The sequence below is a fragment of the Anabrus simplex genome, chromosome 2, assembly GCF_040414725.1.
Source record: "Anabrus simplex isolate iqAnaSimp1 chromosome 2, ASM4041472v1, whole genome shotgun sequence".
NCBI classification, from domain to species: Eukaryota; Metazoa; Arthropoda; class Insecta; order Orthoptera; family Tettigoniidae; genus Anabrus; species Anabrus simplex.
This window is the reverse complement of record NC_090266.1, coordinates 754,387,322-754,459,410: the sequence shown is the minus strand read 5'-3', so window position 1 is coordinate 754,459,410 and position 72,089 is coordinate 754,387,322. Positions and strand designations below refer to the sequence as shown.

At 39.0% G+C, this 72,089-nt stretch overlaps 1 long non-coding RNA gene across 1 annotated transcript; it reads left to right on the top strand.

The window, feature by feature from the left end:
* The first annotated feature begins 28,066 nt into the window (after positions 1-28,066).
* On the top strand, positions 28,067-69,020 carry LOC137498389 (uncharacterized). The gene is made up of 3 exons (XR_011017774.1): positions 28,067-28,187; positions 30,253-30,308; positions 68,818-69,020. It is a non-coding gene; the product is annotated as an uncharacterized lncRNA (long non-coding RNA).
* Positions 69,021-72,089: the final 3,069 nt, after the last annotated feature.

The window sequence follows — 72,089 nt, the reverse complement described above, 5'->3', positions numbered from 1 at the left end:
CAACATTATTTCCTATCTATGTCAATACCTACGGTAGCTAGAAAAATACGGTAGATGTCACGAGAGGGATGCGCAGTAGACTGGAGTGATCGTGACGTCACACGACTCGCCCTTCCATTACACTATGCTTTGCCTGGCGCTTAATTATCAGTCTATATACACTTCGGTGTGGGTGTTTTCATTCTAAGCAGTGAAGTTTGGAGGAATTGCTGTTCATCTGCGGTCTGCACATTGTTTCTTTAATTATTTATTTCATTTCGAGGCTTGCGAATATTTTAAATGTCATGAACTTGTGCGTATCGTTCGTGAGTGAAGTGAAATCCAGTGTATACGTGTATGTCTTGTCTGTGTTGTTAAAATGCTGTGTTGTGCTGTTGCAGGCTGTAAAAACCATCCCATCAGTCGAAACTAACTTGGAAATTTTTGATTTAGAGTATAAAGACTTTAATTGTATAGTTGACTCATCAACAGAACACTTTACTGAGCAGCACAATCTCGAAGACTGCGTACGTAATGAAGATAAGGACTTACTGAACAGTTTGGCGGGGTATAATGTATACCAAGTTACGGGAAAAGAATTCGCCACTAGCTCCATCTACGGAGGAAAAACTGGAAAATGCACTAGTATTAGGAACTCTGACTGGATCCCGACTTTGTCTAGAGGAGGCCTAATGATTTCATTTCCCCAGTGGTTCGGCACTGTTCGCGAACTAGAAAAAGATTTTCAAGGTTCCAAGGAAATGTTCTAAGGAATTGACCAACAATGCTAAATCAACTAATAAATATCATCAGACCTATGTATAGTGAAGTCGTCGACTTCCATGCTACATGTTTTGTGAGAACTCGTACGTTTATTAAAGTGAAAGAGCTGAACAAAAAGAGAGAACTCAAGAGATCAGTGAATCAAAGCCGGACTACGGATGCCCTTGCTCACGCTGCTCGGTAAAAGAAGATGAACGAAATTAAGTCCTGGAACGCAGACCTAAATTAATGGTCATGTTATATTTGTTCTGTGGGGTATTATTATTATTATTATTATTATTATTATTATTATTATTATTATTATTATTATTATTATTATGATTATTATTATTATTATTATTATTATTATTATTATTATTATTATTATTATTATTATTGTATATTTTTGTCAGTAATAAGTTAAAACAAACAATAATGTTAGTAAATTCTTTACTATTTTCAAGAAAAGTAACAACATGCACTATTTAATATTGTGTACTTTATTCAGACTTCATCGATTAATATTATTCGTTAGTTGTTAAGCTTTGGTTTTATTTAATCGGTACGGTACGTATATAGGGTACTTATTTTAAACACTTTGAAGTAATTGGGAACTGTAAATACTAAAATTTCCGGTATATTAAATCATTAAAACATAATATTAGCAAAAGGTCTCACTATTCTGGCTTACAAAGTAGGTCTGCAATATTTATGAAAGCCTACGAACAAAATAGGTAATAAAAATAATTTGTTGCAATGTATTAGTGGTTTTCATGTGAAAATATTTCATTACAACGTAAACGTATTTGTGATAAAGAAGATGAGTGGGGCGCTCGGCACACTGATTTGCAGTAAGTTTCAGCGCCTGGGAGACTAGAATTCGCTAACGTCACATGCTCCCCGCCGGATGTGCGTGACATCGGCCGTTTCGGTTTAGTTACCCTGGTGAATACCTAAATATTTAGTCAACGTGCCAATCGGGATCGAAAAACCTTGAAATAGGACTGGCAGGTGACCCAGAGAAAATTACCGCTTTATATTTTTCGTACGCCACTTCTAATCGATGATCCTGAAGCCAAGCAGCCAAATCCAGTAGTCATATGTAAGGAAGTGTAGATTTCTTCAAGAGACTTAGATAAATAAAAATGTCTTAGGCAAACTGCAACAAACGAGCCCTGCGTGCTATAAATTTTTCCAGAGACATCGAATATGGAGTAAATAAAATAGGACTAAGATTATCATCTTGAGGCAGACCCTGAGATGTCGTTCGTGCTTTGATATGCCAAAAGTGCTCTAATTGCAGTACTCTATTAGAAAACCCGTTCAACAGAAGATTAACAAATAGGGGCGGGAAGTTACAAAGGAGCAATTTTTGAAGTATAACTTGCATACCGACGTTGTCATAAGCCCCACGCAGGTCAAAGAAGTACGTCCATCAAGGGTTCTTTCCTACAGCGCGCGAGAGTGATATCGGTTAACAAAAAGTTAATAGCGTCGGTGGATGAACGAACCGGGAGGATTGCGAATTGGAATTTGGGAAGTAAATGATAGTATTCTAATGACCATTTTAGCCGCTCAAGAAATATTTTTTGAAAATTTTCAGTACGCATTATCCAAGGTAAATGCCCCCGTAACTCTCGGGAAGTAGAGGGTGTTTACCTAGTTTTAAGATCGCTACTGGATAAAATTCGTTCGACTGGGTAGGAATCTGAGCAGACACAAGACAACGATTAAAACCTGAAGTAAGGTAGTTCTCGCCAATGCAGGAAGTTGTTTCAAAACCGAATACGATATATCATCCTGTCCAGGATGTCTGGATTGCCAAATTTAATTCATGTATATTAACTGGACTCATGAGAGAAGAACATTTATTTGATACTAGCAAGATACCCGTGCGTAGCCACAGTATTATATTGAAATTTATAATTGAATGCTAAACGTTTCATATATAATCCGCCGAAATTCGTGATCTAACTCGTTTTCTGAGAGATTACGGCAAAATACCTTCCATTTTTCAATCTTTCTTACCAGCAATCCATTTCGTATTCCGCCAGGTAAGTTGGGTCCCTAAATCTTTGCCATCTCTTCCTATAAGCATTCATGATATGGATCCAATCATTGAGGAGATCCGGCGTAGTGTCGTCTTGGATGCCTTGGCGATACTGAACCCGTGGACGGACTGCATTCGTAGTCATTACCCGGCTAGGACCCGTTTCCATCGTGGTCCGCACATTTTGACGACGGTCCAGAACATCATCATTATTATTATTATTATTATTATTATTATTATTATTATTATTATTATTATTATTATTATTATTATTATTATTATCATCATCATTTTAGGAAATCTCGGCTTGTGCCGGTAACATAATGGGCTGACTCGGCCTAAGCAAGGAGTCACCCTCTTGATTATGAAACTACAGGTACATATATGTACAAATATTTACAACAGAAATAATTACAACATATACATTTATACAATAAATACAAAAAACTTCAGACTTCTTATGTCCCCGTTTTGGGAATCTGTTCTTCAGTATTACTGGAACTGCGGCCTGGATCTTCATGCTGTTTGGCGTGAGTCAGAGGAAAAGTCGTTCCTAGGAACTTCCTCACAATGTGGCAAGTGCTCAGGAGGGTGGCTTTCTGTAGTTCTACGTATGTGTGATGATGCAGGTTTAATGCGGCCAGAGAGCTGTGCAAGCATTTTGGTATAACACCGGTACATGATATTACTATTGGAACTGTGGTGACTGATTCTAGTTTCCACAGACGTTGTATTTCTATTGCCAGTTCTGTGTATTTTGATATCTTTGTGGCTATTGTTGTTTGCAGATTGGAGGTTTATTATTATTATTATTATTATTATTATTATTATTATTATTATTATTATTATTATTATTATTATTATTATTATTATTATTATTATTGTTGTTGTTGTTGTTGTTGTTGTTGTTGTTGTTGTTGTTCAGGACCCCACAGCAAGGTGCAAGACCGCTACTTGGCGGTAAATTACATCTGCTGCCATTGCCATTGCTGAATATGTGACCAGCACCATTGTCGTGCGTAGGCAAGTGCGCGGGATTTCTGGCGATACAAATGATATACTACCATCCATTATTGACCTTATTATAGAGGTGAACAATTGCAACGTCAATATCATTCCTATCGTTTATTTCAAATTTGTTCAAATTTTTATTTATATGCGAGGAGAATCTACTGTACACTACTAAGAACGCTCTCCAAAGAAAAAGATGGCTCTTGAAAACGAACGCAGGAAATATTAAAAATGATCGGTTTATGATCAGAATAGATACATTGAAAATCGACATCATGTTTCCAGTCATTCGACCGGGTCAGGAATGGAATGAATAAAGCCCCCATCTAGCGGCGAGGATAGGAATTGTGCCGGCTGCCGTAGCCTGTCGCACTCCTCTGGGGAAATAATTAATGAATGACAAATGAAATGAAATGATATTGGAGAGTGTTGCTGGAATGAATGATGACAGGGAAAACCGGAGTACCCGGAGAAAAACCTGTCGCGCCTCCGCTTTGTCCAGAGCAAATCCCACATGGAGAGACCGGGATTTGAACCACGGAACCCAGCGGTGAGAGGCCGGCTCGCAGCCGCCTGAGCCACCTAGGCTCCTAATAAGTACATTATGAACAGTAAAATAAATTAGTTCCAAATCATTTTTCACCCCACCGCCGTTAAGTTGATTTACCCCCTCCCAAGAAAAAGAAGGTGTGTTTCTTTTTTGTTTAAAGGAGATTCCAAATACCAATGTTCACGCCTGTTACCTTCAGTTTTGAGATGTAAGTATCCCCATAAAAAATTCACTTTTCACTTCTTTTCACAATCTCCCCCACCTCCTAAGTGAAATTGCGTCAAAAATACTTGTTTCCTTAATAGTAAAGGATTTTCTAAATACCAGTTATGACCGCTCTAGCATCTTCTGTTTGTGAGATATGTGTCCTCATAAAAGGAATTCAACTATATTTCACTCCCACCCCCTAAGATGATTCCCCCAAAACGCGTTTTTCTTTGTTTTTAAAGGAGATTCAAATAGCAATTTTCACGTCTGTAACAACTTAAGTTTTTATTAGATGTAAGTATCCTCACGAAATTAATTCAATTAATTTTTCAATTCCTTCGCCACCCCTTTCATTGGATTTTCCGAGAATACGTGTTTCTTTACTTTTAAAGCAGATTGCAAATATCAAATTTAACGTCTGAAACATCTTCAGTTTTTGAGATTTACTGTAGAAAATCTCAATTTAAAATTTCACCCTCTTTTTAGTTCCCCTTAAGTGGAATTGCCAAATACAAATCACTTATGATTCTTTACTTTTACAGAAGGTTTCAAATACAAATTTTTACGACTGTAATGTTTTACGTTTCTGAGATATACTGTAGATATAATCTTTCTAAAAATTCACCCCAATTTGTCACTCCTGTTTAACTCAATTAATTGCATTTTCCAAATACCAAAAAATACGTGTTTCTTTATTTTTAAAGGAGATCGCAGATACCAATTTTCAGGTCTGTATTATCTTCAGTTTCTTTTCTAAGATATAAGTATCCTCATTAAAGGCATTGAACCCATTTTTCGCCCTTCTTCATCCCTCCTATTGGAATTTTCAAAAAGCAAAAATACGTGTTTCTTTATTTTTAAAGAAGATTCTGAATATCAATTTTTACAACTGTACAATTTAATGTTTTGAGATTTAGATACACAAATTTTAAAAATTAACCCACATTTCCACCCCACCCCCATTAATTCTATTTTCCAAAAAATACATGTTTCTTTATTTTTAAAGGAGATCCCAAATACCAATTTTTAGGTCTGTAATGTCTTCAATTTCTGAGATATAAGTATCCTCATTAAAGGCATTCAACCGCTTTTTCATCCGTCCTATTGGGAGTTTCCGAAAACAAACAATACGTGTTTCTTTACTTTTAAAGGAAATTCTAAATACCAATTTTTACATATGCAAATTTTCATATTTTGAGATATAGATACTCATTTTAAAAATTCACCCCCTTTTCACCCTCCCATTAACTGGATTTTCCAAAAACGAAAAAATGCGTCATCCTTTATTGTTAAAAGAGATCCCAAATACCAATTTTCAGGTCTGTAATATCTTCAGTTTCTGAGATATAAGTATCCTCATTAAAGGCATTCAACACCTTTTTCAATCCTTCTATTGGGATTTACCGAAAATAAAAAAAAACGTGTTTCCTTATTATTAAAAGAGATTCTATATACCAAATTTTACATCTGTAACCTTTTAAAGTTTGAGATATAGGTACACTCAATATATAATTTTACCCCCTCTTCACCAACTTAGCGACGGAATATCCAAAAATCCTCCCTTAGCGAGTACCTACATTAAACTATAAACATATCCTCAAAATTTCATTTCATTATGTCCAGTATATTTGGCTCGGCGATGATGAATCAGTCAGTCAGGACAAGTTTTATATATATATATATATAAAATAACTTGTCCTCACTGACTGACTGACTGACTGACTGACTGACTGACTGACTGACTGACTGACTGACTGACTGACTGATTCATCATCGCCGAGCCAGAACTACTGGACATAAAGAAACTTTTTTTGAATACATTCAAATTAACATGTAGGTGCTCGCTAAGAGAGGATTTTTGGATATTCCGTCGCTAAGCGTGTGAAAAGTGGGGTGAAATTTTAAAATAAGTGTATCTATATTTCAAAACTTTAAAAGTTTACAGATGTAAAAATTGGTATTTAGAATCTTCCTTAAAAATAAGGAAAAACGTATTCTTTTGTTTTCAGAAAATCCCAATAGGAGGGGAGAAAACGGGTGAGCAAAGGGTTGAATGCATTTATCAGGATGCCGGTACTTATATCTCAGAAACTGAACGTATTATACACCTGAAAATTTGTATATTTGACCTCTTTTAAAAATAAAGGAACACGTATTTTTTGTTTTTGGAAAATCCAAATAATGGGAGGGTGAAAATGGGGGTGAATTCTTAAAACGAGTGTATCTATATTTCAAAACTTTGAAAGTTTACAGATGTAAAAATTGGTATTTGAAATCATCATTTAAAAAAAGGAAACACGTATTTTTTGTTTTCGGAAAATTGCGATAGGAGGGGTGAAAACGGGTGAAAAAGGGGTTGAATGCCTTTAATGAGGATACTTATATCTCAGAAACTGAAGATATTACAGATCTGAAAACTGGTGTTTGTGATCTCCTTTAAAAATAAAGAAACACATTTTTGTTTTTGGAAAATACAATTAATGGGGGGTCAAAAGGAGGTGAATTTTTAAAATGAGTGTATCTATATCTCAAAACGTTTAAAGTTAATGGATGTAAAGATAGGTATTTAAAATCTGCTTTAAAAATAAAGAAACACGTATTTTTTGTTTTCGGAAAATCACAACAGAAAGGGTGGAAAAGGGTGAAAAATGGGTTTAATGACTTTAATTAGGCTACTTATATTTCAGAACCTGAAGATATTACACACCTTAAAATTGGTATTTGGGGTCTACTTTAAAAATAAAGAAACAGGTATTTTTTCGTTTTTGAAAATCCAAATATGGGGGTGAAAAGGGGGTGAATTTTTAAAATTAGTGTATCTACATCTTAAAACTTGAAAAGTTTACAGATGTAAAAATTGGTATTTAGAATCTCCTAAAAAATAAAGAAACATGTAATTTTTTATTTCCGAAAATCCCAATAGGAGGGGTGAAAAAGGGGTTGAACGCCTTTAATGAGGATACTTATATCTCAGAAACTGAAGATATTACAGACCTGAAAATTGGTATTTGGGATCTCTTTTAAAAATAAAGGGATATTTTTTGCTTTTGGAAAATACAAAGATTGGGGGTGAAAAGGGAGTAGCTTTTTAAAATGACTGTATCTATATCTCAAGACTTTAAAAAGTTTGCAGATGTAAAAAATTGATATTTAGAATCTCCTTCTCTGTAAATCCCAATAGGAGGGGTGTAAAATGTTGAATAATGGGTTGAATGCCTTTTTGAGGGTACCTATATCTCAGAAACTGAAGATACTACAGAACTGAAAATTTGTATATGGGGTCTCCTTTAAAAATAAAGAAATACGCATTTTTATTTGCTTTGGAAAATACAATTAATGGCGGTTAAACAGGTGTGACAAATTGGGATGAATTTTTTGAAATAATATATCTACAGAATACCTGAGAAACGTAAAATGTTAAAGACGTAAAAAGTGGTATTTGGAATCTCCTGTCAATGTAAAGAAACATACGTGATTATTTGGAAATTCCACTTACGGGGAACTAAAAAGGGGTGAAATTTTAAAGTGAGAAATTCTACATTATATCTCGAAAAACTTAACATGTTACAGAAGTGAAAAACGATACTTTTCATATCTATTAAAAATCAAGAAACGTGTATTTTTAAGTTTTTGGAAATACAACTTGGGTGGAAGGGGGAAAAAGTGACTGAAAATATTGTTGAATTCTTTTAATTAGGCTACTGATATCTCAAAAATGAAGACGTTACAGACGTGAAATTTGATATTTCGAATCGGCTTTAAAAGTAAAGAAACACGTATTCTCGGAAAATCCAGTGAAATTTGGGGGGGGGGGGAGGTGAATGAATTGAAAAATTAATTGACTTAATTGTATGAGAATACTTCCATCGAATAAAAACTAAAGTTGTTACAGACGTGAAAATTGGTATTTGTACCTCCTTTAAAAACAAAGAAAACGCGTTGGAGGGGTGGATTCATCTTGGGGGGCGGGAGTGAAAAGGAGTTGAATTCCCTTCATGGGGACACATAAATCCAAAACTGAAGAAGTTAGAGTTGTGATAATTGGTATTTAGAAGATCCCTTACTATTAAAGAAACAAGTTTTTGCCGGAAAATTCACTTATGGGGGGGGGGGGGGGGGCAGGGTGGAGTGTGAAAGGAAGTGAAAAAAGTGAATTATTTTTATGGGGATACTTATATCTCAAAACTGAAGGTAATAGACGCGAACATTGGTGTTTGGAATCTCCTTTATACATAAAGAAACATGCCTTCTTTAATTTTTTGTTTAGGGGGGTGTAAATAAACTTAACGGCGGAGGGGTGTAAAAGGATGTGAGACCATTTGATTTTACTGTTCATAATGTACTTATAAGGAACCTCCGTTGCTCAGGCGGCAGCACGCCGGCCTCTCACAGCTGGGTTCCGTGGTTCAAATTCCGGTCACTCCATGTGACATTCGTGCTGGACAAAACGGAGGCAGGACAGGATTTTCTCCGGATACTCCGGTTTTCCCTGTCATTCATTCCAGCAACACTGTCCAATACATTTCATTTCATTTGTCATTAATCGATCATTGCCCCAGAGGAGTGCTTCGGCAGCCGGCACAATTCCTATTGTTGCCAGTAGATGGGGCTTTATTCATTCCATTCCTGACCCTGTCGATTGACTGGAAACAGGCTGTAGATTTTCGATGTACTTATTCTGTCCATAAGCCGATCATTTTTAATCTTTCCTGGGTTCGTTTTCAAGAGCCACATTTTCTTCGGAGAACGTTCTTAGATTACAGTAGATTCTCCTGGCATATAAATAAAAATCTTAACACCTTTGAAATAAACGATAGGAATGAGATTGACCGTCCAATTGTTCACCTATATAATAAGGTCAATAATGCATGGAATTATGTCATTCGTATCGCCAGAAATCCCGCACACTTGCCTACGCGCGACAATGGTGCTGGTCACATTGCCAACAATGACAATGGCAGCAGATGTAATTTACCGCCAAGTAGAGGCCTTGCATCAAAACATCAATAATAATAATAATAATAATAATAATAATAATAATAATAATAATAATAATAATAATAATAATAACGTTCTGGACCGTCGACAAATGTGCAGACCGCGCTGGAAACGGGTCCTAGCCGGGTAATGACTAAGAATGCAGTCCGGCCGCGGGTTCAGTAGCGCCAAGTCACCCAAGACGACACCACGCCGGATCTCCTGAATGATTTTATCCATATTAAAAATGCTTATTTGAAAGGATGGCAAAGATTTAGGGACCCAACTGACCGGATGGAATACCCGGACCTAGCCCGGGAAGTTCGAACCCGATTGCTGGAAAGAAAGATTTAAAAATGAGAGGAAACTTGCCGTAATCTATTTGAAAACGAGTCAGATCGCTAATTTTGCAGTAATCTCTCAGAAAAAGAGTCAGATCGTGAATTTCGGCGGATTATATATAAAATAATAAGCATTCAATTATAAATTTCAGTATCATACCGTAGCGAAGCACGGGTATCTTGCTAGTCTATATATATATATAATTGAATGCTAAACGTTTCATATATAATCCGCCAAAATTCGGGCTAGGTCCCGGTATTCCACCCAGTCACTTGGGTCCTTATATCTTTGCTATCTTTTCCTATAGGCATTTTTAATACGGAACATCCTTCAGGAGTTCCGGCGTGGTGTCGTCTTGGCTGCCTTGGCATTATTGAACCCGGGACCGGACTGCATTCTTAGTCATAACCCGTCCAGGATCCGTTTCCAGCGCGGTCCGCACATTTGACGACTGTCCAGAACATTCTTCTTCTTAATATTATTATTATTATTATTATTATTATTATTATTATTATTATTATTATTATTATTATTATTATTATTATTATTATTATTATTATTATTATTATTATAGATGTTCGGGACCCCACAGCAAGATTCAAGACCGCTACTTGGCGGTAAATTACATCTGCTACCATGGTCATTGTTGACAATGTGACCAGCACCATTTTCGCGCGTAGGCAAGTGTGCGGGATTTCTGGCGATACGAATGACATACTTCCGTGCATTATTGATCTTATTATAGAGGTGAACAATTGGACGCTCAATCTCATTCCTATCGTTTATTTCAAATGTGTTTAAATTTTTATTTATTTGCTAGGAGAATCTACTGTAATCTAAGAACGTTCTCCGAAGGAAAAGATGACTCTTGAAAACGAACCTAGGAAAGATTAAAAATCATCGCTTTATAATCTGAATAAGTTCACAGAAAATCTACAGCCTGTTTACAGGCATTTGACAGTGTCAGGAATGGATTGAATAAAGCCCCATCTAGCGGCGACGATAGGAACTGTGCCGGCTGCCGAAGCCTGTCGCACTCCTCTGGGGCAATGATTAATGAATGACAAATGAAATTAAATTATATTGGACAGTGTTGCTGGAATGAATGTTGACAGGGACAACCGGAGTATGCGGAGGAAAACCTGTCCCGCCTCCGTTTTCGCCAGCACGAACGTCACATGGAGTGACCGGTGTTTGAACCACGGGACCCAGCTGTGAGAGGCCGGCGCGCTGCCGCCTGTTCAACGGAGGCTCCTTATAAATACATCATGAACAGAAAATTCAATTGGTCTCACCTCTTTTTACACCCCACCGCCGTTAAGTACAATACCCCCCCCAAAAAGAAGGCGTGTGTCTTTGTGTTTAAAGGAGATTCCAAACACACATGTTCACGTCTATTACCTTCAGTTTTGAGATAAAAGTATCCCCATAAAAATAATTCACTTTTTAACTTCGTTTCACACTCCTCCCCTCCCCCAAGTGAATTTTCTGCCAAAAAATACATGTTTCTTTAATAGTAAGGAATCTTGTGAATAGCAATTATCACGACCCTAACTTCCTCAGTTTTTGTTTTATGTGTCCTCAAGAAAATAAATCAGCTCCTTTTCACTCCCGCCCCCCAAGATTATTTCCCCAAAAATGCGTTTTTCTTTTTTAATTTAGATCCAAATACCAATTTTCACGTCTGTAACAACTTTAGTTTTTATTAGACGTAAGTATTCTCATACAATTAAGTCAATTAATTTTTCAATTCTTTCACCCCCCCCCCTTCATTGCTTTTTTCGAGAATACGTGTTTCTTTACTTTTAAAGCAGATACCAAATATCAAATTTCACGTCTATACCATCTTCATTTTTGAGATATCAGTAGCCTAATTAAAGGAATTCAGCACCATTTTCAGTCACTTTTACCACCCCTCCATACAAGTGGTATTTCCAAAAACTAAAAATTCACGTTTCTTTATTTTTAATAGAGATGAAAAGTACCATTTTTACTTCTGTTAACATGTTAAGTTTTTTGAGATATACTGTAGAAATTCTTATTTTATAATTTCACCCCCTTTTTAGTTCCCCTTAAGTGGAGTTTCCGAAAACAAATCACCTTTGTTTCTTTATTGCAAGTAATGAATCTCATTCCGTATTGACGGTTATCACTTTACAAAATAAAATATTTATAAAATCCTCCTATCAATACAAGTCAAGTCATCTGTTAGATGAAGCAAAGTCTATACATGTTTCAGGCTAATCTCAAGGCCATCTTCAGCAGTATAACAATGATTACATAATATACAAACAAATTAAAAATCGTAATTATGTGAAGTGACAGTGATCATGATTAGTGAGTTAAAAACACATTGAGGTACAAAGTCCTCTCTTCTAATAGATCTTGCTGACTGTTAAATAAAAACACTATGCTGAGGAGTGTAGTGAGACCGTCAATACTACGAATAAAACGTGTATAACATCTGTAATGAGAATGAGTGGATAAAGAACAAGTTAAAAATGATCTACGAAAAGAAAATCCATATGACTTACTTGTAACTAAAAGTTGTCGTCTCGAATGGAGATGACCTTGTCGGTCTCAAGTCACATTGACATCTAAGCCTGTGTGTGGCTTACTGTGTATCTGTGTCGATGTGGTTGGGAGGGGTAATGGAGGGGGGGGGGCAGGGAGGGAGGGACGTTGTGATTCGCGGAAGGAGGGTGTTGATGGAAGGGCGGGTATTGTTCTAGAATGTCGGTAGTGAAACTCTTTTTCATTTTTATTAATGAACTGTTCGCAGATGAGCGGGACAAAGGTTTCCAATAAAATATTTTTCTTTTCGTTGATTTCATTTAAGTTATAGACGGGATTGTTATATTGGTCGATATCTATATATATATTCTCTAGTATATTAAGTAAGGGACCTTTCTGTTCGTAATGCAGGATCTTTAAATGTTGATCAATTGTTGTGTATTTATGATTTTTCTCTCTACCATGTTCGCTCATGGCTGAGTAGCGATTATACTTTAGGGCATTAAGATTTTCGGAGTATCTTACATTGAAACTGCGGCCTGTTTGTCAAATATACGTTTAAGGACATGATTGGCATTTTAATTTGTATATTCCAGAGTTAGAAAATTATTTGCTGTTGACAGTATGAGAATTAAAACATTTTTGTATTGGTGTGAACGGTCTTGAAAGCTACTTTTAACTTGTATTTTTTAAAGATGTTTGAAATAGGATATATATTATTATTATTATTATTAAAGGTAAATGTGGTGAACTTCTCTTTATGGGAAGATTGTTTTTCTAATGTGGTCTTGGGTTTATTTCTAAATTTATTGAGAATTTTATTCACGAAAGCTTTACTGAAACCATTACCTTCGGCTATTGCATAAATGGTGTTGATTTCCTTTCTAAAATTCTTACGGGATAAAGGAACATTAAGAGCTCTGAAAATCATACTATTGTAAGCTGTCTTTTTCTGTGTCCCTGGGTGTAGATACGTTTGGTGGATTGTGTTTATTGTGTTAGTGGGCTTCCTGTAAATTTTAAAAGAAATGGTTTTATTCTGATTGCGAGTAATAGTTAAATCGAGATATTTAAGGGAATTGTTGTTCTCGAATTCTATCATAAGCTTTATGTGTGGATCCAGGTTATTAAGTAATTCAAGAACGGTGTTGCTGTCAGTAATGTGAGAATCCTGGATAATAAAAGTATCATCCACATACCGAATCCAATGTTTGATCCCCTTAATTTTACCTATAATGTGAGTGTACATCACACATCATTTTTAACTTGTTCTTCATCCACTCATATATTCCTTTTTTCTCATTACAGATGTTATACACGTTTTATTCGTAGTATTGACGGTCTCACTACACTCCTCAGCATAGTGTTTTTATTTAACAGTCAGCAAGATCTATTAGACGAGAGGACTTTGTACCTCAATGTGTTTTTAACTCACTAATCATGATCACTGTCACTTCACATCATTACGATTTTTAATTTGTTTGTATATTATGTAATCATTGTTATAATACTGAAGATGGCCTTGCGATTAGGCTGAAACATGTATAGACTTTGCTTCATCTAACAGATGACTTGACTTGTATTGATAGGAGGATTTTATAAATATTTTATTTGTTTCTTTACATTTACTGGAGATTGCAAATACCACTTTTTACGTCTGTAACATTTTACGTTTCTGTTGATGATGATGCTTGTTGTTTAAAGGGGCCTAACATCGAAGGTCATCAACCCATTTTACGTTTCTCAGATATTCTGTGGATATAGTATTTCGAAAAATTCACCCCAATTTGTCACTCCCGTTTAACCGCCATTAATTGGATTTTCCAAAAATGAAAATACCTGTTTCTTTATTTTTAAAGTAGATCCCAAATACCAATTTTCAGGCCTGTAATTTCTTCAGGTTCTGAAATATAACTAGCCTCATTAAAAGCATTCAACCGATTTTTCACCCTTTTCCACCCTTTTCCACCCTTCCTATTGGGATTTTCCGAAAACAAAAACATAAGTGTTTCTTTATTTTTAAAGGAGATACGAAATACCAATTTTTACATCTATAAACTTTAAACGTTTTGAGATATAGATACACTCATTTTAAAAATTCACCGCTTTTCACTCCCCCATGAATTGGATTTTCCGAAAACAAAACATACGTGTTTTTTATTTTTTAAAGGAGATCCCAAACACCAATTTTCAGGTCTGTAATATCTTGAGTTTCTGAGGTATAAGAGTCATAATTAAAGGCATTCCACCTCTTTTTCACCCTTTTTCATTCCTCCTATTGGGATTTTCCGAAAACAAAATATACGTGTTCCTTTATTTTTAATGAAGATTATAAATACCCATTTTTACATCTATAATATTTAAAAGTTTTGAGATATAGTTACGCTCATTTTAAAATTTCACCCCCTATTCCACCCCACCTCATTAATTGGATTTTCCAAAAGCAAAAATGACGTGTTTTTTTAAAGAGATCTAAAGTACCCATTTTCAGGTCTGTACTATCTTCAGTTTCTGAGGTATAAGTACCGGTATCCTGATTAAAGTCATTCAACCCTTTTTTCACCCTTTTCACCCCCTCCTATTGGGATTTTCTGAAAACAAAAATATACGTGTTTCCTTATTTTTAAAGGAGATTCTAAATACCAATTTTTACATCTGTAAACTTTTAAAATGTTGAGATATAGATACACTCATATTAAAATTTCACCCCCATTTTCACCCTCTTATCGACGGAATATCCAAAAATCCTTTCTTAGCGAGCACGTACATCTTAATTTGAATGTATCCCCAAAATTTCATTTCTTTATGTCCAGCAGTTTTGGCTCGGCGATGATGAATCAGTCAGTCAGTCAGTCAGTCAGTCAGTCAGTCAGTCAGTCAGTCAGTCAGGACAGGTTATTATATATAGATTGGAGGGATATAGAAACTATAGTGAGGGGGGCAGAAGTCAGAATCCGGGGTTGAATGATGAAGGAAAATAATTACAGCCTCCATATTATAGTGTACAGTAAATGGTGTGCGAAGGAAATTATTTGATGTTATGCAATCGCTCTACATATGTGTTTTGACGGTGATTGTCTATTGAGAGAGGAGGTAAATTATTTCCAATCCAGGCGATGTTTGTTATTAAACTTCTTTTTAGTTTGGGCTGCAATTACTTTGTAATGTAAATATGCTTGGAAAGTTCCCAAAGGTCGAAATGTGCGAAGTGCTGCTTCCTTTGTGAAATTAAAACGACACACTCATGACCCATCAGCTTGTGTATTGGATAGAATTGGGGCTAATAATTTGCCGTCTAAGATGGTGTTGATCTAAATAATTAGTAATTAGTGAAGTAAAACTTTTAAATATAATTTGGTGTCAGTCAATACCGGATAACTTGTCCACCAAAAACCGTTGAAATTGGGTTGTGTTAAAGGTCATCATTCTCCTTCCAATTTTGACCGGATGGGTAATATTTGATGACAGTCAGGAAGGACAATAAGGATGGGGAAATGATCACTTGAATGAGTGTCCTTTACTACCTCCCATTCATCTCTGTATGCCATTTCACCGGTACATATTGTTAAATCAACTGTACTTTTATTTTGAATAGGTGACGTAAGCCAAGTGGGCGAACCGTTGTTTAAGATACGTGAATGATATATTACTGCTAATTTAGCTGTTTTATTTTCTTTAGGACAAGATATCTCGCATCCACAGCTGTGGTGACGACAATTGAAGTCGCCCCCGGTGGTAAAAGGGTGCGGAATTTGCGAAAAAAATTCCCAATTAGCATTTTATCTTTGAATTTTCGGTGAACAGTATAGAGAAATGACATTGATATTTGCAACAGAAATAGCAACCACTAGTGTAGCCGGAAATCTGTACTGCAAGTCTGTAGAATGGAACTGTAGTTAGGTGGATACCAAAATGCAGGCACCATCATAACCATAGTTATCATGTCGAAGACAAATATACTTCGGAATATGAAACTGTCTGGCTGGGGCCAGCCAAGTTTCGCTCAGCAAAATTATGTGTGGTTTATGTGCATCAATGAGTAAAAGTAGCTCGTGCCTCTTACTTAATACACTATGTGCATTCCACTGCATAATGATCACGATTTTGGTACAGACTGTACTAAAGAGTTCAGAAGTGGTATGACTTCCTCCTACAAGGTTAGACGCATCTTCGACCATTCTGAATCATGTTCCGCTGCCCGAATATATGCAGGTAGTTTATTGGAAGTAGCATCACTTGTGTCCTTAAAACGGGGAGATACGGGAAAGCTTTTTCTTAACGGGCCATCAAATTTATCAACATTACTAGGAAGAACCGGCGAGAGATTCATAGATATGGAAGACATGGGATTAGGTTCACTAGGCATACGAAGAATTTTGCGGTATCCCTGTACATTATTATCCTGGTGAAGGATCGTATCTAGGCGATGAAGATTTTTCAACCGCCGTAAATTTCCTTTTCCTTGGCGAAGGAGATTGCAGAACTTGAGGAGTAGACCGCGGTAGAGGGAATATTTTTGTCGGGACATGACAGGTGCGAACCTATATTCTACTGCGGTAAAATAGGACTGTGAATTTGAAGAAGTACTATATCCCATTGCAAGCTTTTTCTTTAACTCCTGTTGTCTTTTATGCTCGGGGTCTGGAGGGACCCCACTTGATGATCCCCGGAACAGATTAAACATTTTAGCCAGGAATGAGTACCAGTCTTGGGTCTTGTGGACTTGTGCACAATTGGCACATCTAAGGCTTGCAGCTCTACAATTATTCATAGTATTCTCATATCGATGATATTTTCGGCATATGGTGGGTTAAAAAAGGTTCACCCAGGGATCGAACCCTATATAAAGATTCTAATTGCGGCAATGACTGATTGCGAAATGTTATCTTAATTGTGGCTGTAGGAACGTAGGAGACCTTACGATCCTGCATGAAACGGCTGTTCATACGCTGAGCTGCCACTATTGGGACGGGTGAATAAGCGTATTTTCAAATTTCAGCTTCCGTCAATTCACTGTCCATTTCTCTGATCTCTACAACCTTATTAAAAGAAGCAGAAGTTGCTTTTCCTGTAAAATGTGATTTGGAAGGAAAAGATTAGCCTTGGTTCTTGAGTGAAATTAAATTTGAATCCTATTTTTACATCTCCGAGAAATTTGATTAATACCCACAAATTTCCCTTCAAAAATATGTGTCGGCCATGGATTATACAAAGACTATGTAAGGGTTAGTATGGTATGCATCGCACAGACTGACTTCCAGTGCAACAGGAGAAGGGCCGTTATCGTTAGATGGAACAGGATTACGTTCAGATGTAAAGTTATCAGGAAGTACTACGTTCTCTTCCGTGGGTATGACCCTACTGTCAACTCAAATTGTATCATCCTCCACATTATTACCCCCACTCGACTCCGCCATTAGGTCAGGAGGGTTGCGGAAAGTCAACACATAAAGCAGCTACAATTCTCGCTCACCACTCGCATGTACAGAGCAGAAACACAACACCAATAAGAACACGAGTTGGACAAACCACACATAAAAACGCTAGATCGTCGGTACACTACGTCCATGCGTCTTCTTCTTCTTCTCCTCCTTTTTCGTATGTGTTATTTGCAACTGCACACGGCAATTAACCCAGCTTTCTTACAGCTATATTACTTTTAGTCACCTAGGTTCTCTTTATGACGATATTTACATACGTACAGAATTAAAATTTCACGCATGTGTCACCATAATGTAAGATTACTATTCGAATAAATTTTCACACCTCAATTTGATATTATTCGTCTTAAAATGTCACTCATAAACAGATACCGCATTGTTTAAGGTAGTCGTTTACGAACATTACAATTTATTGTGTGGTTTCGTAATAGGCAGGAGACACACGCTGGGAGTGTAATGTTCTGTTCGTTCAATTTTTGTAATAAGAGTTGTCTTTGCGATGTAAATTGTTCGCATCGGAAGAGAATGTGCTTAGTGTCCCCATTGGCTTTCCATCAACTGCATGTCGGTGAGTTATTTAGATTAAATCGAAATTTGTATTCAGGGGTTAGAACTTGATTAAAACGGAGTCGAACGATAGTGGTTATATGCCGAAGTGAATATTTTCCATAAATAACCAAGGACGAGAACGGATGGTAGGTTGTATATTGAAATAAAAAACCCTTTAGCTTTTGCCGATCCTTTCCATACATCCGTTCATTCCTGTAGGGGTTGAATGTCAGTAGCAAGAACAGCGATATTGGAAATTAAATCGTTGCCCAAAGCAGCATCTTTGGCAAGTAAGTCGGCTTTAATATTTCCATCAAAGTTTAAATGTCCAGGAATCCATACTAAGGTAATATCCTGACTTTTTTTCTATTTCATATAGTAAGTTTTTGATATTAAGTACATGCCATTGACTAGGAATGCTATTGGATTGTATGCTTTTCAAACACCCTGTGAATCAGAAAATAAAATTGCCTTAGGTATATTGTTACGTTTTATAAAGTGTCATGCCTGTGTAATAGCGAAAGCTTCTGCTGTAAAAACTAAGGCATATTTTGCTATGGTGATTTTACAGGACGCCTTAGATAAGGGGATATAGTAGGCTGTTCCAACACATAGGGCATATCTTTTTTTTTTTTGCTAGGGGCTTTACGTCGCACCGACACAGATAGGTCTTATGGCGACGATGGGACAGGAAAGGCTTAGGAGTTGGAAGGAAGCGGCCGTGGCCTTAATTAAGGTACAGCCCCAGCATTTGCCTGGTGTGAAAATGGGAAACCACGGAAAACCATTTTCAGGGCTGCCGATAGTGGGATTCGAACCTACTATCTCCCGGATGCAAGCTCACAGCCGCGCGCCTCTACGCGCACGGCCAACTCGCCCGGTTAGGGCATATCTAGATCCATCTGTGTATATATTCAAGTCTTCCTCGTGTAGTGAGAGACAAACACGTATAAGTGAGGAGATAATTTTACAGTATTGGTGATCATTAATAGAATTAGATCCAAAATGCTATATGATAATTTGCAGTTTATAAAATGATAAATAATATGTGAATGAATAATTGGGTAGTTATAGCCATTGTATAACATGATTATGATTATATTTTAATGGCTCAAAATTATATCTCCATTTTAACTTATTATTCAAGTAGATACCCACACATTTATGTGTTGTACGGAGCGGGATAATTAAATTACTGCATAGCATTTATGAATATTCAGAGTAAGTGATGTTCCTAATTTCATCAACTCGATTTCTGACAAAGACTGTCCATTTGTCTTCCCTGGTAATCCACGCAATTACTGTAGTAGAATCGCTCCAGAATAAAGTCTTCACATTTTCCCACCCCAATCCGTCCAGAACTGACTTCGCAAGCCTTGCTCCTATAGTTGCAGCCATAAGCTCCAAACGAGGCATAGAAATCTTCTTTATTGGAGACACTCGTGTTTTGGCCGCCAACAGATGAAGCTGAACATTGTCGCTTGGCTCTGCCCTGAGGAAAACTACTGTTGCATATGCCTTTTGACTGGCATCACAAAAGGAGTGGAAAGTGCATTCTCCTATATTCACAGGTTTCTGTACCCATCGGGGATGCCAATTTTTTCTAATTGAGGGAGTTCTTCATGCCACAACAGACATTCCTTCTTGACAGTATCGTCAACTTCTGTATCCCAATCAAATTCCATATTCCACATTTTCTGCAGGAGCAATTTAGAACACAACATAACAGGACAACTAAAACCTATAGGGTCAAACACTTCATGAGAGATTGAGATGATTTTTCTCGTGGTAATGGTGTTAAAATGGAAATCTCTAATCCAACTCATGTTAACTTTGAGTTCATCACTTTTTCGATTCCACAACAAACCCAATACTGCAGAATAAGAGTTATCATGAGCAATCTGATGCTTTTCACTTGTCCATTCCCAACCCCTAAGCTCGAATTTGGCCTTTGCCATCACTTTGATCGATTCTGATATAAATGCATTGAGTTCAGCTTCAATGTCCACACTAGAAACAACATTATCAACATTAAAACTGTGCATAAACTTTCCCTTAAAAGAATGATTTGAAACCTCTTCTCTCAATAAGTGCTGTTCGATTACGGATCCTAAGAGTAAAATACTACACTTTACACCAAAAACCACTCTTGCGTGCCGGAATACCCTAACCTCCAGTTTTTCATAACAGTTCCACCATAAAAACAGTGGAAGTTCTTGTCTTCATGGTGAATACCAGTCTGTATAAAATGCCCGTTTAATACCAGCAACCTCTTCTATCTTCTTTTCCCTAAATCTTAACAGAACATTTGGGATGTGTTCAATCAGATTTGGACCAGTCTCAAGGCATTGATTTAAAGATGGAGAACTGCCTAGTTTTGCCGAAGCATCAAAAACAGGTCTGATTTTTGTTGTTGCACTGTTTTCCGTTACAACTTGTCTATACGGTAAGTAGTGACGACAATGAACACGTTCAGATTCAGGCACTTCTTCTATAATGCCCTTAGCCAACCAATCTTCAAACATTTCATTGCAATCTCGAAAAAGAACTTCAGATAATTTCTTTCTCATTGAACCCAGTTTTCTTCCAGCAAGATTCAGGTTTGATGGCAAGGCGGGATGTCCCTCAGTCCAGGGTAGCCGAACTAGATATCGACCTTCTTCAGTGCGATGAACACTTTGAACAAAATTATCTTTCACTGCAATTTCTCGATTTCTCGTTCCCTCTTCGTAACTTTCTCTACAGGATTCGAAATGCCTATTACATCCAACCTCCACAAATCAGTAATACTTGCCTCTTTAATAAACATGGAAGTAACAAGCAATCCTTCATTTTCTTCATTTCTCTTGGTATTAGGGATCTTTCCCATTCAAATCCAGCCTAACAATATCTCTACTGCAACTAAACCACACGACAGTAATTCTCTTCTTCCTGTTAGAAGTTTGCCAGCCACGTCTGCCCCAATAAGTATTTCTATACGCCCCAAACGTTCCTCATTATCGGTGATATCTTCAGTTTCTTCAGCTCGTTCATCCATCCCCCTTCCGTAACATGTAAAATGTCTCCACAGATCACTTTTGATCTGAAGCCTCAAAATTACACCGAAATTCACCGTTCAGGTCCCCTACACGCACCCTGTAAACTTCATGCTCATTCCGTTGTGTTGTCACGCCACCATAAAGAGAATGTGAGATGATTTCTTTTCGCAGTGAAGAGTAACCCAATCTTTAAAACCGCCTTTCGCAAAATGTTTGACTTCTGGGAGCCCGTATCCAAAAGCACGAACACATTCCGTCTTTCTATCAGATCTTAAAGTTGCACGAAGCGTTTGTAACAACACCTTAGGCGAAGTGGAAACATTTGCCAATGTGATTTCCTGAGTTGCATTTCTTCACTGTTGCTAACTGCTTTGGGGACAACATGTTTTTCTAACAACTGTCTGCACATTAAAACAAAATCCTTCCCACCATAAATTATACATTTTACGTTTTTCGCCTTACAATTCTTTACCATATGGCCTGGCTTCAGACACATATAACAACACCCGTTTTCCCGTAACAGTTTCTGCTTACTTTCCATTGTCATTTTTCTAGCGGAGAAGCAATCTGCACTGGTATGATGACCCTCACAAAGCACAAATTTGCCATCCTTACATTGATATGATGTTAATAGCTCCATAGCTGTAGGAATGTTGTCATCTGAATCCTTCCCCCTGTGCTTCAGTTTTTCTTTTGCCCCTACACACTTTAAGTCAAACCCAGATGTAGCAAGGTTTATTCTCTTTTCACCCTCCAATTCTGACTTCAGGAATTTCATTAACCCCTCCAGAGGGTCTTTCGCATTTGTAGCAGAAGTAAATGGAATACTGCGTCGCCATATTCACAATAAGTCTTCAGGGAGGCACGATTCAACAAGGGGAAATAACATAGAAGCACACTTGTCCGTTGTGACACCATGTGAATCTAGTGATCTCAACTCTGTTCCCAACTGATCATAAAGTTGACAATGCAATTCAGGATTTGGATTGCGAGGCCTTGTGTAAAACTAACCTCAACATTTCACATACATAAACCTCCACAAGAAGATCTTCTTGGTCAAAACGAGATTTTAAGCTTTCAGTTGTTTGCTGTAATTTATTCGTGTTTGTGGGAAATTCTCAACTACCTGCCTAGCACGTGATCCTTTTACTGTTGCTTGTATTAAATTTTGAAATTTATCCTCCACAGCTATTTCAGGATCTTCATCCATTTTTGAGAACTGACTCCTGAATGGTAACCACTCTTTTTAATCCTCTCCAAAAGTGCGGAATTCTAACTTCGGCAACTTGAATTTCCTGGTTTATTGGTTGCTTACTACCAACAATACCCTCTTCATATTCAGTTTGTTGAACCTGTATTCCCGAAGTACGCAATTTAGGGTCCAGATACTTTTTCTGATACTCATCAGCCCCTTCTGTTTCCTTGTCAATATCAACCTCTTCCTTCTCCAAGTCGTAAGTGTCCTGTCGCGGTCGTCACTAAATGTAGTGTAATACCATTATGCGCAGGAACATATTTTAAGCAAGTCTTACAATTGTTCTGCACTAAATTTAATGTTAAAACACATCTTTTATACAGCTTACATCACATCATAGGTACTTGACAAAAACATAGCCGCCATTACTACAAGAGAAATGGCCGGGCGTGTTATCCCTGGGAAGGTGGCTCCTTTTCTCACCAGGGGTGGATAACACGACCGGGCAAGAGTTATGCATAATCCCATCCATACATTTATTCCGCGAATTGGATGCTCTCTCCTCAGTTGGTGGCTATCCGTAACTGGGAGAGAAGCGTTCATTCATTTATTCATGCATGCATGACAATTTAATTCAGTCATGGAATCATTCATTAAAAAAAATCTCATTCAGGCATTTATATGCACATATGTATAGTGTCTGTGAAAATGGAGGAGAACTCTGTACAGACTTATGACACATAAATAAATAAGTCCCATTACTACATTCAACTGTTTTTTGTTTTTCTTAAGTGTCCAGCAGGTGGCACTGCCGGCAAATGGCTAACACTATGAAATAGTCGCTGTCCAACAACCGGAATTCAACTTTCTTCTTCTTGATGATTATAGGCTCCTATATTTCGTCCAAAATTCAACTTTGACAGCATTACCTCTGGCTGTGAAAGTCTACGAAGCGAAAATGTAATTTTTTCAGCTCTGTCATAGATACTGTAGGTGACCTGTGCTGTAGGCCGGAAATACCTTTCTTAAAACAGCGTGAAGGGGAGGTCATAGGTGTTATAAGCGTATGCCCTCACCATTACCCTCATCTCTCACTCGCAAACTTCGGAACGGATGGACAAATACAGTAGAGACAATACGCGACACTTCCGGGTTTAGTCTTGTTGAAATGGGAGACAATTCCCAAGTGGCGTTCCTAGCGGCGTGACCTGAAAATTCTCGCCAAATTAAAATATCAATGGAAATGTATATACAGAAATCGATAAATAAATTACGTCTAGGAAGAAAGGGTTCGTAAAATATTAACTTCAAAGTTGCTAAAGCAATTCTGGATAAATGAATGAATGAAGAATCATTTAACAGGTTATTATTTAAAGACTGAAATTATACATAATATAATCAAGATGTGAAATGGACTGCTGTGAAAGGGCTTGATCTTTCATTTATGCCTTACCTACTTTTTTAGCCTTAACATACCTGCCTGAACTTTCATGGCTAGATTGGTCTTTTTTTCTCACTTAAAAGTATTGTATCATCACATTAGGACACTTATCAATAAAAATATCGGCACATTCCTTATACACATGATTCAATGAATTTATATTTAAGAGCTGGACAATTTTGCTTTTAACTTCAAGCCTACTAACAGAAAGAACATCTATAAATTTAGCCGCAAAAACTTTATAAATTTCCCTATAAGCAATACTTGTCATTACATTAGGATAAAGGAAATTTTCATCATCATATTGTTTCAGCAAAATACCGTATGTACATTTCTTAAATCACCCATATTTTCTTCAGTGCTTGACAACGCATTACGGCATTCCAAATGGGGTAACTTGGAACACAACCAGCCACACACATATGCATATGCATTTTCCTGAATTAAATCAAAACCCACAGATCACACCTACAACAACACATCGGTACCGTATTGAAGGTTAACTGCTGCACTAATACAATGAAATAAGCTTATTATATTTTAAGCTAGTTAAAATATTGTCACGAGGGAAACGGAAGAAAGACCGCGAATCCTTCTGCACTTCATAGTTATTGCAGCCAAACACAGTACATATCTTTCCACTCATACTGACAGGAGATATAAAGGAATGACACACGCTACTATTTACTTGTGTCAACTTAATGCAAACGCACAAATAATGCCAAAAACTGCACAAACAAATACACGTGCTCTTATGACAGAATCAGTAACACAAGGTCTCTCCGCTAGATATGGCTCGAATCGCTGTCCCTCGATACCTCGCAGAGTGTCGCATATTGTCTTTACTGTATTTGGGATGGGTAATATTCGCTGCCGACTTCGTGCGGAGTTGGAGTATATTTGCTCCAACTATACAGACGTATCCAAATTCAACGATTCACAACAAATCATTTGAACGACTATTCATTCTTATTTGTGCGACTCCAAATTCCACGATTCATTTGAACCACTAATCATTCATACCGTGAATCGATTCACACGACTCTTTATTTTGAGTTGTTCAAATGAACGAATCGACCCAATTCTTGTGGTTAGTAAAACCAAGACCGACTACAATATATCAGACCGTAATATCAAAACCAAGATGTGGACGTCGTGGGCGCAGTAGATGCCGACTGATGAAGGTTAGGGTAGCACGCAATAACTTCATTTCGACGATAAACCAACTCACGATTTTCGGAGATGTCGGAATTTATTACCGCGGGAGTTGTTTTACCTGCCAGTAAATTTACTGACACGAGGCTGACGTATTTGAGCACCTTCAAATACTACCGAACTGAGCCGGAATCAAACCCGCCAAGTTGGGGTCAGAAGGCCAGAGCTTCAACCGTCTGAGCCACTCAGCCCAGCGTCACATTAAATTATTGTGTTGATACCACTGAAAGAGCTACACAATATCTGGTTCAATCAGCCAGAAATTACGAAAAGATCACGTACATATTTTGCAAACGGTGGTAGGTAATTTAACATGATAAATGTAACATCATAGGGAAAATCACTGTTGCACCGATGAAAACGCTTCGCGAACAAGTACTCATCACATATAAATATCTAGAATCACACATATTGTGCTAGAATAGATGGACAACCCCACAGCAAAAGAAAACAACAAGCTGATTATTTCGAAACTTCACTTAATCAAATAACGTTTTCTCTTAGATTACACTTCGCTGGATAGATGGAAAATACATTATAAAACTGTTAAAATGATATTTATAACATCATTTGGAATGTTTAAAAATAATTTAAGGTTCGAAATTCCTCAATTTATTCACTCTCATAAGAACTATGAAACATAACGTGTTGCCTTAGTTTCGAAGTGGTGGACAATTTCTAATGTTCAGCACTCGATGAAAATGAAGTACACCCGAAATGATTACGCCAGCTCAATGAGCAGCCCCGGTGATGTTAAGCCTTCCTTACTGGAAACTTTTAAATCGTATGTTGACATATGATATATTAGCATTTCCAACAATGATGGTAAACTTAGAAATGAAGCGTTCAAACACTAAAGATATAATGGGATTTTCCCCATTGAAGAACATGTGTAAAACAACTCTATTGACTCTTAAACAATGATGTCTTTAACCTACATAGACGAGCTACAATTTGGTGTAGACTGCTTGATAGCAGATATCCACAGCATGAATCGGAAGGTATTGGTACAATAAAACCCTTGAGTTACAAACAAAGCTAATCCCTGCAAGTCCCCACTGTGGGTGGGGGCGGTAGAATAACACCCACGGTATCCCCTGTCTGTTGTAAGAGGCGACTAAAAGGGGCCCCAGGGGCTCTGAACTTTGGAGCGTGGGTTGGTGACCACGGGGCCCTCAGCTGAGTCCTGGCATTGCTTCCACTTGTGCCAGGCTCCTCACCTTCATCTATCCTATCCGACCTCCCTTGGTCAACACTTGTTCTTTTCAGACCTCAACGGTATTACGTATGGATTCCTAGGGAGTCTTTCGTTTTCATGCCCTTCGTGCCCCCTTGTCTTCCTTCGGCCGATACCTTCATTTTTCGAAGTGTCGGACCCCCTCCATTCTTTCTCTGTGATTAGTGCTATATAGAGGATGGTTGCCTAGTTGTACTTCCTCTTAAAACAATAATCACCACCACCACCATCCCTGCAAGTCACTATTTCTTCTGTGTAACAGTGTACAGATTGCTCCATCTGTCACAGTGTAAGTTTTGTTATACACCAAGATCTAGCCAAATGTTCCTGCAGGCAAGCATAGATTCTTTCAAAATACAATTGCATCTAAATCACACGATACTTTGAAGCACATAGACAGCATATCAATTATCACTATCTAAATGATTTTTTTTTTTTGTAGAAGAATACGAATAGGTCCACCATTTAGAATTAGAAAAATAGTTTTCCCTAATCTCAGACTTACTGTCAGATGACATATGCACACTACTGTTTTGTAGAAATATTCACGATGTATGTTCCTGATCCACTTCTCTCTTAATGTTTCATTCCTTATCGAACTTAAGAATAGATGTATGAGAGGCATTGCCATAGTTCGATTTAAATCCGGTTCACAACACGATCAAAACAAACATATTCTCACATGACTGCGTATAATTACAGATCTTAGTGACCACTGACCCATATAAATACACTCACACACTTATATTCTACATAGAAAGTAATACTTATCGTCAACTTACATGAAATTACTCCGACTGAATAAGAAAACAAAAACGAATAGGCTCACCATTATCGGTTGGAAAGAGATCTTCCCTAACCACAAATTTTAGTTACACACATAGCCTACGATAGTTTGGTCTTTGACTTCCAAATTTTCCGGGTGAATATTCCTTATCCATTTCTCCTGTAGAGATCTATCTTCAGGGAATTTAAAAGCTTCAGCAACGGTATAATTAGATCTACAACCACGAACGCAGCAGGAACGACCCATTTTGTGCTATGTTACAGCACGGCAATATAAACACTATTATACATTTAAAATACCATGAAATAAACTTCTAACAAAACACCATACTGATAAACCGTTATAGATTACTATTTTACCAAACATATACTTTATACTTCAATAACTCTATCAAAATAACACTCTTTAACAGAATGTAAACACAGATATGAACCAACATGTCTCAAAAGCTCGCCCACGAAGTCGCCATTTTCCTCCCAATCGATAGTAACATTAAGGTCTGATATATTGTAGTCGGTCTTGGTAAAACATGAAAAATCGATGACATTATTATAATTTTCTTTCTAATCCTACAGAGGTCACAGTGGTTGAAATATTGAGAAGGAATGAAATGAACACGAATTTTAGTGAGATGTATGTCTGAAAGTTTGATAGTTTAAAATCAAAATTACAATATTTAAACCTTCAATAAAAGTCACTAACTTTTATTCGTTGATCTAGTGGAAGTTTATTTTAACAGTTGGCGTGCATGAACCCAATATGTTTTCATTTGACGTTTAGGACAAGCGGGCTAAATGATTTGTGGTGTTTACATGCGTTAGGTAGGGTGTGCTGAGTTAGTGACAGAACATATTTTCAATTATTCATCTGAAATTTTCCACCATTAGCCAGGGTAAGGCTTTTGTTTTAATTATGTTTGTTACAAATATTTTTGTTGTTTACAAAATGTAATTCAGTAGAGAGGGTTGGGCTGACTGACTCAGGGGGTTAAGTCTGTGGGTTTCTGAGTTTGCAGCTTCGATCCTGGCTCAGTCCGGTGGTTCTTGAAAGTGCTCAAATACGTCAGCCCCGTGTCTGTAGATTTACCTGCACGTAAAATAATTTCCGCGGGACAAAATTCCGGCACGTCGGTATTACCGATAACCCTAAAAGTAATCAGTGGAACTTTATTATTATTATTATTATTATTATTATTATTATTATTATTATTATTATTATTATTATTATTCAGTAGAGGTGAGTACTTTTGTTGTCACTTGAATTTACTGATTTAACGATGTCTATTGCAAGCATTCTATAGGTGGTTCTTTGCCTCAGAACATGTATTGCAAGCTAGCTCGTATTACACTTAACAATTTGTTACTTTAGGCATATCCCTACCTGACATTAATGTATCTGGTGATAGATAAGGTATTTACTGTACATCTCAAATTCAAAGTGGGGATGTTCTTTGTTATTGATATTGAATTTACAAAGTGCAGTATGCATATTCTTGTGCTTAAATACTTGAATCCCATACTGATCCAGTAATATAAGGAGAGTTTCTCATGTTTTTGTGTGTCTAAGACCTCTACTATTTGAGGAGCTGTCAGTCATGTACGCTACCATTATTATTGTCATACCTGTGTCACTTTCATACATTTCTGATAGGTACTGCATTGGTTATTTTGTTTTGAGAATACTCATAACATGTAGGACTCATTATTTACTTGCATAGTGGTAAGTGCAAATAATTAGATGTGAGATTTGAAAGTAATTTGCACTGGAAGGGTCATGTTGACGATATTGTTGGGAAAGCATGCAGATTGTTACATGTCATAATGAGGCTACTTAAAGAGTGCAACAAAGAATAAAAGAGAAAAGTTACTCAAGTATGGTTCGTCCATTACTGGAATATGCAAACAGTATTTGGGATCCTCACCAGGAATGCCCAGTAAAAGAAGTAGATGGTGTGCAGGGAAAAGAAGCAAGATTTGTAACAGGGGATTTCAGAAGGAAAATTAGTGTATCAGAAATGTTAGAGAAACTTGGGTGGGAAGCTTTAAGTAAGAGAACGGAGAAATCTCGGCTTATAGGATTATATAGAGCCTATACAGGAGAGGAAGCATAGGGCAAAATCCGTGAGAGGCTTCAGTTGGAAAATAATTATATCAGCAGGGCTGACCACAAGTATAAAATTAAATGGGATTTTAGCTGAAGAGATTTGAGTAAATTTTCATTGATTGGGAAGGGCGTGAAGGAGTGGAACGTTGTACCAGGGGAAGTGTTTGATCCTTTTCCAAAATCTATAATGAGAGGCCTATTCAAGAAAAGAATAAATAACAACAGAGAAATGAAATGTTAGAGGGCATTCGACCTGTGCAGTTTCTTGTCAGTAAAGAATTTTTGTGAATAAATTAATTCCATCCCCTTGTCTATGGAGATTGGACAGCCGAAGTAGGGGACTGCCTGTAGTGGTGAAGTACAGTGAGGACTTTGAGAGCCCTGGGACCGCTACGGTAGCTGTGAAGGCCCTTCAGGAACTCTGAAAAGCAGTGGCAAAAGCGGCTCTGGTTATGATGCAGCCAGTCCTTTTGCATGTTAGGTACCAAAATGGGCAAAAAAAAAAATTCAATGTAAATTTAAATCTTTTAAGTTAGCAGTTGTATAGAATTTTTTGAAGTGGTTACACATAGCCTACTGTATATGAGTTGATTATGTTCGTAAGTACAGAAGATATGAGTAGAATTTTGTGTGTTCAATAGAAGAATTGTTAGTGTAAATTGTATAATACTGTGTTTTAGGAAAATGTCTTGTTTTCTTTTTAATTTAAAATTTAGTGCTTGATAGTAATGTATTTTTGTGTATCATTTGCAACCGAGGTAGACACCTCATTAGCAAATAAAGTGAATTTGACTTGATTTGATTTGAAGAAGAGTATGAAGATGTTTTCTGAAAGAGATTGTACTATGTTTCAGGTATCATTCCTAGTGTTTTAATTCCATCAGACATCTATAGTATAGAACAAGCCAAGGTAAGATGGCATTATATTTGTTTTTGAATATGTGACAGTGAATGATTCATTTTACAATGTTATTGGGTAAAATTCTTCGACAGTAGGTGCTAATTCAATGCCTTGATGAATGCTGAGTAATGCAGTCTTGAAAACTTTGGCATGAATTATTGAGATATGTCAAATTGGCCTTATTTCACACTGCATAAGTGATTAGACTTCATTCAGATGTGTATGTGTATTTTCTTTAAACCTTTCACCATTGATCTTGTCATACATACCATATATGCTGAGTGAAACAAGGCACAAGGGGTTAGACTTCATTATGTGTGTGTGTTTGTGTGTGCACATTTAAAGTAGTACTGTACAAAAGAAATATATTTTTCATATAATGTAGAGAATGTGTATCTCATATCAGTATCGAAGACCACAACTTGAAATATGACACTGTTTTCAATCTACAATGCACTGATGTTGCAGTCATTCGCTGCAGTTATGTCATTCTGCAATAAGAGAGCCGGCGGCCAGCAGTTCAGTTTCATTGATTGTTTTGGCTGTGACAGACGTTTTATTTGTGAATAACTGATGGTTATTTGTGGCTACAGTGACATCTTGCAGTGTTTATGGCTGTATTAATACTAGCGGGGAATAATAAAAATGTTGGTTATTATTCTTTTCCAAACAAGGACAGATTCCCAAACGTACACAGGAAATCGGCTTTGCAAGCTGAAGAATGGAATTTCTTGTGTTTCAAACTAGAAGTCTGGCATGGCTCACTGGCAGCTCACTCATCGCTAAGTGATGTCATCATCGCACAACTCCAAACTTTCCAAGGTTAACGACTCGAGAACTAGGCTATTTGTGTTACTGATGTCGGATTTTATCACCATTGTATTTTTAATTATTTATAGAATGACTGAATTACATTTTCCTATGACATGATTTTTGAGTTTAGTGATCCTTTAAATAGCACCGTTGCTTCGAGATGGGTAGCCAGTGATCAGAGTGCCAGTGATACCCAGCATTCAAGAGTTTTATGCTTTATAGTAATTAGCGGACCTATTTCAACTTTGAACCGTTCCTTAAGCAACAAAGAATCTACACTGTATAACTTTGAATGAACATAATCATAACTTGGTTGTATGTCACATTCATGACAGCTGCTTGGTGCTGATGTCAAAACAAAGTATATGAGTGATATGATGGCACTTTGTTTATGGAGAAACTGCTCATTTGTTTGGAGACAGTTTACTGAAAATGAAAGACTGTAGTAGGATAACTGTATTAGAGTATAATAGTAATTATTGAGGAATCACACTCATATCTCAGGCAGCAAAAATATTGGAAGGGTAGGGTCTACTAGAAAAGAGAATAAGAACAAAGGTGGTAGGAAAATTGAGGAGTACAAAATGGCTTTCAAAATGGAATATCAACATTAGGCAATTCATTGAAAAAACATTGGGAATACAGAAGAGATAAGGTGATAAGATTTCTTGATTTAGAATAGGCTTACAATAGTGTACCCAGAGCAAAGGTATGGAAAGTAATGCAACAGGAAGTATTTGGATAACATACTGATAGAATATCTGCAAGCACTGTACAAAAATAGTTGCAGCATTGTCCAGACACATGTGCGGAGTACAGAGTGGTTCTAGAATGAATCTGGACTATGACAAGGAAGTGTGATGTCACCACTCTTATTCGTAATGGTTATAATCAAAATTCTGAAGGAGACAAAGGTAATGCGAAGGGACAGGGAGCTGAAGGTAATGCTGTTTGTAGATGATATTGTGATGTGGGGAGCAAACAGAGAGGAAGTGAGAAAGGGAAGGAAAAGAAATTATAAAAATAAAGGGATAAAACCTTGAAATTGTGGAGAGCCTCAAGTATTTCAGAAGCAAACTGATGCAGGGTTGGACATAGAGATCAATAAAAGGATTCAACAGGGAAATTCATTTTACCAGTGTGTGAGAAACCTGGTGTGGAGGAGGAAGGAAGTACAAAGAGGTGATGTATAAGATATAGCGTATTTACTTGTGTATTCAATCCCCTCGCGTATTAGACCCTCCTGGCTTTTCGAGACAAAGAAAATAAAAAAATCTTGATTCATCGGAAAAGAAAAACGATTCTGCTTCGAAGTGGGTGCAAGCCTTACTGCAGCTCTGATGACATCACACAAATGTTTCATCCGTACGACCCATGCAATGAAAACACTCGTCGAAGTCATGCGGTACATTTGTGTATGGTATTTAAGAAATGTCTGCCTCTCTAGCGTAGGCCTACTGCAGCTCTGCTGGCGTCACACAAATAGGTGAATAGTTTCGTGTCCGATCCATGTATTGCAAGCACGTATCATTCATGTATATACGTCTGTGTTTTGTAGTTAAATATGTCTGCCAGCGTAATGATTAGCACAATTAGCTGCCATTCTCCTGAGTGTGAGTTCAATTTCTGGTACCGTATTGCCAGAGATTTACGAATGGCAGGAAGATTGATTTGTGGTAAAAATGGTACATGCAACTCCCTTCCACTGGAGGCCTGTCTAAAAAGAGCTGCACCACCTCAAAATGAGAAAACGAGTGTACTTTAGTTAAAGAATACTCACGGTTGTTGCTATTAATATAGCAGGCAAGATCATTAACAAAGTGATTGTTTAATATCTCGTAACTTGGGCCAATATAGGTTTTTTGGTTAGAAGTAGGTTTAAAATGTGATAAAAGCAATCCAATCATAACCATGGTTTTACTCGCCAACGTGCCTCACAAATAATAATAATTTTATGTCCCCACTTAATGATTTTCGGAGACGCCAAACAAAACATTCCTTCGTATAGCGCGGCGGCCCGTTTTCGGGTCATGGCCTCCCCAGTTGCTCTCCGCCAAACTTGTCGATCTCGTGCAGCTACTCTCCAATTCCGGATCTTGAGGATATGTGCTGCGTCCTGATGTACACCATCTTCCCATCTGTTACACGTGGCCTTCCCACAGGCCTTCCTCCTCCAAAGTCTCCTAAGAATACCTTCTTTGGGATTCGGTGTTCTTCCATCCTAATTAGATGACCTGCCCATTTAAGTCTCTTCATTCGAATGGCATGCGACAGGGGTGCCTCCCCATACAGGGAATATAGTTCATTGTTATATCTAATTCTCCATTCCCCTTGTATGCATATGGATCCATAAATTCTCCTCAGGATTTTCCTTTCAAAGGAATCTATCTTCTCCACGGCTTTCTTTGGGAGGGTCCACGTATCACTTCCGTACATCACTATACTGCGAATGAGGGTTTTGTATAGCATAACTTTTAAGCTCTGATTTATATCTCCACTTCTGAAAAGTGGTAGTACTGCAAAGTATGCTCTGTTGGCAGCTTGAATTCTTGCCTGTATTTCCACCATTTCCTCATTCTTGTTGCTCAGATGTACACCAAGATATTTAAATTCATCCACCACCTCCACTTTGGATCCTTCAGGGACAAGTTGGTCATTTGTATACTTCCTTTTCCGAGCCTGCACCATTACCTTCGTCTTTTGTTCATTGATCTTAAGTCCAATCTCTTTGCCTTCTCTACCCAAGTCTTCAAATGCTTCTTTAACTGTCCTTGTTGTTCTTCCCATCAAATTTATGTCATCAGCATATCCAACTAGTTGAGCTGTTTTGTACAGAAGTGTTCCACTGGTGTCCACCCTTACCTTTCTAATCACTGACTCTAGTGCCAGGTTAAATAGAATTGGTGCTAAGCCATCTCCTTGCTTCAATCCCTGATTCACTTCGAAGAAGCTGCCTACTTCAGTCTGAATTTTCACTCCCACCATCGTATTTCTCATAGTCAGTTCCACCAGTCGCACCAGCTTTTCTGGTATCTTGAACTCTCTTAATATCTCCATTAATTTATCCCTGTCAATAGAGTCGTATCTTGATTTATGAATTTCATTTTCCGTATTGACATTTACCAATCGTCATAAAAGGAAAGAAAAATTCCACCTAATCAATACATTTATTTTCTTGTGAAGTATTACAATCTAGGACCGGTTTCGACCCTTCACAGGTCATCCTCAGCTATATCAGAATCACATTTGCATTTCTATCTTATATCTCTGAAAGACCTTCATGATATATTGTTTCATAATTTTCAGTGAAAACTTATCTTAAAAACTTACAAATTTACAAGCGTTGTGTTAAAATTAAAAATTAAAATTACAAAACTTTGTCTATTATGTACATGCACTTTGGCTGACAGAATGCGTCCTTGGGTTGATTAAGCATATATCTTAGGTATTGTTGCTTATTCTGTTGAATCGATTCCCTTTTTATACTTATGTACAATCGTGAATAGACTATCAGTAAAATTTGATAAATAAAACTTGCGTGATAATTACAATAAAATATCATGTTACATCTTTATACCATATTGCTGGAGTGATATTATTTTAGGTAGAATATAAATGCGTGTTGACCTTTATAAAATATTTTTACATAAACACACTAATATATTTTAAAGTCTAATCATTGTACTTTAAAGTCTAAAATACTTATTGCTTTGGATCTTGCGTGGTTATGTGACCGAGACAAATGGCTGGCCATTAAGTTCTTTTCTATCAATATTGCATAATATGATAATATGATACGCTTATCCCCTATCTGTATGGGGTGGAATATGAAGTGAGACGAATTTTCGTAGCGAGTTTTTATGATCGTATGCCTTTCCTGACATCAAGCTAATCACAGGATTTAATGAGATGAAACGAATGACATGATATGAGTAACTAAAACTGACTATATTTACTTTCTTTGTAGGCTGAAAAGTCGTTTTTACAATTTATTGTCTTTTTACATTTAGAAATACTGCCTTCCAACGAAAATAGCCAGTATAACTCAAATACATTCATAAGTTTGGTAAAGAATAGTGTAGAATGTTTACATGTATAATTTATAGCTCCTTATAGCTTAGAAGCCATGTGTTCACTGCACAAAATTTGGGGTTATCTGATATTATAGCCTCCCCCCTGCTTTTTTTGGCTGTAAAAATGGATGAAAAAGGGGTCTAATGCGCGAGTAAATACAGTACTACTGCCCAGTACTGACACATGCAGCAGAGACCTGGACACTGACAAAAGGATAGGAAAATAAAATCCAGTCCAGTGAAATGAAATTGTTAAGAAGTATGATAGGAAAGACAAGAAAGGTCAGAGTAAGAAATTAGTACATCAGGAAGGAAATTGGAGTGGAAGAGCTTTACGACAGAATGGAGAAGGATAAACCTAGATGGTTTGGACATGTTAAGAGAATGAAAGAGTGGAGAATGCTGAAGCGTATAATGGAAACCCAGATAGGAGGAGGGAGGGAAGGAGAGGGACCCAGGCTAAGGTGGTTGTAAACTATCAATAATAGTATAATTAGAAGAAACCTGGATTGGAACACAGTTAAGGGTGGTTGGATAGAAGAGAATGGAAAGCTGACATAAACATTCCAACCAGACGGGAGGTGGACAAGGGAAATGGAGGAGGATGATGATGATGATAGGAGGAGTTATTTCTCTTATTGGTGGAGAGGAAATTGTCCCATGTGAGTCTTGACCTTTTAGCAAGTGTATTTAATGATCTCTTATGCTTTGTATGTTCAGTGGATGATAGCGGTTCTGTTCCATTTTTACTGTTCTGATTAAGTTATGATGCTCTGGCAAGTTTATAAAATCCTTGTCATATCTTATGCCTGCTATAATTTTTCGTATGGATCAATCAGTCAGTCAATACTGATCTGCATTTAGGACAGTCGCCCAGGTAGCAGATTCCCTATCTGTTGTTTTCCTATCCTTTTCTTAAATTATTTCAAAGAAATTGGATATTTATTGAACACCTCCCTGGGTAAGTTATTCCAATCCTTAACTCCCCTTCCCATAAATGAATATTTTGCTCCAATTTGTCCTCTTGAATTCCAACTTTATCTACATATTGTGATCTTTCCTACTTTTAAAGACACCATCAAACTTATTTGTCTACTAATGTCATTCCACGCCATCTCTCCACTGACAGCTCGGAACATATGATGTCACGCTACAAGGAGAAAGGTTTCTGTTATTTGATTCCCGGCATGATAAGAAAGGGTAGATTAACTAAATAATATTTTCAGATCAAAGGATCATCTAATATCCTTGTAATTCACAGTGCATTTATACAGATGGTATGAAATAATATCTCCCCAACTTGGCATTACAAGTCTTGTAGCTGTTTTTGTGTTTGGAGAACAGTCAATCCTGGAAATGGTTTTTCATGGTTTCCAAGGCAAATGCTGGGCTGAAATATTTTAAAGGCTGCCACCACTCTTATTGCCCTTCTCATCCATCTTCTCTTTTGTTCAGGAACATGAACATTCATTTCTATTATCCTCAGGTGTTTTTCATTAGGCTACCTGTTGAAATCCATCTGGTTTATGCAGCTAGTTGTATTGCATTTCCAGTGGTGTTTGCTATTGCTACCAGGAAGGTACTTAACAGACACATGGGATCTTGCGAACTGAAGCCCAGCAGCAAGGTCGTAGTTTGAACCGAGCTCGGTAATCTTAGATTTTGAATGAACAAATTTGAAAGCTGCGTGGCCATGAGGCTAATGCTGCTGCAATCGAAGCTGAAAGAATAACAGATTCCATACATGAAACATTTTTTTATAGATTTGTCTTTCGGGGCATCACCAGTATAATTTCCTACCATCTTTAGTTAGGGACAGTCCTCTATGATGATGCTGCTGATGATGATGTCATCCGTTCAGTCGAATCCGACCATCGGCGATTCTATGAATTAGCGCTCTCCAAGTTGTCCTGTTCCATACTGCCTCCTTTAGTTGTTCCAGGGTGACGGTTGTGTCTGTTTTAACGGTGTCTCATCAACAAGTCCTCTAGTGACCCTGCCTTCTTGTACCACTGCTCATTCCTAGCATGATTGTTTTTTCCAATGCATCTGATCGCATAACATGGCCAAAGTAAGCTAGTCTCAACTTCATAATCTTACCAACCAATGACATATGGGGCTTGATGTGCTCTAAAACTGCCTTATTGGAGACTTTTGCAGTCCATGGTATTGGTAAGATTCTTTGCCAACACCAGAGCTCAAAAGCTTCGATCTTCCTTTTGTCTGCCTGTTTCAGCGTCCAGCTCTCACATCCATACATGAACAGTGGGAATATAATCGCATTGGCTAATCTGAACTTGGTAGCCAAAATGATATCTCTGCTCTTCCAGATTGGAGATGTAGTCATCCAAACGAAATCCGTCTTTTGATGTCAGGACGGCAATCTCCGCTTTGATTTTGGCTCCTAAGAAGATGAAATCCCGCACACTCTCTATCTCTTCCCCATTTAGCTTCAGACAAACTGTACCACGCTCATCCGTAGTCATAACTTTGGTCTTTTTAATATTGAGATAGAGGCCCATTTTTTCACTTTCAACATTGAGGCGGGAAATTAAAAGCTTTAGATCTTCTTCTGTTTCTGCCAGCAAGGTTGTATCATCACTATATCTCAAATTGTTTATAGTTCTTCCTCCAGTCTTCACATCAATGTCAAGTTCCTCTAAATTTAACTTCTGCATAATTATTTCTGCGTACAGATTGAAGAGGGATAGTGAAAGAATGCAGCCTTGACGGACACCTTTTTCAGTTGTAAACCATTCATTGTCGCCATATGGTGTGGGAACTGCTGCCTCTTGTTCTGTATAAAGCGAACGTATCAACTGAGTCAGATGTAAGGGTACCCCCAACTCCAGCATGGCTTCCCATAGTCTGTCATGCTCGACACAGTCAAATGCTTTCCTGTAGTCAATAAAACACATGTAGACTGTTTTCTGGTATTCACATACTTTTTCCATGATCCGCTGTAGATTAACAATATGATCGCAGGTGCCACAATCTCGACGGAAACCAGCTTGAACATAAGGTAACCGAGCTTCAGGGATGGGTGCAAGACCTTTCTGTATGATTTTTAGAAGAACATTGCTAGCGTGTGGAATCAGAGCTACAGTACGATAATTAGAGCAGTCACTGACGTCTCCTTTCTTAGACAATGGGATAAAGATTGATCTTTTCCATCCCCTTGGCCAGGTGGTAGTTTGCCACATCTTCTATCACAAAGCAGTGATAGCTGCCAAAGGGACAGGCTTTAGCAGTTCAGCTGGGATACAATCAAAACCAGGAGCTTTATTATCTGGTAACTGTTTCAGTGCCCATTCTACTTCTTCCTGCAGGATATCTGGTTCTGATTCATGTGGTTCAACGCTACATGTTGGAAGAGCTTTACCATTGTAGGAATATAGCTGTTCAGTATACTCATGCCATCTGTTCTTAATACTTTGTTGTGCAGTTAAGATCTTCAGGTTCACATACAGGTTCATCGTTTATATTGTCTAAACCTGTTGCGATCGCTGCACCCAAGGCGGCTGTTGCTCCTGCGAGCAAAGTTGCAAGGAGTAAAAGCTTGATGGGGGGGACCACCCCACCTTCGACGCAACAGAAGCATAGCGAAAAGTGATATAATTGTATTCAATTCCTCTCTTATTTTTGGACAGAGATAATTAAGATTCAATGCCAAGCATTTCTTTCCAAGGGCAGGACGTTAATAACAGGTGAAAGAAGCAAACATCACACAAAAAGAATACAATCTTTGCATCAGATAAGACAAGGCTTAAAAATCAATTCATTTTCAAAGGAGACTGTATCCCCCAGAAATCAAACGCCAAAGAACCAAACCTGGCAGAAAAGGAACTCAAGGAGATTAACCTTTTGAGTGCCGCGTGCTATTACGGTTCTCCTAGCACTGAGCGCCAAGGCCAGTTTCCGTTTTTTGCAAGCTTTTGTTTGATCATTCACAGTTCAGCTGTTATTGTAGGTGGAAACTTGAAATTTTCATTATTTTACTAATATGATTGCCTATACAAATAAAACCTTACTCAGTTCATTTATGACCATTAGTAAATATTTGGCAGCCAAAGCCCAAAAATATTAATTAAACATAAAACAAAACAAAAGTTTAGCAATAAAATTTAGGTAGAACAAAATTTTTTTAATACATCGCGAACATATTTATTGAGCTATATTGAGAATTTCATTAATTTTGTACCTAAAATAAATCTGTAGTAAAAATAATTAGTTTACATATCCAAATGAGCCAAAAATTCAAGTCTAATAACACTTGTTTGGTTTATATGTCAATACTAATGAAATACGGTACAAACTTCTATTACATAACACTTACATAACATAATAATAATAATAATAATAATAATAATAATAATAATCAAATTCAGTACAAGTATATTTTCCAAGACCTCTCAAAAAACACTTATGTTTTGTCAAGGACAGTGGATATATACTGGTAATCATTTTCACAGCAAAAAATAAATGAGTAAAAGATCGAGAGCAGCTAGGCACAGAGCGGACAAGGTATGCAGACCACAAAGAAGTCTGTGCCAGCTGGGACTCTTAAAGCGGCACAGCAGGGGGAGAGTCCAAGTCTTCCCCCGTCAGAGGTCAGCGAAAGCTGTTTCCACACCGGCAGAGGCGGCATCATCGACCAGGGCTGGGAAATTATCTCCCAGTCCATCTAAACATGGAGAGAAGGCGGAGAAGAGGAACACCCTTACTGGGTGCTCCCACACTTCTCCTGCGAAGGGGAAACCACGCCTGCCATTTGGAGGGTATGAGTCTGCGCCAGCAGGTACGCCTGCTCCAAAACCTGCGCGCTCTCTTCGTAGGGGGACATCCTGCCACTGGAAAGCGTCAAAGTTCTGGGAGTCTGGGATGGACGTCGAGCTTTCACCTACACTCTCTTAGTCCACACTATGTCACTGTTACAGTGGAATTGTAACGTTATGACAGGCGTCTTGCTCAGCTATGCCAGCTCATTAGTGAGTTGGCGGCGAGTATAGTCTGTATTCAGGAGACAAATCTCAGACGAGGTCATCATATGGTCTTGAGGAACTTCAGACTGTACTCGACAGAATGATATTATACTCACCGGGCGTCTGGTGGCATTGGTATTTTTGTTCATTCTGATACTTATATCCATATATATGAATCCATACTGGGCCTTCATGGAATGGGAAACAGAAATGAAGAGGGAGAATATATGCTAGATCTATGCATGAGAAACAACCTGATAGTGAGTAACACTTGGTTCAAGAAAAGAGACTCCCATAAAATCACAAGATATAGCTGGGATGATAAAATAGGTACAGTAATAGATTATATTCTGATAGATCAAAATATATGGAAAAATGTCAATGATGTTAAGGTCATTCCAAGTGAAGACCTTGGTGGAGACCATAGATTGTTGGTTGCGGTTATTGCAGAGAAAAGACCTCCCAAAACTGTAACAAAAGAGTCCCAAAAATAAAAACTTGGCGACTAACCGAGCCAAGTGTAAAGGAAGAATTCAGGGAAGGTGTCCGCAGGTTGTTGCCAAGAGAAGAACTGAAATTAGTAGATGAAGAATGGGATACTCTAAAGAAGGTTGTGGTTGGTACAGCAGAAAAAGTATGTGGACGACAGAGTCAAATAAGAAAACCTAAAGAAATTGCCTGGTGGAATGATGATATTAAAAAGGCTATCAATGATAGAAACCGTGCAAGAATATCCTTATATCAAGCAAGAATGCTGGGAAATCAACATGAAATAGAGGAGAAGCTGTCACTTTACAGAAAAAAAAAAATTACACGTCAAACAGTTGGTTGTAGCTGAAAAGCGGAAATGCAAGGAACATCTAGCTACCAAAATAACGCAGGATGGAAATAAAAAACTGTTATACAGTATTGTTAAGAATAGAAGAACTCAAAATGAATCTATCCAATCTGTAGAACTTCCTAATGGTGAGGTGACTAGGGATAAGACCTTAATATTACAGGAGTTCCAAAGGCACTTTGAAACTTTGCTGAACTGTTATGAAAATGTCACCCCATTAGACGACGAACCTTATGATATTGGCAGCACAAATACCGCTAATCTGACATGGTTGAAAGTAGAGACAGCAATATCTAAGCTGAAGAACAACACATCAACTGGATCAGATGAATTAAGTGTTGAGATGATCAAAGCACTAGGAGAGGTAGGGCAACAGTGGATGTACAGGGTACTAAATAGAATCTGGAAAGAGAATGTAATACCCAATGACTGGAATCAAGGAGTCATCATCCCATTGTTAAAAAAAGGTGATAGAAAGAAATGTACCAACTACAGAGGTATAACTCTGCTGTCACATGGCCTCAAAATCTACGAATCCATCCTTGAGAGCAGGATTAGAAAATATGTTGAACCTACACTTGAGGAGGAACAACATGGATTTAGACCTCATAGATCAACTATAGACCTCATTTTTGCCACCAGAATGCTCTATGAGAAGTATTGGGAGAAAGGTAAAACACTTATAACTGTTTTTCTGGACATCGAGAAAGCATATGACCATGTACCACGCAGTCATATATGGGAATGTTTGAGACATAAGAAAGTGCTCGATGACATCATAGCACGAGTACAACGATTATATAATGAAACCGAGTGTTGTGTCCATGTGCAGGATGGAAGGTCAGGTTGGTTTGAAATGAAGAGTGGAGTCCAGCAAGGAAGTTGTCTTTCACCACTTCTCTTCATAATCATAATGGATGAAGTTTTAAAAGCGGTTAAGAGAAAGGATCCAACAACAAATCCCTGGTTTTTGCTGATGATGTAATGGAATGGGGTGAGACAGAAGCGGAAGTACAAACTAGACTAGATCTCTGGCATGAAGCTTTTACAACCTTTGGCCTCAAAATCAGCAAAACGAAAACAGTTGGCTTGGTGATGAGTAGAAACTCTCCAACTGTTCATCTAAGAATTGGAGATGAGGAGATGGATATTGTAGACAACTTCCAGTATTTAGGTAGTGTTCTGTCATCAGACAACACCATACATCAAGAGATTACTAACAGAATACAGAAAGCTTCCAAATTCTATCACACTGTACGTTAAATACTTTGGGATGAAACATTTCCATTAGTTTCCAACATCAGCTTGTACAAAATATATCTAGTACCTATACTGACGTATGGCCTGGAAGCAGCAACACTTACTGGACCAACAAAGAGTTGTCTTCAGGCAGCAGAAATGAAGTTTCTCTATTCTTGTCTACAAAAAAGAAATATGGATAAAATAAGGAATGTGGATATCCGACAACAGCTTGGATTTGAAAGAAGCTTGCTGGAGACTCTAGAAGTGAAGAGATTGCAATGGTATGGTCACATTAAAAGAATGAACCCTCACAGGACTCCTCGAACATACTTTGACCACAATGTTCCTGGGAAGAGACCAAGAGGAAGACGTCTTGATGTTTGGGAAAAACAGATAATGAAGGACCTTGAAATTAGAGATGCGAACTGGTGTCGCATATATGAGCAGCATCTGTGAATGGATAGAACAAACTGGAGGAGGCTCGTACACAACCGCACCCAGCTTGCTGGAGCGAAGAAATGATGATGATGATGATGATGATGATGATGATGATGATGATGATGGTACTTATAGCGAAGAGGTTCCTCTAAGAACCTCATTGGAAACAGTTGCGATGCGGGTACCGCTGCCTGTCATAGCAACAGTGTGTAATGTTTATTTTCCACCAGGCCAGCCTCTTAACATAAATGATGTCACTGACCTTATAGATTATAGCTTCCACCTCCCTTCCTCTTATTGGGAAATTTTAACACCCATCATCCCATATGGGGCTCTGAAACGCCCTGCCCCAGTGGAAGGGAGTTGGAAACAATAGTAACAGAGCTGGATTATTATGAATTTTTTAAACGCAGGTAAACCAACTTATTTCAGTGTACGTTACGGCACATACTCACGCATAGACGTAAGTCTATGCAGCCGAACGTTAGTTCCGCTGTTTCGGTGGAACACACAATGATCTCCGTGATAGTGACCATTTTCCCATCATTCTTACTTTGTTGAAACATAAATTTGTCGAGGCTCCTCCTCGATGGATTCTTAAGCGTGCTGTTTGGCCAAAGTTCACATCACTAGCTGTCTTCAACGACGTGATCAGGTGGACCGTAGGCGGCGAAATAACTTACATAACACCAGTTATACTTGCTGCTGCTCAGGATTCCATTCCCTCCTTTTCAGGAACTCCTCGTCGAAAACTCGTTCCTTGGTGGAACAAAGAAATTGCAGCAGCTATCAAAGAACGGTGTCACATTCATGAATGCTATTGTAGGCAGCCTACTGTGGCCAACTTGGTAACATTTAAAAAACTCCGCGCTAAGGCGCTAGTTCTTATTCGCCAGAGTAAGAAAGCTTCATGGGAGAGATGTGTGTCGTCTATGACGTCACATACTCCATCATCTCAAGTGTGGACTAAACTTCGATTTATTCCAGGTATCCAAGGATCATCTTCTGTACCGGGAATTTCCGCTGAGGGCAGTATCATCACTGAAACATTCTCGACTGCTAACCATCTAACCCGTCATTTCACGAATGTGTCTGGCTCCGGGAATTACCATCGTTATTTCTTCGTTCTGAAGTGGGAGGCAGAATGTCATCTCCTTAGTTTTGCCACTCAAGCTTCAGAGGACTATAATGTGCCCTTTACGGAGTGAGAACTCCGCAGCGCCTTGACGCTTTGCAAGGGGACATCTCCTGGACCAGACAATGTCTATAACCAGATGTTGAAACACCTTAGTGAGGATAGTCTGTTATATCTCCTTCGTTTGTTCAACCGAATCTGGATAGAGGGTGAGTTTCTATCTCAGTGGCGAGAGGGCATAGTCATTCCTGTCCTCGAGCCTGAAAAAAATCTCAAGTATGCAGGAAGCTATAGACCTATTTGTCTTACTAACTGTTGTTGAAGCTATTTGAGAGGATGGTAAATTGCCAACTTGTGTGGTGTCTGGAGAAACAAGGACTTTTGTCCGATAGCTGCAGTCGCTTAAGTGCGGCCAGTATCCAGTATTCGGGAGATAGTGAGTTCGAAGCCCTCTGTCGGCAGCCCTGAAGATGGTTTTCCGTGGTTTCCCATTTTCACACCAGGCAAATGCTGGGGCTGTACCTTAATTAAGGCCACGGCCGCTTCCTTCCCACTCCTAGCCCCTTCCTCTCTCATCGTCGCCATAAGACCTACTGTGTCGGTGCGGCATAAAGCTAATAACAAAAAAATAAGTGTGGTTTTCGAGCCGCTCGCTCAACAGTTGACCACGTGGTATGCCTGGAAAGTTCTATACAGGATGCATTTCTCTGCAAACAGCATTTGGTGGCTGTTTTCTTTGACTTAGAAAAGGCTTATGACACCAAATGGCGATATGGTATCCTTTCAGCCCTGCATCAATTGAGATTCTCAGGTAACTTGCCAGTATTTATTACAAATTTTGTGTCCCTCCATCTATTCTGAGTCCGAGTAGGGAGGGCATATTCGCAGTACCATGTTCAAGGAATTGGAGTCCCACAGGGATCGGTTCTTAGTGTCACTCTGTTCGCGATTGCCATAAACGGTATTGTTGCTGCTGCTGGTTCAGCAGTAATACCGTCGCTATATGTGGACGATTTTTCTCTGCATTATAGCTTGCACAATATGGCAGTCGCAGAGCGACAATTACAGCAAGCTGTTAGGAGAGTGGAACAGTGGACTTTAGAACATGGCTTTCGGTTTTCAACCGCCAAGACCTCCGTTGTACACTTTTGCCAGAAGCGCACTCTTCACTCGCATCCTGAGCTTTATTTAGGAAATGTTGCTCTTCCCGTAGTTGACACTTACCGATTTCTTGGGCTCCCTTTCGATAGCAAATTATTGTGGGAGCCACATGTGTGGCAGTTAAAAGTGCAGTGCACCAAGAAGTTGAATATCTTGAAGTTTCTTAGCAGCACTAATTGGAGGACTGAGCACACGGTGCTCTTACGATTTTATAGGCACATATTTTATCCAGGTTAGACTACGGCAGTGCAGCATATGGATCAGCACGGCAAAGTGTCCTTGCAAAACTGAATAGCATCCATGACAGCGGGGTTAGGTTGGCGACGGGAGCTTTTCGTACAAGCCCCATTGCTAGCCTGCTCGCTGAATCTGGTGTGCTGCCTCTACACCTTAGGTGCCAGCAAATGCTTCTGTCCTATGCTGCAAATTTTCAACAGATGCCACTTCACCCAAGCTATCCTTGTTTATTCCACAATGGAAACCATCGGCTCTATGCTGCTTCCCCTCGAGCAATGCGGCCGGTTGGAATACGCTTGGATGGCAGTCACAGATTGTTTGATGTGCCTTCGTTTTCCTGCCTTGTCACACAACCAAGTGGGGTACCTCCGTGGATAATACGACAACCTGAAATAATCCTGGATCTGCACACTGAACCGAAGGAAAACATGGACCCTTTGATTTATCGGAGGCTCTTCCAGTCCGTTGTTGGCCGGTATGCAGGTTCATTCGTTGTTTACACAGATGGTTTGAGAACAGATACGAAGGTGGGCTGTGCGTTCATTGTCAACAATGATAGGTTTCTTTTTGCTCTCCCGGAAACCTGTAGCACACTAGAGTCCTGTTAATCCGAAAGTTCTGTTAATCCGAAAGTTCGGTTAATCCGAAAGTTCGGTTAATCCGAACTGAAATATTCAATATTTTAAAAAAAAGTTCTCCTTATTGAAATGAAAGAACATATTACTTGCACTTTATTAGTCATATTTTTCTAGAATAACTTAATGTAAACATAATTACACATCATAAACCATCAATCACTGGGTGTTCATCTTTACAAAGTCTGTTAGTTTCTTTTGCCGTAGTGATTGGGACCTACTCGAAGATGCAGTGTTAAACCAGAATCTCATAAACATTACATCAATGGGCGTAGTAGCGGAGTGTTGCTCGACGTAGCGCACGGCAAGTTCTAGGCGGCCGCGGCATCTGAATATGAGACTAGTGTAACCCTTTACTGTATTTTAGCAGTTTTAGGAGACAAGTTTTAACCTAGTTTTAGTTGTTTTCTCCTCTACGGGTTCTTAACTACCTTATTGTAATTTTATACAGTATTTTATTAATGTAACTGCTAAATAATGGGCATTTCTGATTACAGTATGTACTGTATTGTAGAAACTATTTTCCTCAGACGGTTGAGGCACTGGCCTTCTGACCCCAACTTGGTAGGTTCGATTCTGGCTCAGTCTTGTGGTATTTGAAGGTGCTCAAATACGTCAGCCTCGTGTAAGTAGATTTACTGGCACGTAAAAGAACACCTGCGGGAGAAAATCCCGGCAGCTAGGCGTCTCCAGAAACCGTAAGAGTAGTTAGTAGGACGTAACAACAATAACATTATTATTAGAAAATATTTTCCGGTTAATCCGAAAATTTCGTAATCTAAACAGACTCCAGTCCCAATTAGTTCGGATTAACAAGACTCTATGTACACAGCAGAGCTCTATGCTATCTGTGAAGTTCTGAGGTACGCACTGGCCGATGAGCACTGACACTTTCTTCTGTGTACTGACTCCTTGAGCTCGTTACAGTCTATTGATACCTGTTTCCCTTGGCACCCTGTGATGCAGCGGATCCAGGACCTGCTGGCCAGGTATTCAGATGCCGGCACCAGAATCACGTTCATGTGGCTCCCAAGCCACATGGGTATAGAGGGAAACGAGCTAGCAGATAAGGAAAAATAACGTAGTATTTGAATTAAGGAACATTTTCAGAATTTGCATGCATAGACTTTGGGGTAAGAAGGACATACTCAGTATAGCCACTGAAATTAGCAGAAATTCTAACCATTCAGTGCTGCATGCCTAGCCTTGTCATTCTTTGCATCTTAAAGAATTCAGTTATAAAGTTCTGCTGCAAGCATCGTCAGATCATGGTCATGGAGCTGTATGTAACTCCCCTGAGACTCATTTGAATTTTCCACCCTGTCAGATTTGTCCCAAGATGGTTGAGTTTTTGGTGTGATAAATTATTCCATTTTTTTTTGTTGATAATAAATTCCTGATGAATTTCTTGTGGATTACAACTTTGTAAAAGCTAATGTCTGGATCATTTCAAATATCATGTATAACGATATTGCTAATTAAGCATAAAAGGTATGATGTGGATATGAACATTTAAATATACAAACTAAAATGCATAGATTTTAGAGGTGAATATCCAGGTTTGTATCAGAGATCCTGTAAAAACCACATACTTGCTTGTATAGGACTACACCCTATACCGGTATTATGGATATGGTAAATTTCATGGGTCTGTCCCGGTGTCCTGAAGCAAATATAAAAAAATCCCAAATTTTATCCTGGCTTGATTATTCACTTATTTTATGCATGGAGGAATCAACTGGAAGCAGAACTCAAAATGACAAAATTTTTAATTACACACTGTTAATAGGTCTATACTATAGATATAGCCAAAATACAAGTAGTTTCACAAGGATCCATTCAATGGCAGTACTAGTTGATAGAAAGCATTGAACATAAATATACGTATAAGGTAGAATACTGGTAAGAGGGCAACACTGTGAGTTATACTTCCTCAATGTTTTATGAATGCAACTGCTTGGAGTAGAAGAATTATTTTGTTTATGGATAGGAGGTATTGGCTTTACTGACTCGGCCAGATGGGAAGTAATGTGCAATACAAAGTAAACAGCCATTACTTTTGCATCAGTACGTGCTACTTGTTTGTGTACTGTTTTTTGGAAAGTGTGAAAATGGATGATGATGATGAATATAACAAGGGCAAGAAATGCAAGTGTAAATTTAATGATGGTTTACATAAGGAATACCCCTTTGTCAAAAATGGGGCAATCCACGTGAAGCCTTTTGTACATAGTGCAGTAGTGAAATAAATGTCACTCACAGTTGTCAGGCATTAAAATTCACCTGAAATCACCTGAAACATCAGTCTGCAACTACTTCATTGAGTACTTTAAAAAAAATCAAGAATGATTAATAAAAAACTGAACTTATGGCAAAAGAGGCTGTGATTGCATATCATACTGTGAAATATAATCAGAGTCTTACATCTTTAGATTGCAACTCCAAACTTCTTTGTTCCTTATTTGAACCAAAGTTCAGTGAAAATCAAAAGTTAGCAAGTTGTCAGAAATGTTTCAGCTTCTAATGCTCAGACGCATATACTGGAAGAGTTAGCTGAAACATTGTGTGTTACTGTAATGGAAGACTCTTCTAATCATGAGCAGATACATTGGTTCACATAATGGTGAGATATTTTCACGAGACTGCTGGTATTAATGTTAAAGTTTTAGAACTCAACACATTGTCTGGAGAGACAAGTGACCAGTTGAAATGTTTACATGTTTTCTCCTTTAAGCAGCAGTGGTCTCGATGGTCAAAATCGGTGGCATGTCTGCAGATAGTATGAATACTAATGTTGAAGTTGCTAAAAGGAATGTGTCTAAGAATCTTTTTCAAAAGTTGTCGGCCAGCAGCAACAAACTGTTAATTGTAATAGGTTGTATAGCATGTATCATCAATAATAGCATCAACAATGCAACAGATACTCTCCCTGTTGATGCTGATACAAATTGTGAATCTTAGAATTTCCATTAAGAATTGCTAGGCAGGCATTAATTCCATTGTGGAGGTTTATCTCCCATATGCAGTTATCAGATTGTGCCTCTACAAAAGGGCTTCTGATAAATTTCACCTGCATACACCCTGGTGTCAGTGGGTAAGGTCTGTCACATCCCACTTGATGAGTTTATTGTGAGGCCTATGACAAAACTATGGTTTTGTAGAGCAAACACCTGAAAAGACTTACATCTAATTTTTTATATGCCTTATTGGTGTGAAAAATCTAATTCCCTCATCAGGAATTGCTAGGCAGGCAGTAATTTCTTTGTGGAGATTTGTCTTCTGTATGCAGTCATCAGAAACAGACCTGGCCAACAGCTGGAAACTGCAGATGATGATGATGATGATGATGATGATGATGATGATGATGATATCAGATTGCATCTCTACTAATGGGCTTCTGATAAATTTCACCCTCTAATCTTATATCACCTCTGTTTCCCAAGCCAACATGCCCACCACTTTACATTCGCCCTCCAAACTGTACCTCCTGTCCAAATTTCTCTGTCTCCAGAATCTTTCCCAATCCTATCTACAGGATTACACTCGCATCTGTGACACCTATTTTCTTTGCCTTCACTGCCAACTCCTACGTGCAGTACGTAATGACCTTATCACTCACAAACGCCGTTCATGATCCCAAACTTGCATAACCCTCAACTCCCTACATGCTCATCCCTCCCCATTTTTGGCATCGTCTCTCATCTTCCTCGACCGGCATAGCACCCCTACCTATCCCATCCTTCACCAAGGAAAGGCTCCAGCTAACACCGCGGAAAAGCTGAAGATCTTCTCTGAACATTTCGCCTTTTGCTTCAACATCCAAATCTCCCAATATTTCTGCCTTGCTGATGCCCCACTCTATCATACTGTTCAATCCTCTTCCAAACTCATACCTTCCGCTCCCCACACCCCCTCTCCTCATCCTCTCAATACTCCCATCACACCCTCTGATATTCATATTGCCCTCTCCAACACTGCACGCGGCCCAGACAATATCCATTACCGCCACATCTGTAAAGCCCCTCCTATTCTTTTCATTTTCATTCTCAATACCGGCTTTTACCCTACCGCCTGGAAGAAATCCATCATGCTCCTGTTCCCAAAATCTGGCAAACCCCTGTCTGACCTCAACTCATACCGACCAGTTAGTCTCATTTCCGTCCTAGCCAAACTTCTAGATACAATCCTCGTTCCCGCCTCCACTACCCTCTATCGTCCCATCATCTCCCGCTTTTCCAAGGAGGTTTCCGTCTTGGCTTGTCCTCTCACAACCATCTCTTCAGGCTTATCCAAATAGCTTCCAACCACCTCAACCATGGAAAACCCTCCCTTCTCATTACTTTCAATTTTAATATGGCTTTTGGCTCTGTTTGGCACACAGCCCTCATCTTTAAACTTCACCTTTTTTCCGTACCCGCTGCCTGCATTCGTCTCATCGGCTCCTACCTCTCTCGCTGTTCTACCAGGATATCGATTGATTGTGAACTCTCCCCTTCATTTCCCATGTCCAGTAGTGTTCCCCAAGGTTCCCCTCTATTCCCCTATTCCTTCCCCCCCTTTTTTTGCTAGTTGCTTTACGTTGCACTGAAACACTTTAAAAGGGGCGAAACATGTCCCACGTTCATACAGTAGTTTAATGAGGAAAGGGCATTAATCTTATGATCGATTGTATTGAATATGTGGAAAATAACACACATTTAAAAGAAGTATGTTCCAAGCTTCGTAGACCACAGGTAGGGCAAAGTATGCCCCATTGGAATGATAACAACATGCTATGGCAGGTAAGTATGCAGCTGTGTGAACTCCCCTTCTTCAAAACAATTCACAGCACAAAGTTTATTCATTGCCTTGAGATGTATTCCAGTGACGAGTATGTAGATATGTTACTTATCTATGGAGAATCAAGCCAGAATGCCTGTACCAAGAACGCTATCCGAATAGACGACAACCGACGGGCATGACATTTCGGAGTGTGGAAAGACGCCTGCGGGATACTGCATCCCTGGAAAGGGAACGTCTGCTGACGTGTTTGACGCTATCCGGCGTAACCCTCATACTAGCACACGGGCCATTGCACAGGAGACGAACATCAGCCGAACGTCTCTTATGCGGATACTGCATACCCACCGGTTTCACCCGTACCACCTGCACTTACACCAGGAGCTCCATGATCATGATTTCGATGCCCGAGTGGCGTTCTGTCAATGGATCCTACAGCCTATGGACACTGATCCTGCTTTTCTAGCGTCTCTTATTTACGGTTGAAGCACGATTCCACAACAATGGAACCGTTAATCGCTATAGTATGCATTACTGGATTGTGGATAATCGCCATTGGGTACGACAGACAGCTTTTGAGGTACAGTGCGGGCGTGAATGTATGATCTGGAATCATGGGTGATCACCGCATTGATCCCCATTTCTTTGAGCTCCGTCTGACCAGCCAATGTTATCTGCAGTTTCTCCAAGAAGAACTACCACCGTTTTTGGAACATGTGCCACTCCTTGACCACTGCAGGATGTGGTTTCAACATGACTGAGCTCAACCACATGTGACGGTAGTCGCCCAGAACCATCTCCATGCGATGTCTCCTGATAAATGGATAGGAAGGGGACGACCCGTCCCTTGGACCGCCAGATCGTCCGATCTTATGCCCCTGGATTTTTTTTTATGTGCGGCCATGTAAAACAAATGGTGTATGTACAGGAGCCGGCCAGTCCTTGTCACCTTAGACAGATCCTTACCGAGGCATGCCAATCCATTTCACCAGAGATGTTGCAGCGGGCCAGACAGTCGTTACAACATCGCGCACAGCTTTTTATCGACGACGGAGGTCGTCAGTTCGAGCAGGTGCTGTGTTAAACGACGTGGATAACTGAAATCCTTTCACAAGTTTCCTAGCCTCTACCAACCCAGCTCCATACCATGTACCTTTTCAGGGTCAAATAAACAAATCAATCCTTGGAAGCTGTGAAGTATACAACCTTACCATATCCCAGGCAACTGGCTCTTAAAAAAATTCTTATGTGGGATTAAACCTCCTACCTCAAGCATTGTCCACTGTCACATATCTCCCTGCCTGCTTGCCATGTGAGCTACTGCGACACTTTACCTAAGGTGCACACTTCCCAGCCTATACGGTACCGTGCTCCCGGTCTGTGCGTCCACCTCCTGTTTTAAAGTACATGTTCTGCGTATCTGTACTCGTTTTACGGGTTCATTCGAGGTACCCATAATGAATTAATAGTGGCCTAACAATTCCTAGTGTCTTCTAGCCTGTAAACACACATCTCGCTATATCACCCCGGTTTAGGGAGAGGGACTGGTGTATTTCAGAATTGTAGTAAATGTGTTTTGACGTCTATGAAGACCTTAAAAAATGACGTAACTTCTTCGAATTTACAACAGCAAACTCAAGAAGCCGGCATTCAACTGATAATTCTTCTTTATAACATCTTTTAGTGCACACTGGACTTTTAATGCTGTACGGCGCACTGAACTTTATTTGTAAGTGAATGACGTGACTTCCGCTCAGTGCTTTGTCAATTGGAAGAGTTATAATTTTTAATATATTGCTGCTCAATATCCCACATGGTATGTACTTTTTAAAAAGACTGTACTTGTGTTTACATTGTTTATTTTTTCTTCGATATTTACGCTTTAATTTACTTCAGGCTGATGATGACCTATTACTAGGTCGAAACTAGTCCCTATGTAATTTAAACTATTTACATTTTGTATTGAAAAGTGGACCCAATATAATATATTAATTTACTCTATTGTAATGTGAAGGGATGCTTAAAAGTGGATTCCAAGAGGCTGGTGGACCACCCGGTATACAACTAACGTTCACATGTTTATAGGGGTGCTATTCCCCTGCAGGCGTACTGTTTGGTACTAATGTTCAGTGAGCACATTTTTCACACAGTTCTCAACCCTAGCAAAATGTTATATCATCCATTTGCAAAACTTGACACCTTGAAATCGTGTAGCAACATCCTCTTATCATGTAACTGTGTTAATGTGTCGTGCCTCGTGACCAGGTGTAACGAAGTGGGGAATCAATGCATAAAACTAAGTAACAGTGCAGTAATTAATGTCTTTAACACTGAACCACATGGCATATGTACTCTGCTCTCGTCATACTACCAGCATGTTTCCAGCAGTGTAGCGTAGCAGATGTGGTTAGATGTTCGCGTAGCAATCGACGGAATGTGCCAGCGGCGGTTCGAATTCTGCATCGTTCAAATATTTTTGTATTGGTATGGTGTTTGAATACATAAACACAGGCCCACATTTGCCACATTCAAACAGTAGAATGACACTGTTATTCTTCTTGTGCCCTGCATATACTCCACTGGTTAGGGCCTGAATGTATTGTAATTTCTGCTGTCATTTGCCATGTTTTCCACAGAGGAATACGTTGACATGCTTCTCATTTATGGGGAAGAAAGACAAAACGTGTGCGAGGCACTACATCTGTACCAGGAACGGTATCGCGACAGGCGACACCCGCCTGCTATGACATTTCGCTGTGTTGAAAGACGCCTAAGGACCAACAGGCGTGATTTCCAACCAGCCACCAGTCCGCGATAGGCCCGTTACATTGGGTGAAATAGAAGAGGCCGTTCTGGAGGCAGCTCGTAATACTTCACACATCAGTACAAGGGCGACTGCATGACAGGTGAACACCAGCCAGCTGTCCGTCTGGCGAATACTGCATGAACATAAATTTCACCTATATCATCTTGAGCTACACCTAGAGCTCCATGGGCAGGATTTCAAAGCTTGAATGGAGTTCTGTCGGTGGCTATTAGGCAGGCTGGACAGTGATGCAGCATTTGTATCGCGTATCTTGTTCTCAGACAAATCGCTCTTCCACAATAAGGGTAAAGTCATCGCCACGACATGCACCATTGGAGTATGGACAATCCTCACTGGGTGCGACAGGTGGCCCATCAAGTACGATGGGGAGTGAACGTTTGGTGTGGAATCTTGGGGGATTGCCTGATTGGACCTTATTTCTTTGAGGGCCATTGGACGGGCCCATGCTACCTGCACTTTCTGCGTCAGGAACTCCCACTGCTGCTGGAGGACGTGGCCTTGCACGATCATTTGACGATGTGGTTGCAACAGGACGGAGCTCCACCACATTCAACTTTGCCCCTTCGTAACTATCTGAACGAGGAACTGCCAGGGAAATGAATGGGACGAGGAGGCCCTGTTTCTTGACCCGCCAGATCACCGGATTTAATGCCATTAGACTTCTTCTTGTGGGAACATTTGAAGAACGTCGTTACACTCAAGCTTTGGAAAACCCCTACCACCTCCGGCAATACCTAAAAGTCAATAAACTTCCCCAACATCTTCAGTGTTGTGCTCTATATAAGCTATTTAAGTACAAAATCAACATAATCAGTATAATTATCTATAAAACATTACTAGTTAAATACATTTTAATACTATTATTTTGTCAATTTTGAATTACCCGAGAATATTGAACAGATTGATTATAAATTATCTGACCACCTTAATCCTCACTTCAACCTTGATCCACAGTCTTTAAGATTTGCTTCCCTAAAAATCACGGACGCCTGCTAAGCAGTTACACCTGAAATGCTTCAGCGCGCAAGATGATCTATTGAACACTGGGCTTGAATGTGCATAAACCGAAACAGTCATCACATTGAGCATTTGCTGCGATAAAACATTGTCAGGGCAGTTGTATTCCTATTATTTCTGGTCTGTATGTGTCCGGCCTGGTAACTAATCGGCCCTTCTTAGGGCCACAAACACATTCATTCACACACAATTTGCACGAATGCGGGTACTGAATTTACATTGCGTGCGGTACGTATTAAACAAAAATTTCACAAATTTATAACCTTCGCCTCGGACTAGAACCTCCCACCTGATATGCAAGCCTGCTCCGCCATGCCTTTACCAACTACATGTCGTAGGTATGACGTCCTAACTGTTGTAAAACCTTCAATTACTATGTTTAATATATTTTAATTAGATTTTATTAAATGTTAAATTATCTTTTATTAAATGTTAAATATGACTAATACATGGTTTTCTTGTAAATATGTATTATAAATTTGTATAACCTCAAATACATAATATGTATAAGTTTAACCTCAAAATCTATATAGTCGAAAGCTGTAGAAAACTCTACAATGTTCGTATATTAGGTGTATTCTGCTATAATTTGGTACATCTGGAGGGTTTCGGAAACTTACTGTACTGTAAGGTTTAGTATCCAGACACATGTAGAGACATTAAGAATGTTGGAGAGATCTCCACGTGTATTGGTAAACAGTAACCAAAAGTTCGAGCTGGATCCATTACTGGAGTACTCCATTCGACTTACTGGTCGATCGATGTGTAGAGTGTTGTAAGAAACCTTCCAGAAATCAATAATTCTAGACAGTTGATCAAACAGTATATATATATATATATATATATCGAGCTGTCAGTCAGTGAGTCAGTTCAAGAGAGTGTATGTTATAGTGCGCGAGTCAGTGTTGTTGATATCTGTACTTGTCAGAATCAACTTCAGGGTACTCCACTATTAAGTGTTGTAGTGTCACTTGCTGTTGTGTGCAATTGTGTGTTGTGACTTACAGTGACAATAAAGTAGTTTAATCAAGGAAGTGAATGTGTTCTCATGTGATATTTATTTACGTCAAATAAAATTGCATTTGATAGCGATAAATTGGCAACCGCGACAGGACACTTCGAGACTGAGCAATGAAGATCGACCAAATGACCATGGCGATTTTACGAAAAGCGCTGGCATCCCGAGGTTTATCGACAGCTGGAAGCAAAGCAGACTTACAAGAGAGGCTGCGCCAGGATTTGATAGACGAGGAGGACCCAGGCAGTTTCGACTTTAAAGTCATCTCAGAGGAAGAAACCAATGACCGGGTGGGCATTATGTTCGCACAACTAACTGCTTTGATTCGGTCCCAGTCTGAATAAAAACAAGGCCCAGTCTGGAAACTCTAGGGGGTAAATCAAGGCCCAGTCTGAAGAAATAAAGGGCCGAATCAATTCTTTGGTCAAAGATTTGAAAGAAGATAATTCAAAAATTAATGACAAAATCAGCATCTTAGAATTAGACGTAGATAAAGTAGTAAGTGATATGCACACCTTGGAAAACAAAGTCGAGGAGAAGATTGGAAAATTGAGCGGGAATCCAACAATTTCAGAACCGAATGAGGCCAGAAATTTACGAAGTTTGAATCCAAGGTTAATAAAAAAATTCGAACCCTGGAGAAAGATATTTCTGTATGCAGTAGTCAACCTAGCAGAGGTATGTACTTCCCCGTTGGGATACCGGTTGATCCCAGAGTAATCAAAGATAGCCTACCGGAATTTCATGTGAGGCTCGAGGTGTGTCCTAAAACATTTCTAAAGATGTCGGAGTCTCTACTGGGTAGGACAAATATACCTACGGAAATATACTTGCCAATTGTCAGCCAGCAACTAAAAGCATCAGCAGGGGCTTGGTGGGAGAACATTAAAGGGCTCAGCCTTGACTGGGAGGAATTCAAGAAAGAATTCATCCAGAGGTTTGACTCAGAGGCTGTCCAAACTTCGGTACAAAAAAAAGTTCCTAACTGAAGCACAACCTAGTGGAATGAGAGCAGGAGCTTTCGTAATTCAAAAACTCCAGCTCTTTAAGGGGGAAAAAATTGACACGAGCGTCCCTTTTATAATTGAACTGTTATATGATAAGTTTCAATCGCTTGTTAAGGTGGCACAACCAAAAACTTTTGAAGAGCTCCATCACATTGTTGCAAAATTAGATGAAGAAACAAGTTACCATGCCTCAAAAAGAAAAACCTCAACAGCGGAGGAACCTCAGAAATGCTACTGATGTGGGCAGACCAGGCGTTTAAAAGACCACTGCCTGGAAAACTAGATTGGGACTGTTCAAGTGAGGGCAAGGATGGTTCCGGAAGAATGAAGAAGCCCCAGATACATTACACCAGGCTAGAAGGTAAACATATTGGTCAAATCTATAGTGATGATGAACCTTATCCACCCCACCTGGCTATTAACTTGATGATTAATGACAAGCCTTCCATCTGTATCCTTGACACTCAAGCTTCACACTCGTTTGTGAACATGAATGTGACAAAATTATTAAAACCTGTTCACCCTGCTAAGGTGGCAGCAGTCAAGGGGGCAACCCATGACATACATTACAAGATTGAGGGTTGTATCTTTCTTCAAGCCAAGTGCTCTACTGAAATCATAGATATACCAGTAAAGGTTGTCAAGGATTTGATACCCGACGTAATATAAGGACACGACTTCTTAACTAAATAAGGGGTAGTGATAGATTATACAGCCAGTGAAATATTCTTTGGTAATAAAAACAGATATAAGTTGGCATGGGTAGAAAATAAAGCCTTTGAGTCAGAAATTTTAGAAACCAATGTATCGATTGGAATAATAATAACAATAATCACATGTAACCAATGTATTGGCCGATCTGAAAACGGGGCTGTTAGGGTGGAGGAGAAGGAAGACCTTGAGAAGTTGCTGAATAAGTTCTCTGAAGTCAATACTGATAAAATCGGTTTTACCACAAGGGTAAAACATAAAATAATTTGTAAGGATAATGCCCCAGTTAAACAAAAGCCTTACCCACTTAACCCAGATAAACGAAAATTTGTAATAGAAAAAAGTCAAGGAAATGGAGAACCAAGGATTGATTGAACCTTCATGATCAGGGTGGGCTTCTCCAATAGTAGTACTACCTAAGAAGAAAAATGGTGATTACCAACTTTGTGTGGACCTACATCTGGTAAATAACAAGACTATATCAGATGCCTACCCCATACTGGATATCCAACATCTGGTAAAGCGAGTGGGGCAAAAGTCTTCATTACCCTTGATTTGAACTCTGGCTACTGGGAAGTGGAAGTCGAAGAAGAGTCTCGACCGATGACTGCTTTTTCCACCCCAAGAGGACTGTATCAATTCAGAGTCATGCCCTTTGGTCTTAAGAATGCTCCAGCCACCTTTATGCGTCTGATGGACGAAGTCTTGTCCGGATACACAGGCGAATTTTGCCAGGTCTATCTGGACAACATCCTCGTGTACAGCAAGAAGTTTTTGGACCATTTGGAACACCTAGCTAGAGTCTTAGAGAGGTTGAGGATTCATGGACTTACCTGCCAAGTTAAGAAATGTCAGTTCGCATCAAACTCAGTTGAGTACCTAGGTCATGTATTGACGGACAAGGACTTGGAGAGACAAACTGAGAAGAATAAGGCCATCGAGGAACAGGAAAGGCCTCATACGAAATGCCAGGCACGCCAGTTTTTAGGCCTCTGTGGGTGATAGAGTAGCATTTTACCACACTTTGAAACGAGAAAGCTGCTCTGCTAACAGGCCTCCTCAATAAAAACATACCATTTAAATGGACCCAAAGGGAAGAAACAGCCTTCCAGAAAATAAAAAGATCTATTTGTGATGCTCCAAGTCTATCTTATCTGGATACAAGCCGGGAGGTCTGCTTGCAGACGGACGCGAATGACATTGGTCTTGGGGCTGTACTATTCCACGAGAGAGAAGGAGGAGGCAAGGATATAATTGAGTATGCCAGTAGGAAATTTCTGCTCCTGAGAGAAACTATTGTACAGCCGAGAAGGAGGCATTAGCAGTTGTATGGGCTGTTGGGAAGTTCAGACTCTTTACAAACTCAGCCAATCAAGCTGCTGACAGTCTATCAAGAAATCCTGAGGACGGACAGAAATCAACTACGAATTTACCAGAGAGAGGTTCCTGGGCCAACTAAGAAGTCTCAAACTGATCCTGTGCTTCTTGCTATCCGGCAAGGAAATAATGAGATCGATTTAGATTTAATAAGGAAGTGGCAGACTGAGGACATGCCCTGAAACAGAATGGTATCCTGGATCAGCAAATGCAGCACTGATTGTCGATCTGTCCAGCTTAGTTTAAGGTGTGCTACAAGAACTTCAGACTCGAAGACGGTATACTTAAGTATAGTTCCCACCTGCCTGGATCTTTTCTGGTCATCGTCATTCTGAGGTCGCAAATTGCAAGGATTTTGGGAAAATACCATGATAATCCAGAAGCCGGTCATCCTGGTCAAGAGGAAACCTATTCTTTGATTCGGCGACGTTTCTTTTGGGTACACATGCGTCAGGACATCAAGAACTATGTCCAAGCCTGGGCAATCTGTGCTCGCACTAAGGCGAACAACCAGAAGGCGAGTACCAGCATGAGAGGACGCGGACCACATCAGCCTTTTTTTTTTTTGACCTTATGGGACCCTACCCTAGGACATCTCGGGGAAAGACGGGGATATTCGTGGTGACTGATCTATTCACCAGATAGGTGGAAGCATTCGCCATCCCTGAAGCTGCATTGGGACGTATCGTACAACTCTTAAGGATGGAAGTCTTCAGTTGGTATGCCTATCCTTGGTGTCTACTCATGGACAATGGCAATCAGTTCACCTCGAGACAGTGGTTGCAAGCTCTGTTGGAGTGGGGGATGGAACACTGGACTACACCGATATACCATTCACAGGTGAATCCCACCAAACCAGGAGCTAAAGATGATTATGTTTCGGATTCACTTGGTCGACAAAGAACATACCAAGTTGGACCAACACCTACATGAGCCCCTTCTGGCCATCAGACAGTGGGTTAACCGCGTCATGGGTTTCTCACCTGCAGAACTTTTCCTTGGTCGTCCAATGAAGAGAACTAGCGACTGGGACTTCATTCATGGACAAAGAGAGAAACCGGAGGATCCTGATATATGGCATGTGCGGAACCAGCGGCAGATTCAATAGGTGCACCGCCAAGCCGAAGAGCGTTCAAAGAGAGAAGCTGAGAACAACGATGCACTGGAGGAAAGGGAGTTCAGACCTGGAACACTAGTTCTTCGTCGAAACCATCCCCTCAGCAACAAACTTAAAAAGTTCCACGCTGGGATGGTTCCAAAGTGGCTCGAACCTTTTGAGGTGGATAGGAAGTTGGGAAATGGTGTGTATCTCCTGAAGACTACACCGCCAACGAAGGTGCATACGACTGAATTGAAGGCGTTACCTCAACCCCTACAAGAAGACGGAGAGACCGAGGAGTTGGCACTTTCTACGGGCCCCAGAAGAATGCGGACTTCATGGGGGATCAACACACACTGATACCTACCTTGGAGGATAAGAGAGATGAAGACATAGATATAAGGACACCTAGATATAATTTAAGACCTAGAGTAAGGAATGTACAGGATAGATATTGAAGGTTTTAGGGGGGATAATTGTTGTAGGTATGACATTCTAACTGTTGTAAAACCTTCAATTACTATGTTTAATACATTTTAATTTGATTTTATTAAATGTTAAATTAGGCCTATATGTTACTAAATGTTAAATATGACTAATAAATGGTTTTCCTGTAAATACTGTACGTATTGTAAATTTATATAACCTCAAATACGTATTGTGTATAAGTTTAACCTCAAAATCGATATAGTCGAAATCTGTTCTGGAAACTTATTGTAAGGTTTATTATTCAGACACATGTAGAGACATTAAGAATGTTGACCAAATCTCCATGTGTATTGGTAAACAGTAACTGAAGTTTCGAGCTGGATCCATTACTGGAGTACTCCATTCGACTAGCTGGTCGATCAGTGTTTTGAGTGTGTTCCATTTAGAGGGTTGTAAGAACCCTTCCAGAAATCGATAATTCTAGACGGTTGATCGAACAGTATGTATATCGAGCTGTCAGTCAGTTCAAGAGAGTGTATGTTATAGTGTGTAACAGTTTCAGTAATTTGAGTTATACTAGCATTAGTTGCGATATTTGATTCATTAAGCTGAGTTGTATTGGTATTGGTTGCAGCATTAGTTTCGTTGAGCTGAGCAATGATATTTCCTATACTAGCTTTGGTTTCAGCTCTGCGACCCAAGTTACCACCGATCATAGTCATATTGGCATTAGTTTAATTTATTCAGCGTCCTAAATAAGTGTTGGATTCTGTGATACTTTCGTTTAGACTAACATTTAAGGCTTCAGTAGCTGCTAGTATGTTTTCCATGTTTACTAATAGTGACATCCACTTAGTATAAATTTCAATTTCACCATTAAAGTTCAATGGTTCAAAGTTCAGCCACAAAATATTCAACACTTATTAGTCTGTTAATTATGTACACTGAAAAATCCAAAGTTGAAGTTCCATATAGTCTTTGAATTTCTATTATAACATTGTGCCTCTTATGAATGTCTGTTTGATTCAACTTGAAATGTTTAAATGTGCTAATTCATTTACTAATCAGTGTTCTGATTGAAATAAGCCTTGCATGTACGGCTTTGCTTATTAAATTGTCTTCTCCAATCAAATCAGCCCCGAAGTTATGGGTACCACTTCTGCTACCTCCTCTTTGTACCGGGAAAAATATGCTCCTACTTGGCTACCTTGAAGAGCATGCGTTTATGGAGGTGTGTATGGCACATCGGATTGAAGAGTGTACAGTGAGAAGTTTTGCCTTTAAATGAATTTTTAATTTGAACTTTTTTGTTTATTCAAGAAAGACAAGTTCATATCACCTTTTACAGCTGATGTTGGAAAAGGTATATTGTTCTCATAAATTTCACTTGGCACAGTTTTAAAGAATGTTTGTAAAATAAATAATTTCATTTCACTGTTCGATGAAAGAGGACACAAATGCTTATAGAGGTTTAGTACATCCTACTATTGCTTTGGATTGTTTGCAAGTTTGCACATGACAGTGCTACAATGTGCGTTCCATAAGTAATGCGACCAATTTTTTTCTGACGCAACTGTACACCGCAGCGTGTTCTAACCTGCTGAGCTAGGTGGAGGGGGATGTTAGCTTCAAACGCTCTTTGTCTCATTCGGCAGCGAGCTGCCGGAGAGTCAGGACGTGCGTTTCTGTCAAGCTCGTATTGAGTTCATGTAACACGGCACAATGGATCGTTCTGTAGAGCAACTGTATGCTATCAAATTTTGCGTTAAACCTGGGAAGTCCACCACCGAAACGTTTCCATTACTTCAGCAAGCCTTTGGGGCTGATTGCTTGTCCAAATTACAAGTTTTCCATTGGCACAAGTCGTTCATGGAGGGCCGAGAGGAGATCACCGACGAACCTCGCAGTGGACGGCCATCAACCTCACGAGTCGACGAAAATGTGACGCGTGCGCGCGATTGTTTGAACTCTGACAGACGGCTGAGCCTTCAATTGATAGCACAAACTCTAAACATGGCAAAAACAACCGTTTTCCGCATTGTGACTGTAAAGGAGGGTCTCACGCTGCCGAAGCGACATCAAGGACACTTGAAAAGTTCATCGCGACAACGCGCCGAGTCACATCGCCTTCATTGTCAATGACTTCCTGGCCAGGACCAACACCCCATTGGTTCCCCAGCCTCCCTACAGTCCTGACCTGGCTTCCGCTGACTTTTTTTTGTTTTCTCAGTTAAAAGGAGTCATGAAAGGAAAACATTGGTACACGATTGAAAGAATCCAGGTGCATGGTACATCGGCTCTAAAGGACATTCCGGAAAAGGACTTCCAGGATGCCTTCCAGGCATGGAAACACCGCCTCCAGAAGTGTATCAACGCAAGAGGGTGCTATTTTGAAGATTTTTGATTATTTGTACGAATATATTCAATAAATGATTTTTTATGAATTTGGTCGCATTATTTATGGAACGCACCTGTATGTCACCTTTCACCTGTAATAATTTTACTTTTAGTTGAAGAAGTTAAATGCCTACACATGAAAATAGTTCCATTCACACATAATTGTGGCACAAAGATAACACTAGCAGATTATTTACATGGAGTGAATGTAGTTCCATTCACTGATATTACTACTTTAAGTTTAAACACATATGAAGATATTGATATGATTTTCTAATCACTTGCTAGTGAAATTAGTTCCGTTCATTTGAGCTGTACTCAAGAAAACCTAAGTTTCAATGCAGTGTTCTAAAGACTCTTGAGTTAATGCTTCCACTCAAAAACACAATTTGAATTCAATATCTGAATTCCACTCAAAACACAATTTCTAATATTAGAATTCACTATCAGACTATAAGTTCGAATTCACTGTTCAGTATTACGAATTAATGTTTCCGGACATGTAATGTCACTTGGAAGAGTACAAGTTCAAAACTGCACTACTTGAGATGCAAAGTTAAAGTTCCTTACTGATTGAAAATATTTTAGTCACCTTATATGACGCACTTCGTAGAATTTAACTGGTGATTTTCAACACTGACAGTATCACGTCGTAGAACTTCCATCAGCCAACCGACATGGCTGGGCTGTGGGATAGTACTGTACCTAGGCTTGTCACCTGGCTTCTTTTATACTGCTGAGTTGAATGGTTCAGACGGTTGAGGCACTGGCCGCCTGACCCCAGCTTGTCAGGTTCGATCCTAGCTCAGTCCGGTGGTATTTGAAGGCACTTAAATACGTCAGCCTCGTGTTGCTAGATTGACTGGCACATAAAAGAAATCCTGCAGGACTAAATTCTGGCACCTCGGCATCTCCAAAAACTGTAAAAGTAGTTAGTGGGACATTAACCCAATAATATTATTATTTCTTTTATACTGAGTCTGCCGTATGCGTCACGGAATTCAGCTATCACTTCAACCTTCAATAACTCCGTGAATCCTTCGCAGATTTTTGTAAAACTTGGTAGTTATGTAGGTTCTAATACTGGTTACACGATGATGTAGTTAAAGTAATTGTACCATTTTATTTAAGGTAGTTATTAGCCATAGAAAGAATAGAATGTTTGAAGTGATATAGTTTGTCCTTGACCGGCCAGCAGCGGGCTCACACTAGGTTCGATAGCAGTGGTCGGCCCTCCTCATGCGCAGCACGTATTTTAAATTCGAAATACTTCAAGTACTGATGCTAGGCCAGCATTCCTAGTTCAATATATATATAATGTGCAACTTGTTACTCATGATGTTGCATCAATGTTATGTATAAAATTAACAATCAAATGCATGTTATTATGTCACTTATGTACCGTATATTCAATGAAAGAATGAAAACATGGGAAAAGAAACAAAGGAAAATAACAAAAAAGAAGAAAAGTGAAAAAACACAAAAATACTCCTAAATTTGTACTGTCCATCATAGTCAACTAATGAAGTGTATAAACTTCACCTTCATACACCCCAGAATCAGTGGGTAGCCCCAACACATTCTGGTCTGATGACTCTAGTGTCAGGTCTATGATGAAATGCTGGTTTTATAGAGCAAATGCCTGAAAAGCCTTACATCATATTTTAGATATGCCTCATTGGTGAGAAAAAACTAATTCTTTCACAGGGAACTTAGACTTTCCATTATTGTGAAGCCATTCAACTTCTACATCCACACCGTCTATATGGAACAGATAAAAATCCTTCTATGAGTTTGTTGATGTACAGTACAGGAAAATACTCTTGCCTGTACATGCAATGGCTGAGACTTGTGCCTGCACTTAAGATGCAAGTATTGGAAATACTGGAAGTGCTCAAGGCTTATATTGCATCTCTAGAAAATCCCCTTGTACTTCTGAAAACTTTTTCAGTGACTGACTGACTTTTTTTTTTTTTTTTTTTTTTTTTTTTACAATTGGCTTAACACATTCACGCACACCATCTGAGTGGGCTATTTAAATGGCTGGCACAGCCTTTCCAGCCATTAGTGGGACAGCAAACAACAACAAATTATTTTCACAATAAGTTCTAAACTAAACACGATATGGAAACAAAATTTTCTGCATACCTTAAAGAAGTCCTCTAGTATCTCTGGAGGGTGTGGTAGCTAATGTCACACTTTCCTGGGTGAATGGGAACACCACACTTTCCACTAAAATAGCATGTTCCACTAATAATTTTATTTTTAAAACATACTTTGCACTTTCTTGCTGGGAACTATACTGTATTTGATGGTCGAAACTTAAAGAGCATATGCTCTTTTCTCTTCCCATCTAACTTAAATGGTGGATCCTTGGCCGGTGCCCTTTTCGCGGCAAAATTGCAGGATGTGGACTAGGAGTTGATGAAGTGGAGGGTGCTGAGATGTCGGAGAGAGGTGACTGTACTTGTATGTAGGTTTCACGTTTTTCCTGGTGCAGTTTCCTAACTACTATCTGCATGAAATTCAGGAATGTTACGTTTTTTAGGATTTGAGTTCTGAGAGCCGAAATGCGTTAAATAGTGAGCAGTACAATAAATAAAAGAAAACTTTATTGGCCATTTACTGTTTTCCTCATGAAAGGATATAGTGCCAAGTACTGGTCTGCAGTATCAACACCATGCATGCGTTGATTATAGCCAGTCAAAGACTGGTTTCCGTTTTTTTTTTCTTTTCATATTTGTTTGTTTCAACCATTTCTGCTGAGTGGATGGTAGTTACCATACTAATAACCTTTTTGTCCCTCCAAGAAACAAATAATACATCCTCGTCCCTCCTGAAAGTCATTTCGCCCCGTTTGAGAATTGCCTGGTGTTCATTTAGATCTTTCGGGACACCCTTATTTGACCATATTATTCCACATACGGCAGTGTTCTGTTCGTGTAATTGTTTCGCAAGTCCAACGATGTTGTAATAATTATCCATATATACTGTATGCCCTTGACCAAGATAATTTTCAAGCAGCTAAAAAACTATGCTTTGTAAATTCGCACCACTTGCATCATATATCATGAGTTTACAGATATACGCCGTGTTAGACTCACAAACCATCCTCACTAAAATCCCATATTTTATTATTTTACTCGGGTTGTATACTCGGAATCTTAGGCACCCTCTCCAGGTTAGTATTTCCCTCATCCAGAGCAATTTTCTGGTTGGGAGTATAAGCTCTATAAATCTGTCACAAAGTTTCTGTAAAATGGGTCTAATTTTATATAATCTGTTTGTTCTGTGCTCGTATTCGCTGCTGCTGGAGAAATGACAGGATAATTTCAAAACGATTTCTTGACATGTTTTTTGAGAAAATAGGAGTGGAGAAAATTCTATCTTCTGTCCACTACATTCTGAGAGATGTTTTCCTAATGATGCTGGTAGTGAGCGTCAAACCCAGGAATTGTCTCATTTCTGAAATCGTCACCAGACTCCAGGTTTGTGTAAGACAGTGCTCAGAGAAGGCACATGGTGCAGCACTGATTACCTGACTGGCATACAGATTTGTTTGCTCACACAGGTATTTGAGAAATTTAGTTGTGAGAAATAGATTTACAAACGACATCTCGTTAGTGTTTTCTGTTTCAATATTTTGACCAGGTTTAGTCGTAAATGGGATTACAGGGGGCGAAATAAAGGTGAACCTTCAGGTACTGTGCTTTATGTTACGTGTCCAGGAGAATGTTCTTCACTGTCATCACTGTCACTTTGTTCATCACCTAAGTATTCATTGAATAGGATGCCAGTAATTTCGTCAACACTTATATTGTCTCTAAATGCCACGGTTACACTTCAGAATGTGACTATATGCACGCTTGTACAATCACAAACCAACTACGCAGCTAGCTTGGCCAGCACTAACCTTCGTTCATAAATGGAATTTTAAAAAATGCTTTGGAAGAGAAAATCTCCAAGGCTATGGGGTTTCTGGTGAGTAGAAGCAGGTAGAAGCATTCATAAGGGTATTACCCTGATCTCTTTTGCACATATTTGTTGCAAAAATAAACCACAGCTATGTAGGAATGGCTACAATTCAAGGTAGCGCTTATCCGGGCTAACTGGTATACGGTCCAGAGCATGGACACATGCTATAGGCAATAACTTGGATACGGGTGTGAATGTGTTATCGTCGCACTGACACAGATAGGTCTTATGGCGATGATGGGATAGGAAAGGCCTAGGAGTGGGAAGGAAGCAGCTGTAGCCTTAATTAAGGTACAGTCCTGGCATTTGCCTGGTGTGAAAATGGGAAACCGCGGAAAACCATTTTCATGGCTGCCGACTGTGGGGCTCAAACTCACTATCTCTTGGATACAAGCTTAGAACTGTGCATCTCTAACTGCATGGCCAGCTTGCCCGGTTTCAGTGACTCTAATGATGGAATGTGGCTGTGGTTCCCACAGTGTTACTGCAATTTTTCATGAGATTGTGAAGAAAATTGGAGGGAGGTAGTGCTTGCAATAGAGGCAGTAAGTGAATATCTGTGGTTGTACCGAAACTTATAAGAACTGTTGAAACAGACTTTTTAAATTAATTAATTAATTAATTAATTAATTAATTAATTTATTTATTTATTTAAAATGCATCACTTAATTGGAGCTGTGGAAAGCTAATCTGGACAGCTTACACCAACTGTCATGGGTTAAACTTAATCAACAACCCAAATGGGAGGGCTTGGAACAAAGTTGGATGCTGTGTAAAACTACAGTACCAGCTGTCTCATTTGACGACATGTTCAACAAGTTGTGAGTGAACTCTACCACACAGACACTCTCCTAGCACAGTAGGCTGAGCTAGATCTAGTAACCAAACAAAGATTGTTATCTGTTCTCAAGGACCTGAATAAATATAACCGTTCCAAATTTGAAGAAAATGTGTGAATATTGGATGTCTGAAAGCCTTATTGATTATCCAGATGAATCATTTGGAATCTTGTATAGAAATGTATGGAAAAGTAAAAATATAGTAAGTGTTCATAAAGAAGTTGTATTCATCAGAGAAGTACGATTGGTGCACTTACAGACTAGAACTGAATGGTTACTTTCTACAAATTTCAATGAAAGTACTTTTTTTAATTTTTTTTTTTTTTTAGCATTTACTGTTATTATTTTGATTTAAACTGCCGTTTGTTATTAATCTTAGTTGTAACTTTCTGCAAACTTTAATTAAACTAATTTTAAGTTAATTAATTTAGATTCAAACGACCTGTAATTATATTTTTTATTTGTTAGTTTCTTCAAATTTTAATGAAACCAGTTTTTTGTATAAATGAATCATTTTGATTAAGATTTCTTATGGTTAATATTATTATTTTTTATGAACTACAAAGTTAGCAATTCATGATTTTTATTTCTATTTGTTATTTTTACAAACTTTAATGAAACTAATATTTTTAAATTCATTTTGATTCAAACTACCTAAGATTATTATTTTAAATGTTCAATTTAGCGGTAAATACAGAATTGTAATAATGAAAGTCAAACATGCTCTGTTTCAATGCCTGCCCTAACAGGACAGGGAAAGGATGGGGGTGAACTGTATTTTCAAACAACTGACATGACATTCATACGTCCCAAATTTGGACTGGGTAAATATGGCCACCGTTATTATGGTGTTAAAGTTGGGATGAGATTTAATGGTTGTAGCAGAGATGTTGTGATATTTACTCATTATGTTAAGTTTTAGACATAGCTTATACCTCAAATTAAAAAATTTCATCTAAAACTAACCGTTAGAATGAAATTGATTTGTTACCGGGACATTATGGTTCTTTTGGAATAATTAATTGAATAATTGATACAAGGGACATTGTGAACTCTGATGTTTCTAGCATTTGAAGATTCTGAGTACACTTTAGCTTCATTTCCAACTTGTATTGACCGGGTAAGTAGGCTGTGCAGTTAGGGGTGCGCCGCTGTGAGCTTGCATCCAGGAGATAGTGGGTTCGAACACTACTGTCGTCAGCCCTGAAGGTGGTTTTCCGTGGTTTCCCATTTTCACACCAGGAAAATGCTGGGGCTGTACCTTAACTAAGGTCACGGCCGCTTCCTTTCCACTCCTAGGCCTTTCCTTCCCCATTGTCGCCATTATCCCATTGTATGATGTAAAGCCAGTTGAAATAATAATAATAATAATAATAAACTTGTATTTAAGTGCATTTGTTGGTGGAACTAATGATTTGGAAACAAAATCAATTGTTCATTTGTATTATTGTATTCATGGATTGACTGTATTTTTTAAATTTCTTCCTAGGCAAAGAATAGCTGATTGGCTTTGAATTTGGGAAGATTTAAAAATTTTGACAAAAAATGTTCAAACGACATACTGAAGTGAAAAGCACAGATGACATTATTGTTGAGCCAGAAGCTAAATTTGTGGAAAATATGCCTCCTTCAGTTGCATCATCAACAGTGAAACAAAATTTGAATGAGGAAAATCTTCCAAAGCATCGGAGTGTGAACAAGAAAGTATGTGAAAAAAAAGTTCATTTCTGTACAACAAAAGGTGATGAACGTGACGCTTCTCCAGTAATGGATTTTCTTCTAGGTGAGTTAGCTTCATTTCATGGGGTTTTAAATTTCAGTTCCCTCATTTGTTCCAGCTCCATCCCAGAAAAAGCATTTTGAAGTCAATTAATGGAAATGATACAATATTATACATCTTCTGAAATATAGCTTGATTTGAAATGTTTTGCACATGTATTTATTACAGTATACATGAAGTACAACCTGTGTCTAAAAAGTTCGGTGAATGGTCTCATGAAATAAAGACAACGTAAGTTTCACACAAAACTCCTTTACTGGCCTTCAAAGTAATCTCCGTTACTTACAACACACTTTTGACATCGACTGTAAAGTTGCTGGAAGCTCTCAGCAAACGCTTCTTTTGGAATATCCCGGAGAAGCCTTGACACGCGTTGTTGGATACCTGCTACACAGTTGAACCAGTGGCCTTTTAGGGCTAATTTAAGACTGGAGAACAAAAAAATCTGCCGGCGCCAAATCCGAAGAATACGGAGGGAAAGGAAGAACAGTCACCTGGTGTTCAGCGAGAAACTGGGTCACGCGGATTGCGGTGTGTGGACGGGCATTGTCGTGAAGGAGCTTCCACTGTCCACTCCGGTACAGTTCAGGCCGAACCCGTCTGATGCGTTGCAGTAGCCATTTCAAAACTCCCTCGTAAAATTCCGCGTTGACATGTGTACCCTGGGGTACAATTTTGTGATGAATGACACCATTGCTGTCGAAAAAGGCGATCAGCATTGTCATAATCTTGTACTTTGTGCGCCGACTTTTCTTGGGAGGCAGAGAAGACGCTGAACACCACGCCATTGACTGTCTCTTGGTCTCCGGATCATACTGGTAGCACCACGACTCGTCTCCTGTAATTATGGTTTTCAACACCTCCGGATTTTGGTCACAAACGTCAATGAACTCTCCCGAAGTTTCCATCCGAGTTTGCTTCTGCTCGCCTGTCAGGTTGTGAGGTACAAATCGGACACAAATCTTCCTCTTTTTCAAATGTTCGTGAAAAATGGTCCTTTCACTGTCCTTGCCTACACCCACTTCATCTGCTATCATTCGTAAGGACAGTCACCGATCATTCGCAAGCATCTGTCGCACTCGTTCAATGTTGTCTGGAGATGGGCTTGTGGTTGGTAGACCCAAACGCGCCTCGTCCTCAACACCTTCCTTTCCATGTCGAAAGCGTTTAAACCAGTCAGAAACGCACTTTTTGCCCACTGCTTGAGCATGGCAAACTTGCACTAACATTGCGTGTGTTTCCGTTGTCGTTTTGCCTTGGTGGAAGCAAAACTTCATGTTAACGCGTTGCTCCATTTTACACTCCATTGTGCAATGACACGAGTCCTCACACTGACTCCGTGCAATGTGTTGCAGCGTTCAACTCCATTTAACTGTGTTGAGTTGACCGATAGGGGGCACTTGGTGTCATGTCTCGCAATGCGCATCGTCCGAACTAGCACGGTGTACAAACTAGGCGACATTCACCAAACTTTTCAGACACAGGTTGTATTTCAATTGGTCTAAACCTTACTCTAGTTATACAGTAAAACCTCGTTAATTCGAAGTCGTTGGGACTCAAAAATCGGACTTCGAATTACGTGATTTCGAATTAACCGCCAATTCGCAATTCAGAAGTACCAACCCTTGCCGCGTTACAAATTTTTTTTTTTTGCTAGGGGCTTTATGTCGCACCGACACAGATAGGTCTTATGGCGACGATGGGATAGGAAAGGCCTAGGAGTTGGAAGGAAGCGGCCGTGGCCTTAATTAAGGTACAGCCCCAGCATTTGCCTGGTGTGAAAATGGGAAACCACGGAAAACCATCTTCAGGGCTGCCGATAGTGGGATTCGAACCTACTATCTCCCGAATGCAAGCTCACAGCCGCGCGCCTCTACGCGCACGGCCAACTCGCCCAGTTTACAAAATATTAAGGGCCCGTTACTGCATTCACTTAACCTTGCTTCACAGTTTATACTGTAACCTCTCCAAAGGGTAAGGTTACAATTAATAGGTTTAATGAAGAGAAAATGTTTGCTACCGTTGTGCATTCACCAAAAGTACTCTACACTAGGCATGCCAACATGTACGAAACTAAATTTGCAAGCACATAAATCACAGAAAATAAAACAAACAGGTTAACCAACATGACTGTTAAGAAAGGATAACCAGGAAGCGGCTGGGAACCATATCCAGGCGGTGGAAGGTATTGGTAATACTGAAGAAGCGAAGTCAATGTAATCCTAAACTTAACAATTTAGATGCAATTTCATATATAAAGCAATAGAAAATATACCATTAAAAATTTTGACGGCATTATTTCAACAACCATTACAATTTACAGTTTACCATGAGGGTAGCATTTAGTTATTAAATTTCTTTTACACCGGAACATCACACCTGACGTTCCACTGTCGTGGCGTTACCTTTAAAAACCCAAAACTGTTAGAAATAAGTAAAAAGAAGGTAACGTCATACTAAAGTGAAGATGTACATCTAAGGAGAAAAACAATTTACGTCTAATCATGGAGCAGAGCATCTTCAGTGGGTCGCCCCCTCAAAAACACTTCTGAGAAAGGGTACCCGACCCAAAGATGAATATTCCACGATAAAGCAGAATGAACGAGACAGTCCCGAGGAAAATATTACTTATAAAGATTATTTCGAAAGGCGTATAACATTTAATTTACAAAACAACAAACGGGAACTATCTCTTAACAAAGTGAGGTGACTTACCGAAACGGCTAAGTCATAATGATAACATTTGGAAGCAGAAGGAAACACGGGTACGCTCCGGCAAGATAAATTAAATGAAACTCTACATCTGAAACTGAATACCTGAAAAGTTAAAAAATAATCAAGTCCTTACCGGATGGCGGGGCCAAGAAGACCCGTACCTTGGAAGGAGACCGTTCCCTTCAGTGGTCAAACAGAAAAGACGCCCTCGCAGAGCAAGGCTCCAGCGACAACGCTTCTCTCCGGAAATTATGAAATCTTACTAC